A 72089-nucleotide genomic window follows, 5' to 3' on the forward strand; every position below is an offset into this window, starting at 1 on the left:
AAAGTCTTGGGAAGATTACATGTCACTATATCCGCCCAGACCCCAATTTGGTCCAACATGAGAAAGCATTTCTAGCATGATCTCCTAATCCTTTTTCCAAGGCTCAAAGGAGATCCAATTATGGAGAGTTTCTTTTCCAAGACAACTAACCAATTGAATTAAGATCGAAAGCTTTCTAGTAAGATCAAGAGAAAAGAAAGAAGAAGAAGAATGAAAACTATAATTGATCCATCAAATTACAACAGAGCTCCCTAACCCAATGAAAGGGGTTTAGTTGTTCATAGCTCTAGAAATGAAAAATGGCAGAAAAGAAGAATACATACTAAAAGTGCAGAAAAGTAAATCTATAGAGAGTAGTTCCCAAAAGTGCCAAGCTTCTCTAAAGTTCAAAACTACTCCTATATATACTACTCCTCTTGATCTTCTAGTGAGTTCTTCAAGTCTTGGATGTGGGCTTTGGATCTTGAGTTGAAGCAGTTCTCATCTTTAGTGGGCCCAACTTGCAGAGAAAGATTATTTAGGCTTTGGGTAATTAGTGAGATTTAACATTGATTTCCATTGTGGGCTCGAGAATGTTAGTGGCATTCATTTTTTCCACTAACGTTCCAACCTCATATATCCACGTTAAATCCAACGTTAGTGGTCTTAACGTGACCACTAACGTTGCTTTCTCAAAACTTGGCTAACGTTATTGGGACTCACTTTTCCCAATAACGTTGGCTTATACCCCTTCGCAAATGTTAATGGGAATCACTTTTCCCATTAACGTTGCTTAGTGCCCCTATGTTCCTATGTTAGAGTCCACGTTAGCATAGCTAACGTGACTCTTAACGTAGGTGTCATCCACCTTCGAGAGCATTAGTGACACTCACCTTTGTCACCAACGCTCCAAATGCCATGTTCTCTATGTTAGAACTCACGTTAACTACGTTAACGTGGCTCTTAACGTAGTAGTGAAGCCATCTCCCAACGTTAGTGACAAAAGTGAGTGTCACTAACGTTGGTTCCTTGATCTCAACTCCACGTTAACTTTCATGTTAATAAGCTTAACGTGAAAGTTAACGTAGGCAATGCTAGATGGTCCAACGTTAGTGACAAAAGTGAGTGTCACTAACGTTGGCTTGTGTTTGCTCTTCCATGTTAGAGTTCACGTTAACTAAGTTAACGTGACTCTTAACGTGGATCATTGGCAAGTTCTCCAACGTTAATGGTGTTCACTTTTACCATTAACGTTGGAGTTCCTTCTTCTTCTACGTTAACTACCACGTTAACTTAGTTAACGTGGCAAGTAACGTGAGCTTTGGGTGGCTTCGCAAGCGTTATTGGTGATCACTTTTCTCATTAACGTTGTAAGCTTTACCATTCCACGTTAGTGTTCACGTTAACTAGGTTAACGTGAATACTAACGTGGTTCTCCCTTGCTTCCTTTGCCCTGAAAACAAGCAATTAAAGTGCATCAAAGCTCTAGCCAAAGTCATGAGATTATGCATCATTAATTTATCATAAAATTCTAGTAAAATACTCATGAAATTATGCAAAGTTCACAAAAGTTGCTTGAATCAAGGTGTAAGTGTAATTTCATCCAAAACTTGCCTTATTCACTAAGAAAATGCATGAAACTATCCTAAAACAGTAAATAAAAGGTCAGTGAAACTAGCCTAGATGCCCTGGCATCAATAAACCACTATTTTATGGTTTATCTTGTGCTCAATTGAGTAGATTTTATCAATTTTTCATACACTTATTCATACTAATTGCATGTGTTTACGTTTTCCTTCCGGATTTTGTGCTATGATTGAAAACATGCTTCTTTGGGCTTTAATTTTGCTATGTTTAATCCTCTCTTATTACCATTCAATGCCATGATATGTGTGTTAAGTGATTTCAGAGATTACAGGGCAGGAATGGCTTAGAGGATGGAAAGAAAGCATGCAAAAGTAGAAGGAATACAAGAAAATGAAGAAATTGCTAAGCTGCCCAGCCTGACCTCTTCGCACTCAAACGGTCCTAACTTGAGCTACAGAGGTCCAAATGACGCAGTTTCAGTTGCGTTGGAAAGCTAACATCCGGGGCTTCACAATGATATATAATTTCTCATAGCTTCCTGATGACATGTCACCATGTCATGTTTTTCTATACTTTTTCATACAAGAAATTGATGATTAAATTTATTTATCTAGTGGTAATACTGGAAAACAAAATGCTAAGGGTCACGGCAAAGACTCATAAAGTAGCTGTGTTCAAGAATAAAAACGAACTTAACTAGGAAAATCAATAACATTATCTGTATTTCTGAGTTCCTAAAGAGGCCAACAATTCTGAACTCCAATGGATAGAGAGATGCCAAAACTATTCAGAGGCAAAAAGCTACTAGTCCCGCTCATCTAATTAAAACTAATCTTCATTGATATTTTTGAAATTTATTGTATTTTCTATTCTTTTTATCTTATTTTGTTTTTGGTTGCTTGGCGACAAGCAATAATTTAAATTTGGTGTTGTGATGAGCGGATAATTTATACGCTTTTTGGCATTATTTTTAGGTAGTTTTTAGTATGTTTTAGTTACTTTTTATTATATTTTTATTAGTTTTTATGCAAAAATCATATTTCTGGACTTTCCTATGAGTTTGTGTGTTTTTCTATAATTTCAGGTATTTTCTGGCTGAAGTTGAGGGAACTGAGCAAAAATCTGATTCAGAGGCTGAGAAATGACTGCAGATGCTGTTGGATTTTGACCTCCCTGCTCTCAAACGCGTTTTTCTGGAGCTATAGAAGTCCAATAGGTGCGTTCTCAATTGGGCTGGAAAGCTAACTCTTGGACTTTCCAACAATGTATAATAGTTTATACTTTGCTTGATATTTGATGGCCCAAACTGGCATTCAACGCCAGCCAGAGACACTTTTCTGGTGTAAAACGCTGGAACTGGCACCAGAACTGGAGTTAAACGCCCAAACTGGGATCCAAGCTAGCGTTTAACTCTAGAAAAGGCCTATCACGTGTAAAGCTCAAAGCTCAGCCCAAGCACACACCAAGTGGGCCCTGGAAGTGGATTTCTGCACTATCTGCACTTAGTTACTTATTTTCTGTAATCCTTAGTAACTAGTTTAGTATAAATAGCACTTTTTACTATTGTATTCAGAGAATCTTATGCCATTTTTCACATTTAGGAGGCTGGCCATTCGGCCATGCCTAGACCTTTTTCTCTTATGTATTTTTCAACGGTGGAGTTTCTATACCTCATAGATTAAGGTGCGGAGCTCTGCTGTTCTTCATAAATTAATGCAAGTACTATTATTTCTCTTTCAATTCACGCTTACTTCTTTTCCAAGATATACTCTCGTACTTAATTCAGTTAAGTCAGAATGAAGGGGTGATCCGTGACAATCATCCACTTTCTTCATTACTCACTTAGCCAAGATTCGCGTGCCTGACAACCACAAGTGGTCTACATGATGTTCAACGTAGTCATTAGATGACAGCCAGAGTATGGTCTCTTGGGTCTCTGATCCACAGATTTGACTTGCCTCTCCTAACAACAGAGCATTCGAATCCATGAGAATAGAACCTTCGTGGTAGAGGCTAGAACCAATAAGTAGCATTCTCAAGATCCGGAAAGTCTAAACCTTATCTGTGGTATTTCGAGTAGGATCTGGGACGGGATGACTGTGACGAGCTTTAAACTCACGAATGTTAGGCGCAATGACAGTGTGCAAAATGATAGAGAGATCTTGTACTGACACAAGTGAGAACTGACAGATGATTATCCGTGCGGTAGTTGTGCCTGGTATTTTCCATCCGAGACGAGAAATCCGACAGTTGATTAGCCATACAGAAACCATACCTGGACCATTTTCACTGAGAGGACAGATGGTAGCCATTGACAACGGTGATCCACCAACATACAGCTTGCCATGGAAGGGAGCACGCATGATTGGATGAAGACAATAGGAAAGCAGAAGTTCAGAAGCAACAAAGCATCTCCGAACGCTTATCTGAAATTCCCACCAATGAATTACATAAGTATCTTTATTTTAATTTACGTTTTATTTATCTTTCAATTATCAAAACTCATAACCAATTGAATCCGCCTGACTAAGATTTACAAGATGACCATAGCTTGCTTCAAGCTGGCAATCTCCGTGGGATCGACCCTTGCTCGTGTAAGGTTTTATTACTTGGACGACCCAGTGCACTTGTTGGTTAGTTGTACTGGAGTTGTAAAAAGTGTGATCACAATTACGTGCACCAGGTAACAGTGCCCAAATATCTAACATGTAATGTCTTGGGAAAGCCGAAGGCAATTGGTGCACGAAAATTACAATCACAATTTTGCAATTCCGCACAACTAACCAGCAAGTGCACTGGGTCATCCAAGTAATACCTTACGTGAGTAAGGGTCGATCCCACGGAGATTGCCGGCTTGAAGCAAGCTATAGTTATCTTATTATTCTTAGTCAGGATATCAATAATGGTTCTTAGTTTTAATTGCGAAAAGTAAAAGAGCATGAAATAAATACTTGTTATGCAGCAATAGAGAATAGGTTGGAGTTTTGGAGATGCTCTGTCTCCTGAAGTTCTGCTTTCCTACTGTCTTCTTCTTCACACACGCAAGACTCCTTCCATGACAAGTTGTATGTTGGTGGATCACCGTTGTCAATGGCTACCATCCGTCCTCTCAGTGAAAAAGATCCATGTACATGGCTAATCATCTGTCGATTCCCACTTATGTTGGAATAAGATCCATTGATCTTTTTGCACGCTGTCACTGCGCCCAACAATTGTGAGTTTGATGCTCGTCACAGTCATCCCTTCCCAGATCCTACTCGGAATACCACAGACAAGGTTTAGACTTTTCGGATCTCAAGAATGCTGCCAATTGATTCTAGCTTATACCACAAAGATTCTGGCCTCACGGATTTGAACATTCTGTTGTCAGGGGAGGTAATCAAACTCGTGAACTAGAAACCCAAGAGATACACACTCAAGCTATTACGGATAGAACAAAAGTGGTTGTTAGGCATGCGTTCATAAGTTGAGAATGATGATGAGTGTCACGGATCATCACATTCATCACGGTTAAGTGCGAGTGAGTATTTTAGAACTGAAACAAGTGTGATTGAATAGAAAACAGAAGTAATTGCATTAATTCATCAAGACACACAGAGCTCCTCACCCCCAACCATGGGGTTTAGAGACTCATGCCATGGAAGATACAAAATTCGGATGTAAAATGTCATGAGGTGCTGAATGAATCTCTAAAAATAGTTTTTATACTCAACTAGTAACCTAGGTTTACAGAAAATGAGTAAGCTAAGATAGATAGTACAGAAATCCACTTCTGGGGCCCACTTGGTGTATGTTTGGGCTGAGCAATGAAGCTTTCACGTGCATAGGTTATTCCTGGCATTTAAATCTAGCTTTTGTGCCGGTTTGGGCGTTTAACTCCAGCTTTTAACCCAGTTCTGGCGTTTAACGCCAGAATATGGTAAAAAGTTGACGTTAAACGCCAGTTTGCGTCATCAAAACTCGGAAAAAGTATGAACTATTATATATTTCTGGAAATCCCAGGATGTCTACTTTCCAACGCAATTGAGAGCGTGTCAATTGGGCTTCTGTAGCTCCAGAAAATCCATTTTGAGTGCAGGGAGGTCAGAATCCAACAGCATCTGCAGTCCTTTTTCAGCCTCTGAATCAGATTTTTGCTCAGGTCCCTCAATTTCAGCCAGAAAATATCTGAAATCACAGAAAAACACACAAACTCATAGTAAAATCCAGAAATGTGATTTTTGCATAAAAACTAATAAAAATATACTAAAAAGTAGCTAGATCCTACTAAAAACTATATGAAAATACCCCCAAAAAGCGTATAAAATATCCGCTCATCAGCAATCCTAGAACTTCCGGATTTAACCAAAGCGTATAAACAATCTAAACCATGAGGAATGTAAATATGCTACTATTTTAAGGATCTTCAGACTAAACAAGTATCCCCTTTCCAAATCCTGCAAACCTCCCAACCGCCAACAGTAATTTAAATGCAAGCACAAGTATATCAAGCAAGGAAATGCACAGGTCAGAAGCAAATAAGACAATTAAGAAAGTAGCAAGTAATGATGCAGTCAAGTAGGCAATCCAGACAAATCACGTATAATGCATATGATACATGCATGTCCTAGTCGCTGATGAGTCTCATCTGTCAGTTATAAAGCTAGCCCGACAAGTCCTAGTAGCTAACCATTGCACTGTCCCTCTGTCATGCATCCCCAACTCGAGTTATCTCATAACATAAACATAATATATAATCTAACACCCTCACTGGTGTATATTTACGGGGGCGAGCTCATTTCAGAACTTTCACAGTGTTCGGCCATACTTACAACATAGGGTCAGCATAGTATCAAGTCTCCACCTAGAGCACGTGGTGGCTAGCCATTACTTTCACCTAGGAAAACTCGTATCTTAGATAGGTGGATTGCAATAATCATAATACTCAAAAATCCAGCATATATGCATTAATATCACAGCCATACATTAGCATTCATCTCAGCCATCCGACTTACAAGTCATAATTCATACTCAGCCTTAATCATCATCATACATGGCCAGTCAGCTCATTTCATACTTAGCCATTCAGCTCATAGCATATACAGCACTCCACCATCCTCCTCAAGAACTCGTATCATCATCCTTCATCATACTCATCATAACACCCCTTTTCTTCACCCACAAGTTACCCTCTCCCCTAGCTTTCTCTCAATCACTAGGCATTTTGTACCAATTTAAGATTTTAAGGGATGAATTTGGGGGTTTATAAGTCTGAAATAACATCTCGAAAGGTTACGAGCTTGTTAGGAGTGCGAAGAACTTGAAAACAAAAGCTTTAGAAAAGAACTAGGTCGCGTGCGTACGCACAAGGGTGTGTGTGCGCATGCCCAGGAATATTTTTAAATGTGTGCATACGCACAGGTCTGTGCATACGCACAGAAAGCAAAATCTCTATGGTGGGGCGCGTACACAACACGTGCTAGCACTGCCACCAGTGCACCATTCCCAACGTGTGCGTGGGCACAGGCCTGTGCATACGCACAGCTTGAAATCTTTCGTTGGTTGTGTGTGCGCACAAGACGTGCTAGCGCTGCCACCAATAGCCCTGTCTCTGCGTGTGCGTACGCACAAGACTGTGTGTGTGCACAGGACCAAATTCTCACAGAGTGTGCGTGCGCACAGAGCTGTGTGTACGCACACAAACCAGAAATCACAAATTCTGCAGAAGTTGCAGAATTCAGATTTTTAACCCAAACTTCCAACGATCATATCTCCTTCCACAAAATTTGGATTTCCACTAAATTTAAACCATTTTAAAGCTTATAAAATCATCTTTCTATCGATATAAAAATCATCAAAGTTCGAAAAGAATTGCTCAAGATATGATCCGGTTGAAGTTCATCAAAATTCCCATTTTTTACCAAAACTTATAAACTCCCCTTTTTAAAACATACACCTACCAAACTCATTCAAAAACCAGCCAAAGTCAATAATTCAAAACCAAATACTTCCATCCACTCATCCAATCATCAACCCACCAATTCCACCATATTTAGCCAAATCTCATATCATAATCAACATTCCATAACTCAATTCAATCTTCATTCTTTCCCCTCTCAATTTCCAAAACAACAATCAATTTTATCAATCACCAAATATTTTCACATATCAATATCATACTCCAAAAACATGCTCATCAACAAGAGCCTTACCCTTTTCATCAATTAAACACATCAATTCATATATCCATACAACATCACATACTTTACCAACCATTATCACCATCACTCATATATTCCACTCAATTCAAATCATCCAAACAATTACATCAACATTTCACAATCAACCGAAATACATACATAATAATACAACTCACATCATCTATTAATCACCTTAATATTTCTAAATCTTATCCTAGGGCCACTAGCCTACGTTTTCATAATCACATTAAATTACATTTTAGATACAGAAAATCGAAACCATACCTTGGCCGATTCCTGTTCCACCCGGAACACTCTCAAATTCAACCTCCAAGGTTTCCAAAGCCTCACCAATAGATTTTCCATACAAGGCTCCCTTCCAAACTTTCAAAAATCACCAATCAAGCTCCAAAATACCCATATATAATGCCTAAGCCACAATATCACATAAAAACACAATAACTCAATCACTAAATCACAAAATTTCAATTCTTTAGCTTAGGGTTGAGAATATCACCTTACCCAAGGATCTAGGAAGCAAGGACAAGCCTTCCCTTCAAGTTGATTTGATCCTATAACACAAAGGAGCTCAAAATCTCAATATTTATGCCTATGAAACTCAAAACTAGGGGCTAGAGTTTGAAGAAGAATCTGCAAGTTACCTCAAGATTGCTTGTGTGGGTTTTGTAGAGCTCGCCGCTGCAGTAGCGTGGCTGCAAATGGTGCGTCAATCGGACCTCCGGATTAAAAGTTATGATCAATTGAAGTTGGAGCAAGGTGACGAGAATAACTATTGTACGGTTTAGAATCAATCAAAACAAGAATCAATTCGTTGGTGGCATAGTCCAAACCAACAATGAATTCTCTTAATCAAATGTCTACAAATTCTAATTAACCGAGAGTACTTAAACCTCGGGTCGTTCTCCTTAGGAACGCAATTGAGGTGTTACTTCTTTGGTTGTTACGGCCAAAAAGGGATTTTCAAGCGAGAGATCAAAGATTAAAAAAACTAAGAGATCAAAAACTAAGTAATGAGCAAAATTGTAATTAATGTATAAAAGGGGCCTTGACTTGGGAGGGAAGATCCAAGGAATCCTATCATCGTCATAACCACAAATACGGTAATTATGATGAGTCAATCTTGCCTAGTTAACCCCAACCATCGAGAAGTAAGTCAAGCAAGCATAATTGACCTTAGTCCATAAGTCCTAACCAACTTACCAAACTATTTGATAAAAGGCTAGCGTCAATGGAAACAAGAGTCAACTAACTACCCAAGAATTACCACTAAATGTCGGACATTATGACTCTAGTATCCTAGGAACTCAAACCACAAGCCAAGGTGTGAAAATCTACTCAAAATCTAGAGTTGGCATTTTCACAAACACCTTGTGTGCATAAAAGTAAGGTATGGAAAATTGCAAAAAAAATAGAAAACTATAACCAACTATCAACAAAACCAAGTATAAATAAGCAATCAAACATAAAGGAAGCATAGAACATAAAATTCATCAATCAAAACTCCGAGAACTCAAAATTGCAAGTATAAACAAAGCACTTGAACCAAGAGGAAATGAAAATAAAGACAATGTAATTAAAGAGGAAATGAAGAGTACTTACAAAAGAGTTGATCAACATCCAAAATTAAAGCTTGCTATAAAATGCTACAATGGAGATGAGAATTAAAATAATAAACCCTAAGAGAGTAATGCTACACTACTTCTACTCCTACTCCTAATTACTCTCTAAAACTATCTAAGTGAGCTCCCTTTACTAAGTGTTGAATCCCTCTTATATAGCACTCCAAATTCAGCTCCAAGCCTTCAAAATTTGGGCCAAAAGCCCTTAGAAAATGCATAGCACGCGTCTCATTAACAAAATCACATGCAGGGACTTATGTGGACGCACACATGGAAATCCTCGCTTGTGTGTACACACGCACACTTCGCTGTGTGTGCTTTTCCTTGTTTTCTTCATGTTTTCTCCCATGTACATGCTTTCTTCCACTTTTGGCCATCTATTCTTGCCTTCAAGGCCTGAAATCACTCACAAAACATATCACGGCATTGAATGACATAAAAGTGGAATTAATTCGCTCTATCAAAGCACAAAATTGCATGTTTTCACATTTAGGTTCAAATTAGGGATCAAACACAAAAAGTATGCTATTTGAGTGCTTAAGTGTGAGTTCATGTGCTAGAATTCATCCAAATCAAGGCAAAATATATCAGAAAATATGGACTCATCAATTCTCCCACACTTAAACAATAGCATGTCCTCATGCTAAACCAACAAGGAAAATGATCAAGAGGGGTAATCAACTTATTAAATGCAACTATCTATATGCATGCAAGTATCTATATATTATCTATACATGTACGTCTATCTATAGTATCTATATGAAATTGGTGAAAGCAAACAATCAAATTCCCAAGAAAGTATAGACAGTTAGGGCTGAGCAAGGAGATAATCCAATGCATCCAAAATCTAAAGAATTGATTTAACTCAACAGAATGAAGCAACTTGCAAGAATGTATGATAAGAAGCATGGAAACATAGTGTTGAGTAACTGAACCCTCACTAGGTGTGGATACACTCTAATCACTCGGTGTTTAGAGTTTCAATCACTCAAGTCTCTTCCTAATCATGCTTTCAAGGATTTACTTTTCATCTAACAATCGAGAAGAAATTGATGCATGAATGCAATTATCATGAGGACTTCATATGGGTGTAATGGGGTTAGGGTAAAGGGGGGACAGATATGGCTAAGTGGACTAAAATGATTGAATCCTTGATTAATTTAAGTTCTCACTCAACCTATATCAACCATATCAAATACAAAATGCAACCTAACTTCCCATCATACTTTTTATACATATTCATGTATGCTTTTCTCACAAAACATCACATATGCAATTCTTTATTCATTTCTTTCCACATTAGGGTGACTTTTGTACTCTTTTTATGATGAAGAGTTTTTTTTTTTTTTGAATTGCATATGGTTAAATAGTTCATACATAAATGTTCCCATTTTCCAAAATTTTCAATGAATACCTAAATTGAACATTTTCTTTTACTACCAATGTTTCCCAAAATATTTTCCCACACTTAAATGCAACACACTCCTCAACCTAAGCTAATCAAGGATACAATCCAAGGTTAATCATGGTTTTCTGCTTAAGGTTGTGATGTGCTATGATCAAGAACAATGGGGTAAATAAGCTCAAAGGGGAAAAGCATTATATGATCATTGTAAGGGTAGGCTATATGGGAAAAGTAAGCTTTTAAACGAAGATGGCCTCAATCATGCTCAATGCAATTCAAGATATCAATCATTAGAAATAAAGAATCAAGAAAAACCAAGATCGCAATCATAGAAGAGATATAACACACAATGAACAAAATTAATGGTCAAAATCTGTAACCACTCATTCAAGCTCAAAACTCTCAAGGTATTTGTTCTTTACTTATCTATGTCAAAAATAATCATTCAAGCAAGTTTAAAAATAGTTTTCTAATCAATTTAATAAAATGCCTTTGAAATAAAATTCTTGAAAATTCTTGTTGTTTTTCACCAAAATTATTTCCTATATGTATGTATGTTGTGGTGGATGCAAAATTTTTCAAAATTTCCCAGCTCTTTCCCTAATTTTCAACAAGCAAAAATTAACATGAACAATTAAGATCGAAATGGGCTAAGCACAAGCTATTCACATCATCCAATCACAATCCATATCTATACTATGTATCATGCAATATCAAATGCAACATGTATATATATATACCAAAATAAAAGTGCAATAGTCAAAGTACTATAGATATCCACAAAAGCATCATAAAGACTAAAAATAACTAAATGACAAGTGTTTAGAAGAGAATATTTACACCCACAAATGGAAGATCTCCCTCACACTTAGATGAAGCACGGTCCTCCGTGCTAAGAATGGAACGGGGGTGATCAACTCAATGAAGCTCCACTGTCTGACGATGGTGTGTGGTGGTGACGCTGGCAGACAATGATATCAGTGGACGGCCATGGTGCGGGATCTGCTCTAGGCTCAGCTACAACTGTCTCCACTGCTCTCTCAGCACTCAGCTCGGGCTAAGCTGTCGGCTCCTCAATCATCTCACGTGTAGGCTTCTCAACTGTGGCCTCTGCTGTTGTCTGCGCATTCGGCTTATCTGCCCGGCCGGCTTCAGCTGCTAGCTCTTCTTCTGCTGGCTCCTCATGCTGGGGCTCAGGCTCTGGTGTGTTCGAAGAAGGTGGTCCAGGATCCTGCCTGTCAAACTTCGCCATTTTTGATGCCATGGCATCTTGGCTAGTTTTACTAGCCATTTTTTGTATGCTTTAGGTTGGTTTCATGCATTTTCTTAGGAAATAAGCAAGTATTTGGTTGAAAATGCAATCATACCATGATTCAAGCAAACATTGTGAATTTTGAATGATTTCATGAGAATTATGCATGAATTGAATGATAAATTGGATGATACATGATCCCATGATTACGAGCAAGACTTTGATGTACTTTGTTGGATTGATTTCAGGTAACAAGAAGCAGAGAAGAGCCATGTTAGTGGCTATGTTAGTGCCACTAACGTGGCTATTAACATGGAAGAAAAGAGAAGCCCCAACGTTAGTGAGAAAGTTAGTGGCATTAACTTTGTGGAAGGAAGGGGAAACGCCAACGTTAGTGGAAAAAGTGAGTGCCACTAACGTTTACGAAGCAAAAAGACCCACATTAATGGCCACGTTAACTACATTAACATGGAAGTTAACGTGGAAGGAAAGGGAGATGCCAACGTTAGTGGAAATGGTGATCTCCACTAACGTTTGCGAAGCAAAAAGACCCACGTTAATGGCCACGTTAACTACATTAACGTGGAAGGAAAGGGAGATGCCAACGTTAGTGGAAAAGGTGATCTCTACTAACGTTTGCGAAGCAAAAGACCCACGTTAATGGCCACGTTAACTACATTAACGTGGAAGTTAACGTAGGCAAAAATCTCACCTGGCAGCCTGACCATACCTTCTTCAAAAAAGAATAACTTGAGCCACAAAACTCCAAATGAGGTGATTTCAAAAGCATTGGAAGGTAGGATTCCAGAGCTTTCCAAGAATATATGACACTACATGGTGGACACTAAATTTGAGGGAGAAAACCTGCCCCGAAAGTGCAAAGATGAACATGGTATCAACCTATAGTAAGGCCAACTGACCTCTTCACCTTCCAAGAAGTGTAACTCGAGCTGTAGAGCTTCAAATGATGCGCTTTTAAATGCATTGGAAAGTAAACATCCAGAGCTTTCCAAAAATATATAATAGTATGGGGTGGACATTAAGTTTGAGCTCCAGAACCTGGCAACATTAAGCACGTGATCGCTAGCGTTATCGTGCCTCACGTTTTCCAGTAACGCTAGCGACTGTGCCAGCGACCATGTCTACTTCAAAGGAGCATAACTTGAGTTACAGAGGTCCAATTGAGATGATTTCAGTTGCATTAAAAAGCTGACATTCAGAGCTTTCCAAAGATATATAATAGTCTATAGTAGGCATGAAATTAGAGAACAAATAAGAGACATCTTTTAAGCCCCAAAAACACCAATTGGTAACAAGTGCAACGTTAGCCATAATAACTTTGGCACTAACGCCACACTTGTAGCGTTAGTGTGGCTAACGGCAGCATTAACGCTAAGCACCTGGACCTCAACTTGATTCACTTCTCTCTCAAGTCCACTTCAAAGCTCAAGCAAGTAAGCCCACAATTGTCAACCAATCAAGGCCACAAGAAGCATCTAGAATAGGAATTTTCATTTATTTGTAATTTGATTTTAATTTCATTTGTAATTTAGGAGAGCCTAGATAAAGGCCTTAGTCTTTACATTCTAGACACTGGATGGGAAATTGAAAGAAGCGGGAGAGAGTGAAGACCAATTCGAATTTCTGTGAATTGGCACACTCCAAGGGGAGTGGGTCTTCGGACCCCTCCCCTCAACCACTCTTCTTCCTTTTCTCTTCTTTTCTTCCTTAGGAGTAGTTTCTTTTAGTTGTAATTTTTATTTATGAACTTGGAAGTTTCAATTTCAGTTTTCATCTTCATCTTTACTTTTCTACACTTTCTTTCTTTTCTATTTTGGTAGAGCAATGATCAACTAACTCTTTTCATTGGGTTAGAGAGCTCTATTGTGATTCAATGGATCAATTGTAGTTCTTATTCTTCTTTTTCTTTCTTTTCTCTTGATTTTACTAGAGAGCTTTTGATCTTCATCCAATTGGGTAATTGTCTTGGAAGAGAAATTGCTCATACTTGGATTTCCTCGGAACCTTGGAAGAGGAATGAGGAAATCATGCTAGAAATGCTCTCTCACATTGGATTAGGTTGGGGGTTGGATGGATATTGTGACATTTAATTCTACCAATACTTTGATCTATGAATGTGTGTGGTATAATCAGTGACCAAACTTCATCTCTTCCCATGAGCAATTAAATCAAGGAATTGGGAAATTGTTCAAGCTTAGAGAGATTGGATTGCCAAGGAATTAGGATCCAATCACTTAAGATTGCCAAGGAGATCAATGAATGCATTGATTGAGGAAGAGATGAGAATGAACTTGATCTGGAGGATTGCAATATCTCTTGATCCCAATGTTCATTTTATTTTTAGTTCCTACATTTACTTTTCTTGCCATTTTTCTTTTCTGCACTTTATTGCTTTCTTTACTTTTATGCCATTTACATTTCCTTGTTACTTATCACTCCAATATGATTCGTCTAACTAGGATAATCAATTAACCATTGATTGCTTAATCCGTTAATCTCTGTGGGATTCGACCTCACTCTTTTGTGAGTTATTAATTGACGACAATTTGGTATACTTGTCAAAGGAAATTTGTTGAGAGACAAATTCCCATGCATCAACTATCCACTGGAAGTGGCGAGCGTTGCGGCGCTCGAAACGGTGCAGGGTATCCAAAATCTCCCGACCCAACTCATAAGGTGTCTGTAATCGGGGTACAGGCACAGGAGGTGCTGGTGGAGCTGATGGCTCTGCTTCTGCTGATGTAGGCTTAGAAGTCTTTTTCTTCTTCAGAGGTGGTCCTTCGAAGTCTCTGTATAGCAGAAAGGGCTGCTTATTGATGTAGGCAGACATCCGGTCTGTCGGACGTGTCTCTACACCAGATAAGGCTGCAAATCTGGTGATCAATGATGGAAAGGGAACGTTGAATTTCAGCTGTAGGTTTACCTTCATCATCGATTCTCTGATGAGGGAAAGAACAGAGATCTTCCACCCTTCCAGAATAGCCCATAGTATTACTGCCACCCAGACTCTGATATGCGTGGCATGCTTGCTCGGGAGGATGTAATCGGCGATAATCTGCTGCCAGATCCTCACCTCTGGGTTGAGGTTAGTGCACGCAATGCTCAACGGACTGACATTGTCCCCTTTACTGTACTCCCATCTAGTTTCAGGCTGGCCTATCTTTTCCAGGACCACATCCAAGGAAATCTTGCCCGATGAGACATCTTTCATTACTTGAGTGTAAGTGTCATGAGTCAGAGGAATATGTGGAATATCTAAGAGGGCCTCTAAAGCAGTGTCAAAGGTGTCCAAGGTGACACCCCTTAGGAAAACAATTTTGGCATCCCTCTTTAGAAGATTCACGTAAAATTCCTTAACCAGGTGGTCATTTACTTCCACCGGGTTGGATTTTACAAATCTCCAACGGTAGAAATCAAGTCGGTTTAGGATCGCATCCGCATATTTCTCAGGTAGGTTCATCTTTCTCTCATAATGAAAGACATGTTTTTCTAATTTTTTATATTGCTCCTAGGCTTTAGCATTGATGAATGTGTCTGGTTGGTCACTTGGGGGTACGGGAGGATGGTGAGCCAAAGGGTTGGCTTTCTCCTTCCCTTCACGAGCCATCCTGAAAAAGAAAAAAAAAGACAGAATACAACTCAGGAGAAACAAATAATATTCACAGAAAGGAGAAGGATATAATCAAACAATTCAAATAATAGCCATCAGAATAAACAAACATTCAATCCAGGAAAAACATGTGTAAACAATCCATGGTTAAAAAAGAGAATTATTTACCCAAGATCAAGTAACCTAAGTAACAAATCAAAGAATGAACAACAATTAAGGCATATGTGTGATTTAGGTGCTTTATGTAAGTGAATTGAAGTTTGAAGAAATTGATTATTGCAACCGTGCTTGAAAAATGAAGGAAATTTGCAAAAATCAACACAGACAGCAAAAGATCAAAATCACAGTCGAAGCATGGCATATTCATGTTAAGAAAATAGAAAATGACCACATGTACATAGCTTCTTGTCCAAAGCAGTGGTCGCTTGCAAAACAAGGTGCATTGCTAAAAAACTTAAAGAAACAACTTGCTATGTATAGGGTCAGGGATGTTCAAGAAGTATGAATATGCAATTGGTCAATTCACAAAAAAGAAAGCAATGTATGTACTGCTGCAAAAGGTACGAACAGGTTCCAAAAATTCACTTTTAATGCATGTTTGGTGTCAAAACGAAGAAGTATAGCAGTCAGCACATAGTGCAGTAATTTAGCATGGAATGCACTTAGAAGTACCAACATAAGGATAAAGATTATTCAATGTAATCCAGATTGGTTTGAAAAACAAAATCAGCAAGCGAGTGCATAGTTTGCATGCTAGTCAGCAAAGGAGGTGATGCATAACAAAAGCAATATCAAACAAGATAATCATGAAGTGAAATGAATTTCAATTCAATATTTTAGCATGAATTCATAGTGCATTAAACCAATCATCTTAGGCATCATTCCCAATCTGCCGAAAATGCGCCATTATGAAATAGATAAGTGCACAATGATGAAGTAACAATGCCAAAGGGAAGAAAATGCAAAATCTATGTTGATTAGACACTGAGATTGGTTCAAGAATCCATTCAGGCATTTTATTAGGCAAGATATGTGCAGAATTTGGAGAGTAGAAATCACAGTTCATTAAACATGGTAGCAGTTACAGTTTGATAACACAGCACTCAGTCTCAGCAAGATTGTTCAGCAAAGTCAGCTAGCATCACATATCTAATTCAGAAATCATAAGTCATCTAGTCCTAAAACCACCTAAATTCTAAAGCAAAAATTAAAAGCAGGGATGAATATAGCAGTAAAAAAAACAAAAGAGAAGGGGGGGAAAACAGGGTAAAAGTGAAACCTGGAATACAGAGGAGAAAGGGAGCAGACGAAGGGGAGGGGACGAACAGAAAGTCATGGCGGCACAGAGGTTCGCCGCCGCTGGTCCTATCACAGGAACTGGGAGGCGCGCCTAGGGATGGCGCTAGAGGAGATGCGGCAAAGACAGGGACGAGGGAGAAGAAGGGCGAAATGCAAGTGAGAGAGAGAGATAGAGAGAGAGAGAGAGAGAGAGAGAGAGAGAGAGAGAGAGAGAGAAGGAAGAGAGAGAGAGATACGGCAGCGTGGTGGTCGCCAGTGATGGCTAGCGGAGCAGAGAGGCAGTGGGTTAAGAGAGATGAAAAGAAAAGGGTTGGGGTGGTGGAAGGAAACTGAAGCACGAGTCCCTTTTCTTTTCGAATTAACATTCAAAAAGTGACCTGTGCGGACGCACAAAGTCGTGTGTAGACGCACACAGGGGAAAAAGGTAGGTATGCGTGCGCAAAAGCTCGTGCGAACGCTAAGAACTGAAGGTGGAACGCGACCTGTGCAGACGCACAAGGTACGTACGCTCGCACAGAAGATGAAAAAAGGGGCTGGTGTGCAATCGTACAAGGAGTGCGTTCGCTGCGACCAAAGAGATGTGCTTAGGTAACTGAAAAATAGGGGGCCTGTGCAGATGCACAAGGCTGTGCGCACGCACAGGTCCCTGATCCTGCAACAGAAAATATGCCTCTAGGGCATCAAACTTGACATCCAAAATAGGTTTTCAAGTTCCAAAACATCACAAAACTCCCAAGAACGCATTATTTACCAAAATTAACTAACAACCATCAAAATAAAGCTAACAAACTAAGCAACATAACCAACTTATTCATGAAACAAAAGTTAAAAGAGAGAAAGCTAGAAGGATATTACCATGGTGGGGTGTCTCCCACCTAGCACTTTAGTTTATAGTCCTAAGTTGGACTTGGTGAGGAGATCCTTGTTAGGGCGGTTTATGCTTCCACTCCTCTTTGAATCTCCAACCAATTTTGCTATTGATTTGACCTCCGGGGTCCCATATGAAATTCTTCAAACTCTCAAGAGACTTCAAGCTAGCAACTAGGATCCTTAATTGTTGACTCTTAAGACCAGTGACTGGATCCTGTACTCGAATTCCTCTATCACCATTGACATGCTTGTGCACTACCCAGAATCCACCAATTTGACTCTTGCACCAAATTTGAGCTCCAAATGTTAGATTGGCCCTTTTGATGTACGCACCGTTCCCTTGCCAATCAACATTGTTCTCTTCACCATTCACCACTCCAAGAAAGAATTGAAGTTGAACATCCGTTTCCAAGGCGGCATACTGATGTGGGCCTAGAAATCTCGTTGGAGAGCTTTTCACCCACTCAATTCTATTGAGCACAATTGTCTTCATCTCTTGGCAGCTGAAATCTTCCTCAACCTCTTTTGAATCTTCCTCATCATCACTCAACTCAAAATTTGGAGGTTGTGTGAAATCCACATCAGCATCTCCTTCCAAATCTACTTGTGGAGACTCATGAAGGTTATCGAAGGAATTACCCAAGTTGGACAAAAAAATCTTGGATGATGGAATCCTCTTGATCAATTCCTACCAACTCTTCATTTGACCCCTTTTTCACTTCATCTTGTAACTTGACATCTTCTTCTTGATTTTGCACTATTTCTTTCACTCCACACTTGTCACTTGGTTCCATACATTCATCCACTTGAGTTTCTTGCTTGTGACATGAACGCAATGAAGCTAAATGATCCAAAGCCTTTGCTAAGGTGGACATGGTGAGCTCTTGCTTCTTCTGGAACTCTTGTTGTCCTTGAATGAGCATGAGAAGTACGTCTTGTGTGGCTTGATCCGTATACGCAGATGAAGATTGAGATGATGAAGGTTGATGATGAGCGGATAATTTGTACGCTTTTTGGCATTGTTTTTAGTATGTTTTTAGTATGATCTAGTTAGTTTTTAGTATATTTTTATTAGTTTTTAGTTAAAATTCACTTTTCTGGACTTCACTATGAGATTGTGTGTTTTTCTGTGATTTCAGGTATTTTCTGGCTGAAATTGAGGGACCTGAGCAAAAATCTGATTCAGAGACTAAAAAGGACTGCAGATGCTGTTGGACTCTGACCTCCCTGCACTTGAAGTGGATTTTCTGGAGCTACAGAAGCCCAATTGGCGCGCTCTCAACGGAGTTGGAAAGTAGACATCCTGGGCTTTCCAGCAATATATGATAGTCCATACGTTGCCCAAGATTTGATGGCCCAAACTGGCGTTCAAAGTCACCCTCAGAAATCCCAGCGTTAAACGCTGGAACTGGCACCAAAATGGGAGTTAAACGCCCAAACTGGCATAAAAGCTGGCGTTTAACTCCAAGAGAAGTCTCTGCACGAAAATGCTTCATTGCTCAGCCCAAGCACACACCAAGTGGGCCCGGAAGTGGATTTTTATGTCATTTACTCATTTCTGTAAACCTTAGGCTACTAGTTTTCTATAAGTAGGACCTTTTACTATTGTATTGAGATATCGAGGGGTAGCTATCTTCATTGTTATGCTATCTTAGATCACTGGGAGGCTGGCCTCATGGCCATACCTAGACCTTGTTCTTATGTATTTTCAACGGTGGAGTTTCTACACATCATAGATTAAGGTGTGGAGCTCTGCTGTACCTCGAGTATTAATGCAATTACTATTGTTCTTCCATTCAATTCCGTTTGTTCTTGTTCTAAGATATCACTTGTTCTTCAACTTGATGAATGTGATGATCCGTGACACTCATCATCATTCTCACCTATGAACGTGTGACTGACAACCACCTCCGTTCTACCTTCGATTGGGTGAATATCTCTTGGATTCCTGATTGCACGATGCATGGTTGATCGCCTGACAACCGAGTGCTCGCCTGACAACCGAGCCAACCATTCCGTGAGATCAGAGTCTTCGTGGTATAGGCTAGAACTGATGGCGGCATTCAAGAGAATCCGGAAGGTCTAACCTTGTCTGTGGTATTCTGAGTAGGATTCAATGATTGAATGACTGTGACGTGCTTCAAACTCCTAGCAGGCGGGGCGTTAGTGACAGACGCAAAAGAATCACTGGATTCTATTCCGGCCTGACCGAGAACCGACAGATGATTAGCCATGCTGTGACAGAGCATAGGAACATTTTCACTGAGAGGATGGGAGGTAGCCACTGACAACGGTGAAACCCTTGCATAAGCTTGCCATGGAAAGGAGTAAGAAGGATTGGATGAAGACAGTAGGAAAGCAGAGAGACGGAAGGGAAGGCATCTTCATGCGCTTATCTGAAGTTCCTACCAATGAATTACATAAGTACCTCTATCTTTATCTTTGTGTTTTATTCGTCTATCACTATATCCATTTGAGTTTGCCTGACTAAGATTTACAAGATGACCATAGCTTGCTTCATACTAACAATCTCCGTGGGATCGACCCTTACTCGCGTAAGGTTTATTACTTGGACGACCCAGTGCACTTGCTGGTTAGTTGTGCGAAGTTGTGTTAATGCCATGGTATTGAACACCAAGTTTTTGGGGTTCATGACCGGGGATTATGAGAGTTGTGAAAAGTATTGTTCACAATTTCGCGCACCAAGTTTTTGGCGCCGTTGCCGGGGATTGTTGAGTTTGGACAACTGACGGTTTGTTGCTTAGATTAGGTACTTTTTCTTCAGAGTTCTTAAGAATGAATTCTAGTGTTTTGGACCGAAGCTTTCTTTGAAAGCTTGGCTGGCTATGAAGCCATGTCTAATTCCTGGACCGGAGTCTTAGACTAGCATTGCACTGATTCCTGGAATTCTCATTAAGAATTTTGATATCTTTTTCCACTTAATTTTTGAAAAAGCACAAAAAAAATTACAAAATCATAAAAACCAAAAATATTTCTTGTTTGAGTCTAGTGTTTCATTTTAAGTTTGGTGTCAATTATATGCATCCATTCATGTGTCTTAAGGATCTTCAAGTTGTTCTTGATGATTTTCGTGCTCTGATCTTTAAATTCAATTGACTTGAGTGTTTTGTGTGTCTCATATGCATTCTCATTTTGTTAGTGTCAGTGGTATGCAAACTGCTAAGTTTGGTGTCTTGCATGCATTGTTATTTGATTCTTGTTGCATTTTGATTTATCCTTATTATTAAAAATCCAAAAATATTTGTAATTTGTGTCTTTTCAAGTCAATAATACAGAAGAATTGAAGATTCAGAACATTCAGCAGAGGAATTGCACAGAAAAAGCTGGGCGTTCAAAACGCCCAGTGAAGAAGGACAGACTGGCGTTTAAACGCCAACCAGGGTACCTGGTTGGGCGTTTAACGCCCAAAGAGGTATAGTTTTGGGCGTTTAACGCCAGGATGGCTAAAGGGGGAAGATTTTGTTTTCAAATCAGATTTTTTTTCAAGTTTTCAAAGTTTTTCAAAATCAAATCTTTTTTTTCAATTCAATTTTTCAATCAAATCTTTTTCAAAATCAATTTCTTTCCATTTTCAAAGATACTTACTATCAATTAATGATTTGATTCAACATTTCAAGTATGTTGCCTTTTCTGTTGAGAAAGGTTTAATGTTTGAATCATATCTTTTCTTGTTAGTCAAGTTTTTAATTTTCAAAATCAAATCTTTTTAAAATGTTTTTCAAATCATATCTTCTCAATCACATTTTTTTAAAACCAATCATATCTTCTTAACCACATCGTTTTCAAAATAGTTTTCAATCAAATCTTTTTGATTTCTAATTTCAAAATCTTTTTCAAAAATCACTTAATCTCTTTCCCACTTTCATTTTCGAAAATCAAGTAGTGTTTTCAAAAATGTTTTCAAAATCTTTTACTTAATTTTCGAAAATTACTTCCCTCCTTCTCATATCCTTCTATTTATGGACTAACACTATCCCTTAATGCAAAACTCGAACCCCATCTCCTTTGATAAGTTCGAATTTTCTACTTCTGTCTTCTACTTTTCTTTTCCTCTGACACCTAAAGGAATCTCTATACTGTGACATAGAGGATTCCACATTTTCTTGTTCCCTTCTCTTTCTTATGAGCAGGAGCAAAGACAAAAACATTCTTGTTGAGGCTGATCCTGAACCTGAAAGGACCTTGAAGAGAAAGCTAAGAGAAGCCAAAGCACAACTCTCTTTAGAGGACTTGACCGAATTCTTCAAAGAAGAAGAACCTATGGCAGCCGAAAACAACAACAATGCCAACAATGCAAGGAAGGTGCTGGGTGACTTCACTGCACCTACTCCCGATTTCTATGGGAGAAGCATCTCTATCCCTGCCATTGGAGCAAACAACTTTGAGCTTAAGCCTCAATTAGTTTCTCTAATGCAACAGAATTGCAAGTTCCATGGACTTCCATTGGAAGATCCTCATCAGTTTTTAGCTGAATTCTTGCAAATCTGTGACACTGTCAAGACTAATGGGGTTGACCCTGAGGTCTACAGACTTATGCTATTCCCTTTTGCTGTAAGAGACAGAGCTAGGACATGGTTGGACTCTCAACCTAAAGAAAGCCTGGACTCTTGGGAAAAGCTAGTCAATGCCTTCTTGGTAAAGTTCTTTCCACCTCAAAAATTGAGTAAGCTTAGAGTGGAAGTCCAAACCTTCAGACAGAAGGAAGGAGAATCCCTCTATGAAGCTTGGGAAAGATACAAACAATTAATCAGAAAGTGTCCTTCTGATATGCTTTCTGAATGGAGCATCATAGGTATTTTCTATGATGGTCTCTCTGAATTGTCCAAGATGTCTTTGGATAGCTCTGCTGGAGGATCTCTTCACCTGAAGAAGACGCCTACAGAAGCTCAAGAGCTGATTGAAATGGTTGCAAATAACCAATTCATGTACACTTCTGAAAGGAATCCTGTGAACAATGGGACTAATCAGAAGAAAGGAGTTCTTGAGATTGACACTCTGAATGCCATATTGGCTCAAAACAAAATATTGACTCAACAAGTCAATATGATTTCTCAAAGTCTGTCTGGAATGCAAAATGCACCAAGCAGTACTAAAGAAGCTTCATCTGAGGAAGAAGCCTATGATCCTGAGAACCCTTCAATGGAAGAGGTGAATTACATGGGAGAACCCTATGGAAACACCTATAATCCTTCATGGAGAAATCATCCAAATTTTTCATGGAAGGATCAACAGAGACCCCAACAAGGTTTCAACAATAATAATGGTGGAAGAAACAGGTTTAGCAATAGCAAGCCTTTTCCATCATCTTCTCAGCAACAAACAGAGAGTTCTAAGCAGAATACCTCTGACTTAGCAACCATGGTCTCTGATCTGATCAAAACCACTCAAAGTTTCATGACTGAAACAAGGTCCTCCATTAGAAATTTGGAGGCACAAGTGGGTCAGCTGAGCAAGAAAATTACTGAACTCCTTCCTAGTACTCTTCCAAGCAATACAGAAGAAAATCCAAAAGGAGAGTGCAAGGCCATCAACATGGCCGAATTTTGGGAGGAAGAAGAGGCAGTGAACGCCACTGAGGAAGGCCTCACTGGGCATCCACTGGCCTCCAATGAGTTCCCCAATGAGGAACCATGGGAATCTGAGGCTCAAACTGAGACCATAGAGATTCCATTGGACTTACTTCTGCCATTCATGAGCTCTGATGAGTATTCTTCCTCTGAAGAGGATGAGTATGTCACTGAAGAGCAAGTGGCTAAATACCTTGGAGCAATCATGAAGCTAAATGACAAGTTATTTGGAAATGAGAATCGGGAGGATGAACCCCCTTTGCTCACCAAAGAACTGGATGACTTGTCTAGGCAGAAATTACCTCAAAAGAGACAGGATCCTGGGAAGTTTTCAATACCTTGTACCATAGGCACCATGACCTTCAAGAAGGCCTTGTGTGACTTAGGGTCAAGTGTAAACCTCATGCCTCTCTCTGTAATGGAGAAGTTAGGGATCTCTGAGGTACAAGCTGCAAAAATCTCACTAGAGATGGCAGACAACTCAAGAAAACAAGCCCATGGACTTGTAGAGGATGTTCTGGTTAAAGTTGAAGACCATTACATCCCTACCGATTTCATAGTCCTAGAGACTGGGAAGTGCATGGATGAATCCATCATCCTTGGCAGACCCTTCCTAGCCACAGCAAAGGCTGTGATTGATGTTGATAGAGGAGAGTTGATCATTCAAGTGAATGAAGAATCCTTGGTGTTTAAGGCCCAAGGATATCCCTTTGTCATCATGGAGAGGAAGCATGAAGAGATTCTCTCAAAAACAGAGCCCCCACAGTCAAACTCTAAGTTTGGTGTTGGGAGGCCACAACCAAACTCTAAGTTTGGTGTTGAACCCCCACATTCAAACTCTAAGTTTGGTGTTGGGAGGTTCCAACATGGCTCTGAGTATCTGTGAGGCTCCATGAGAGTCCTCTGTCAAGCTACTGACATTAAAGAAGCGCTTGTTGGGAGGCAACCCAATGTTATATTTTATCTATTTTCTTTTGTTATTTTATCTTTTTTGTAGGTTGATGATCATAAGAAGTCACAAAATCAATGAAAAAAGCAAAAACAGAATGAAAAACAGGAAGAAAAACAGCACACCCTGGAGGACGCACCTACTGGCGTTTAAACGCCAGTGAGGTTAGCAGATGGGCATTTAACGCCCAGTCTGGCACCATTCTGGGCGTTTAACGCCAGAAAGGGGCACCAGACTGGCGTTAAACGCCAGAAAAGGGCAAGAAGCTGGCGTTAAACGCCAGAAATGGGCACCAGCCCGGCGTTTAACGCCAGAATTGGCACAAAACAAGATTTTGCTTGCCATTTGGTGCAAGAATGACTTTTCCTTGACACCTCAGGATCTGTGGACCCTACAGGATCCCCACCTACCCCACCACTCTCTCTCTTCTTCACCCATTCACCAATCACCTCAACACCTCTTCCCCAAAAACCCTTCACCTATCAAATCCCATCTTTCTCTTCACCACTCACATCCATCCTTCATAAAACCCCACCTACCCCACCATTCAAATTCAAACCACTTTCCCACCCAAACCCACCCATCCATGACCGAACCCACCCTTCCCCCACTCCTATATAAACCCTCCTTCACTCCTTCATTTTCACACAACATACACACCACTTCTCCCCTTCTTGGCCGAAAACAAAAGCCATTCCCTTTCCCCTCATTTCTTCTTCTTCTACTCTCTTCTTTCTTCTTTTGCTTGAGGACGAGCAAACCTTTTAAGTTTGGTGTGGTAAAAGCACTGCTTTTTGTTTTTCCATAACCATTTATGGCATCCAAGGCCGGAGAAACCTCTAGAAAGAGGAAAGGGAAGGCAAAAGCTTCCACCTCCGAGTCATGGGAGATGGAGAGATTCATCTCAAGGGTGCATCAAGACCACTTCTATGAAGTTGTGGCCTTGAAGAAGGTGATCCCCGAGGTCCCTTTTTCACTCAAAAAGAGTGAATATCCGGAGATCCGACATGAGATCCGAAGAAGAGGTTGGGAAGTTCTTACCAACCCCATTCAACAAGTCGGAATCTTGATGGTTCAAGAGTTCTATGCCAATGCATGGATCACCAAGAACCATGATCAAAGTGTGAACCCGGATCCAAAGAATTATCTTACTATGGTTTGGGGGAAATACTTGGATTTCAGTCTGGAAAGTGTAAGGTTGGCATTTAACTTGCCCATGATGCAAGGAGATGAACATCCTTACACTAGAAGGGTCAACTTTGATCAAAGGTTGGACCAAGTCCTCACAGTCATATGTGAAGAGGGCGCCCAATGGAAGAGAGATTCAAGAGGGAAGCCGGTTCAATTGAGAAGGCATGACCTCAAACCCGTGGCTAGAGGATGGTTGGAGTTTATCCAACGCTCAATCATTCCCACTAGCAACCGGTCCGAAGTTACCATAGACCGGGCTATCATGATTCATAGCATCATGATTGGAGAAGGAATAGAAGTTCATGAGGTTATAGCTCAAGAACTTTATAAGGTGGCGGACAAGTCCTCTACCTTGGCAAGGTTAGCCTTTCCTCATCTCATTTGTCACCTCTGTTATTCAGTTGGAGTTGACATAGAGGGAGACATCCCTATTGATGAGGACAAGCCCATCACTAAGAAGAGGATGGAGCACACAAGAGACCCCACTCATCATGAGATCCCTGAGATACCTCAAGGGATGCACTTTCCTCCACAAAACTATTGGGAGCAACTAAATACCTCCCTAGGAGAATTGAGTTCCAACATGGGACAACTAAGAGTGGAGCATCAAGAACACTCCATCATCCTCCATGAAATTAGAGAAGATCAAAGAATCATGAGAGAGGAGCAACAAAGACAAGGAAGAGACATTGAGGAGCTCAAGCACTCCATAGGATCTTCAAGAGGAAGAAAGAGCCGCCATCACTAAGGTGGACCCGTTCTTTGATTTCCTTGTTCTTTATTCTTCTGTTTTTCGAATTTTATGCTTATGTTTATCTATGTTTGTGTCTTGTGATCATTAGTGTCTTAGTGTCTATTCCTTAAAGTTATGAATGTCCTATGAATCCATCACCTCTCTTAAATAAAAACGTGCTTAATTGAAAAAGAGTAGAATTGCATGAATTTTGAATTTTATAACAGTTTAATTATTTTGATGTGGTGGCAATACTTCTGTTCTCTGAATGTATGCTTAAACAGTGCATATGTCTTTTGAATTTGTGGTTCATGAATGTTGGCTCTTGAAAGAATGATGAAAAAGGAGACATGTTACTGAGGATCTGAAAAATCATAAAAATGATTCTTGAAGCAAGAAAAAGCAATGAAAAAAAAAATCGAAAAAAAATAGAGAAAAGGGGAGAAAAAGAAAGAAAAAGAAATAAAGTTGTGATCCAAGGCAAAAAGAGTGTGCTTAAGAACCCTGGACACCTCTAATTGGGGACTCTAGCAAAGCTGAGTCACAATCTGAAAAGGTTCACCCAATTATGTGTCTGTGGCATGTATGTATCCGGTGGTAATACTGGAAGACAGAGTGCTTTGGGCCACGGCCAAGACTCAATAAGTAGCTATGTTCAAGAATCATCATACTTTACTAGGAGAATCAATAACACTATCTGGATTCTAAGTTCCTAAAGAAGCCAACAATTCTGAATTTCAAAGGATAGAGTGAGATGCCAAAACTGTTCAGAGGCAAAAAGCTAAAAGCCCCGCTCATCTAATTGATACTGATCTTCATAGATGTTTTTGGAATTCATTGCATATTCTCTTCTTTTTATCTTGTTTGATTTCCAGTTGCTTGAGGACAAGCAACAATTTAAGTTTGGTGTTGTGATGAGCGGATAATTTGTACGCTTTTTGGCATTGTTTTTAGTATGTTTTTAGTATGATCTAGTTAGTTTTTAGTATATTTTTATTAGTTTTTAGTTAAAATTCACTTTTCTGGACTTCACTATGAGATTGTGTGTTTTTCTGTGATTTCAGGTATTTTCTGGCTGAAATTGAGGGACCTGAGCAAAAATCTGATTCAGAGACTAAAAAGGACTGCAGATGCTGTTGGACTCTGACCTCCCTGCGCTCGAAGTGGATTTTCTGGAGCTATAGAAGCCCAATTGGCGCGCTCTTAACGGCGTTGGAAAGTAGACATCCTGGGCTTTCCAGCAATATATGATAGTCCATACTTTGCTCAAGATTTGATGGCCCAAACCGGCGATCAAAGTCACCCTCAGAAATCCCAGCGTTAAACGCTGGAACTGGCACCAAAATGGGAGTTAAACGCCCAAACTGGCATAAAAGCTGGCGTTTAACTCCAAGAGAAGTCTCTGCACGAAAATGCTTCATTGCTCAGCCCAAGCACACACCAAGTGGGCCCGGAAGTGGATTTTTATGTCATTTACTCATTTCTGTAAACCTTAGGCTACTAGTTTTCTATAAGTAGGACCTTTTACTATTGTATTGAGATATCGAGGGGTAGCTATCTTCATTGTTATGCTATCTTAGATCACTGGGAGGCTGGCCTCATGGCCATGCCTAGACCTTGTTCTTATGTATTTTCAACGGTGGAGTTTCTACACACCATAGATTAAGGTGTGGAGCTCTGCTGTACCTCGAGTATTAATGCAATTACTATTGTTCTTCCATTCAATTCCGCTTGTTCTTGTTCTAAGATATCACTTGTTCTTCAACTTGATGAATGTGATGATCCGTGACACTCATCATCATTCTCACCTATGAACGTGTGATTGACAACCACCTCCGTTCTACCTTCGATTGGGTGAATATCTCTTGGATTCCTGATTGCACGATGCATGGTTGATCGCCTGACAACCGAGTGCTCGCCTGACAACCGAGCCAACCATTCTGTGAGATCAGAGTCTTTGTGGTATAGGCTAGAACTGATGGCGGCATTCAAGAGAATCCGGAAGGTCTAACCTTGTCTGTGGTATTCTGAGTAGGATTCAATGATTGAATGACTGTGACGTGCTTCAAACTCCTAGCAGGCGGGGCATTAGTGACAGACGCAAAAGAATCACTGGATTATATTCCGGCCTGACCGAGAACCGACAGATGATTAGCCATGCTGTGACAGAGCATAGGAACATTTTCACTGAGAGGATGGGAGGTAGCCACTGACAACGGTGAAACCCTTGCATAAGCTTGCCATGGAAAGGAGTAAGAAGGATTGGATGAAGACAGTAGGAAAGTAGAGAGACGGAAGGGAAGGCATCTTCATGCGCTTATCTGAAGTTCCTACCAATGAATTACATAAGTACCTCTATCTTTATCTTTGTGTTTTATGCGTCTATCACTATATCCATTTGAGTTTGCCTGACTAAGATTTACAAGATGACCATAGCTTGCTTCATACTAACAATCTCCGTGGGATCGACCCTTACTCGCGTAAGGTTTATTACTTGGACGACCCAGTGCACTTGCTGGTTAGTTGTGCGAAGTTGTGTTAATGCCATGGTATTGAACACCAAGTTTTTGGGGTTCATGATCGGGGATTATGAGAGTTGTGAAAAGTATTGTTCACAATTTCGCGCACCAGTTGACAATCAAACTCGTAAGGGTGGGGGTTTTGGCTTTGTATGTAGTGCGGTGATGGTGTGTAAGATTGGTGACTATAAAAGTAAGTGTTTGGGTTCCATTGGGGTGCATTGTGGTGATGGTGTGAAAAAGTCATCAAGAAAACATAAACAAAAACCTACTAACAAAAGCAAACAAACAACTAAAAAGTGATATTTACACTATCAACATATTCACATCAACCAAAAGATTTAACACCAATTGCAAGGTTTCCCGGCAATGGTGCCAAATTTGATGAAGATAACAATTGTACGGTTTGGAATCAATCAGAACAAGAATCAATTTGTTGGTAGCATAGTCCAAACCAACAATGAATTCTCTTAATCAAATGTTTACAAATTCTAATTAATCGAGAGTGCTTAAACCTCGGGTCGTTCTCCCTAGGAACGCAATTAAGGTGTTACTTCTTTGGTTGTTATGGCCAAAAAGGGATTTTCAAGCGAGAGATCAAAGATTAAAAGAACTAAGAGATCAAGAACTAAGTAATGAGCAAAATTGTAATTAATGCATAAAAGGGGCCTTGACTTGGGAGGGAAAATCCAAGGAATCCTATCATCGTCATAACCACAACTACGGTAATTATGATGAGTCAATCTTGCCTAGTTAACCCCAATCATCGAGAAGTAAGTCAAGCAAGCATAATTGACCTTAGTCCATAAGTCCTAACCAACTTACCAAACTAGTTGATAAAAGGCTAGCGTTAATGGAAACAAGAGTCAATTAACTACCCAAGAATTACCACTAAATGTCGGACATTATGACTCTAGTATCCTAGGAACTTAAACCACAAGCCAAGGTGTGAAAATCTACTCAAAATCTAGAGTTGGCATTTTCACAAACACCTTATGTGCTGATGATTGAATTTTTGTGTGGTCTAGAATTTTGCAAATAGATTCTTGTTGCAAGTATAGTTTCTAAACCAACAATAATCCTTTCATACAAAAGATTGTTTGTCACAAGTACGAACCCCTAAAATTATAAACTGAAGTATTCAAACCTTGGGTCGTTCTCCCTAGGAATTACAATAAAGTGTCTTGTTATTGGTTATGAGTTATTTTGGGGTTTTTGAGATTTTAAACAAGAAATATAAATGGAAAAGAAAATAAACTAACAACTAACAAAGCTATTGGAAAGATATGAGAACTAGAAGTCCTACCCTAGTTATCCTCCTCAATTGTGACCACAAATTGTTCATTGCTACCACTTAGTTAACCTCTAACCATGGAGGAAAGTCACGTGGATGAATCAATTTGATTCCTCAAGTCCTATTCAAATCCTAAAGGAAAGACTTGCTTTAGAGGCATTCAAATCAATTAGCAACTTCTAATTATCAATCAACAAAGGAATTAGATAACTCAAGAGTCACTAATTACTCTACCTAGGCCAAGAGGAACAAAATCTATACTAAAATCCAACCAAGCATTTTATCAAACACTTAGAAGGCATGAAAGAAAAGCGTAGTAAATTGACAACAACAATGAAATATAACAACTATTATTGCAAGGAATTTATAACAACAATCAAAAGAAACACAATTATTATGAATTACCTCAAATTGAATTGAAAGAAAATAGAAGGAACAAGAGTGGATCTACAACAAAGTATGAGAACAACATAAAGGAAGTTACAATAAAAGAGTAGAAGAATGATGAATGTAACAACAAAGAATTGAGAAGTAGAAGTAGAAGAGAACATGAATTAAAATCTAGATCTAAGAACTAAACCTAATCCTAATCCTAATCCTAGAGAGAAGTGAGAGCTTCTCTCTCTAAACCTAACTCTAAACTAATCCTAATCAGTGTGAATGATGGAATCCCCCTTTGCTCTTTAATCCTTGGTTTTAAATAGCATTTTTGGCGCCAAAGTTGGTTGGGATTGGGCCCCACAACCCTTCTGAATTCGCTGTGGTCATGTTTTCATTAAAAAATCATATACCAGCACTGACACGTACGCGCACAGCATGCGTACGCGTCCATGGGGTAATTCACAAGGTGCGCGTAAGCGCCTGGTGCACACGCGCATCCATGGGCGAGTTCAATTCTTTGGCTTTTCATGATCTTGTCCACTTTGTATGCTTTTCTTTCACTCTTTTGATCCTTTCCTAGCCCTTTTCAACCTAAAATCACTTAACAAACAAATCAAGGCATCTAGTGGAATCAAAGGTGAATTAAATTTAGCTAATTAAGGACCTAGAAAGTATGTTTTCACACTTAAGCACAAATTGGGAGACAATCATGAAATCATGCTATTTCATTGAATAAATGTGGGTAAAAAGGTCATAAAATCCCTTAAATTCAACACAAGATAAACCCTACAAATGGGGTTTATCAACCTCCCCACACTTAAACCAAGCATGTCCTCATGCTTAAACCAAGAATGAAGTAAGGGTATGGCATTTATTCAATGGAAACTAACTAAATGCAATCTACCTATATGCAACTATCTAAATGAATGCAATTGCTTGGTTAAAATAAATCAATTCCCAAGAAGCATATATGCACAAGGGCCAAAGGTATTAACAACCATGCCAAACCACAATTGAATTGAGCTATTAAATATTTTTACAAACTTGCATGAAAGGAGATGATCATAGGTGGAAACATGTAATTGAGCATCAAACCCTCACCGGATGTATTTGCACTCTATTCGCTCAAGTGTTTAGGGTTGATTCTCTCCATTCTCTCCTAATCATGCTTTCTAAGATATGTTTTTCTTCTAACAATCGACATATATCTCATGCATGCATACAAGTATCATGAGGTCTTTTCTTTGGTTGTAATGCGGCTAGGGTCAAGGTAGGATGCATATTTGGTCAAGTGAGCTTGAAATTTGAATCTTTGATAAGCTTAAGCTTCCCACCTAACCTATGACATCCTATACAATTAAGTTCTAACCTAACTACCCAATTTCACTTTTTTAACATACTCATGCATTTTCTTTTCATTTCACAACACTTATGCATTGATCCTTATTGAGTTTTGTTTTGGTGCATTTTGTCCCCTTTTAATTTCTTTCTTTTTCTCCATTTCTTTCTTTTTCTATTTTTTTTCTTTTCCATATTATTTTTCTTTTTCTTTTTTTTCTCATTCATCATTTTTTCTTTTTATATACAAGAACATCAATGCATAAGATTTTACATTTGATCAATATATGAGTATGTTCCCATTTCCCAATATTTTCAATAACAAAACAAAACTACCCTTTTATTCACCCAATGTCCCAAAATTCCCCACACTTGAATGATACTCACACACTAGCCTAAGCTAATCAAAGATCCAAATAAGGACTTTTATTGTTTTCCACTTTAAGGCTTGTAATGTGCTAAATTAAGAACAAAGTGGGTTAATCGTATGCTTAAATTTGGCTAACAAAGGAAGATCAAAGGTAAGGCTTTTTGGGTAAGTGAGCTAAATAAAATGATGGCCTCAATCATATAAATGCATGAACACACAAAATAATGGAAATAGAGAATCAAGCAAATCAAAGATTACAGTCATAGAAAGAGAATAATGCACACAAGAAGGAAAAATAAGTGGTTATAAGATGTAACCACACCATTAGGCTCAAATCTCACAAGCTTATGTTCTTAGCTCAAAAACATGATCCACAAGATATATAATTCAAGCAAGTTCTATGAAAAATTTTCACTCAAATCAATTGGTGCCCTATAGATAGAAATCCTTGAAAATTTTCATTATTTTGACTAAGCTTATTGTGTATACATATGAAAAAAAAAGAAAATGCAAGTAAAAATCCTAAAATCCTAGAATAAAATGCAAAAGTGTTGGAATTAGGAACTTGTCACCCAAAATCGCCGATCGGTCGGACATCCTCCCCACACTTAAAAGTTTGCACCGTCCTCGGTGCACTCAAAGATGAGCAAGGGGGTACGGCGACTCTTCGGATTGCTACCTTCAGCTGGTAGATCAATCGGCTACTGTGTATTCTTTCTTCCGCTTCCATCTTTGCTTGCGGTGCATCATTCATGAAAAACAAAAATATAACACCATAAGATGAGAAGGGACAAAAGCAAGGAAGCATAATTGTTAGAATGAGGTAGTAATCACTAGAATTGAGTGAGTGAATTAATGTGACATTAGGAAATATTATGTATGTGAATTCTAAATTACGCGGTTTAGAACACACATTAGCATAAAAAGTGATGTCACAAAAGAAGTATACACTTCACTTATCCTAGTGTGCTTGAGATGCTTTAAGTGAACTTGTAAGGTAAAACAAGCATTGAAGAAGCATGAAAGCATTCAAGCTAAAAACATATGGATGTATATGAACAAGAAGCACAATGCATTGAAGTAATTGCACAACATCATCAATCAAGAGATTGCCTAGGCAAGGAAAAGGATTCAAATCACATGGTGGCCAAATCATGCAATTCAAAAAGATTAAACATGCTTGAAGGCATTTCTCATCACTTGGTATTCTTAAAAGGTAAGCATGAAAAACTCAAAACCAAGTAGCAAAATATAACCTCAACAATAAAATCCAACAAAGATTATAAACATAATGATGTTAAGATAACATCCTTTTTATTATCCAGCAGCAATTAGTAGTAAACAAGAATAACAATCCAACACTTAAAATGAAAAAGAGAAAATGAAATGAAAACTAAACTAAAACCAACTAATTAACTAACTAACTAACTAATTAACTAACTAAAATAAATGGTTATCAATGGTGTTGGGAAGTGTTGGATGAGGGGTAGGAGAAGGGAAGAGGAAAGGAGGAGGAAAGAAATGGAAAGAGGAGAAGAAAATAAATGTAGTGAAGGAAAGACATCCACGAGTACGAGCACATGCCGCGCGCGCGGATGGTAGTGGAATGGCCGTGATGTGTACGCGCAAGGAACGCGTATGCGTTCCTGGTGAACCAGAGATGGGGCGCACATGCGTCTATCGCGCTTATGCGCGGGTTGATGTTTGTGCCTCAAGCACAAAGTTTGCACAGTGCAGGCGCAACTCTCAGGTCATTGGCTGGGGGTGGAACTTCTGCATCCACGCGGACACGTCATGTACGCTTGCGCGCGGAATGGCCGAAAAGCTTGGGCATGCGTACGCGTACCGTACGCGTACGCGTGGATGGTGCTCTATTTTTCAAAAATTTTTTCTATGTTTTTGCACCAATCCAGGCGTTCCAAACCTCCAAACAGCTACCAAAACACCATAAAACCTTATTTAACATATTATACTACCAAATATACTCAACTAACTAAACAAAACATGAAATTAAACTAATTCTACCAATATTTACAAAAGAGAAAAATGAAAAGAATTTACCATGGTGAGGTGTGAAGAGAGAACTTTTGCGTGGTCTAGAATTCAGAATGAATTCCCGTTGCAAGTATAGCTTCTAAACCAACAAAACTCATTTCTTACAAACGTTTTGGTTGTCACAAATAACAAACCCCTAAATAAATTGAAAACCGAAGTATTTAAACCTCGGGTCATCTTCTCAAGGAACTGCAGGGAGGTATGTTCTTATTATTGGTGATGAGTTTTGTAAATTGGGGGTTTTGAAAGTAAGGAACAAGTAATTTAATTGACAAGTAAAATAAATAAATAACTATAAAATAAACTCTTGGCAAGGTATGACAATTCGGAAATCCTATCCTAATTATCCTTATCAATGGTGATGAGAATCGAGTTTAATCCCACTTAGTTAACCTTTACTAAATAAAGGAAGGTCAAGTGGACTAATGATGAGCGGATAATTTATACGCTTTTTGGCATTGTTTTTAGTATGTTTTTAGTATGCTTTAGTAAGTTTTTAGTATATTTTTATTAGTTTTTAGTTAAAATTCACTTTTCTGGACTTTACTATGAGTTTGTGTGTTTTTCTGTGATTTCAGGTATTTTCTGGCTGAAATTGAGGGACTTGAGCAAAAATCTGATTCAGAGACTAAAAAGGACTGCAGATGCTGTTGGATTCTGACCTCCCTGCACTCGAAGTGAATTTTCGGGAGCTACAGAAGCCCAATTTGCGCGCTCTCAAAGGCGTTGAAAAGTAGACATCTTGGGCTTTCCAGCAATATATAATAATCGATACTTTGCCCAAGATTTGATGGCCCAAACCGGCGTTCCAAATCAGCTCAAAACTGCCCGGCGTTAAACGCCGGAACTGGCACAAGAATGGGAGTTAAACGCTCAAACTGGCACAAAAGCTGGCGTTTAACTCCAAGAAGAGTCTCTACACGAAAATTCTTCAAAGCTCAGCCCAAGCACACACCAAGTGGGCCCGGAAGTGGATTTTTATGTCATTTACTCATCTATGTAAACCCTAGGCTACTAGTTCTCTATAAGTAGGATCTTTTACTATTGTATTTTCATCTTGGTAGCTATCTTTATTCTTATGCTATCTTAGATCATTGGGAGGCTGGCCTCACGGCCATGCCTAGACCTTGTTCTTATGTATTTTCAACGGTGGAGTTTCTACACACCATAGATTAAGGTGTGGAGCTCTGCTGTACCTCGAGTATTAATGCATTTACTATTGTTCTTCTATTCAATTCAACTTGTTCTTGTTCTAAGATATCACTTGTTCCTCAACTTGATGAATGTGATGATCCGTGACACTCATCATCATTCTCACCTATGAACGTGTGCCTGACAACCACCTCCGTTCTACCTTAGATTGAGTGGATATCTCTTGGATCCCTTAATCGGAATCTTCGTGGTATAAGCTAGAATTGATGGCGGCATTCAAGAGAATCTGGAAGGTCTAAACCTTGTCTGTGGTATTCTTAGTAGGATTCAATGATTGAATGACTGTGACGAGCTTCAAACTCGCGATTGTGGGGCGTTAGTGACAGACGCAAAAGAATCACTGGATTCTATTCTGACATGATCGAGAACCGACAGCTGAATAGCCGTGCCGTGACAGGGTGCGTTGAACATTTTCACTGAGAGGATGGGAGGTAGCCACTAACAACGATGAAACCGTACATACAGCTTGCCATGGAAAGGAGTAAGAAGGATTAGATGAAGACAGTAGGAAAGCAGAGAGACGGAAGGGACAAAGCATCTCCATACGCTTATCTGAAATTCTCACCAATGAATTACATAAGTATCTCTATCTTTATCTTTATGTTTTATTCATACATCATCCATAACCATTTGAGTTTGCCTGACTGAGATTTACAAGATGACCATAGCTTGCTTCATACCAACAATCTCTGTGGGATCGACCCTTACTCGCGTAAGGTTTATTACTTGGACGACCCAGTACACTTGCTGGTTAGTTGTGCGAAGTTGTGATAAAGAGTTGAGATTACAATTGTGCGTACCATGTTGATGGCGCCATTGATGATCACAATTTCGCCCACCAAGTTTTTGGCGCCATTGCCGGGGATTGTTCGAGTTTTCGGTAAGATTTTGGTCCGGTAACATCAGTGCCAAATTTTTGATCCGGCAATAGCACCAAGTTTTTGGTGCCGTTGCTGGGGATTGTTGAGTTTGGACAACTGACGGTTCATCTTGTTGCTTAGATTAGGTATTTTTCTTCAGAGTTCTTAAGAATGAATTCTAGTGTTTCAAGGTGATGTTCTTATCATCACCAAAGCTGATTGATTCTCATCAATTTAGCTCTTGAATGCAATGTCCTGCTGAAGCTTGGCTAGCCATGTCTAATTTCTTTAGACTCAAGCTTTAGACTAACATTGCATGATTCCTGGAATTCTCATTAAGAATTTTGATATCTTTTATTTTCCACTTAATTTTCGAAAAAGCACAAAAAAATTACAAAAGCATAAAATCCAAAAACATTTCTTGTTTGAGTCTAGTGTTTCATGTTAAGTTTGGTGTCAATTGCATGTTTCTGTTCATCTTGCATTCATTCATGTGTCTTAAGGATCTTCAAGTTATTCTTGATGATTTTCTTGCTCTGATCTTTAAATTCTCTTGACTTGAGTGTTTTGTTGTTTCTGATATGCATTCTCATTTTGTTAGTGTCAGTAGTATACAAACTGCTAAGTTTGGTGTCTTGCATGCATTGTTATTTGATTTAAGTTGCATTTTGATTATTCCTCATCATTAAAAAAATCCAAAAATATTTTTAATGTGTGTCTTTTCAAGTCAATAATACAGAGAATTGAAGATTCAGAACATACAGCAGAGGAACTACACAGAAAAAGCTGGGCGTTCAAAACGCCCAGTGAGGAAGGCAAACTGGCGTTTAAACGCCAACCAGGGTGCCTGGCTGGGCGTTTAACGCCCAAAAGGGTAGAGCTTTGGGCGTTAAACGCCAGAATGTGCACCATTCTGGGCGTTTAACGCCAGGATGGCACAAGAGGGAAGATTCTGTTTTCAATGCAAATTTTTTTCAAGTTTTCAAAATTTTTCAAAATCAAATCTTTTTCAAATTATATCTTTTCAATCAAATCTTTTTCAAAATCAATTTCTTTCCATACTTCCTATCAATTAATGATTTGATTCAACAATTCAAGTATGTTGCCTTTTCTGTTGAGAAAGGTTCAATGTTTGAATCATATCTTTTCTTGTTAGCCAAGTCATTAGTTTTCAAAATCAAATCTTTTTAAATTGTTTTTCAAATCATATCTTCTCAATCATGTCTTTTTAAAACCATAACTTTTAAATCATATCCTTTTAATCATATCTTTTTCAAAATAGTTTTCAATCATATCTTTTTAATTTCTTATTTCAAAATCTTTTTCAAAAATCACTTGATTTCTTTTCCACTCTTATTTTCGAAAATCAATTAAAGTTTTTCAAAATGTTTTTAAAATCTTTTTAATATTTTCGAAAATTTCTTCCCCTCTTCTCACATCTTTCTATTTATGGACTAACACTACTCCTCAATGCACAATTCGAACTCCATCTTTCATTAATAAGTTCGAATTCTTCTACTTCTGCCTTCTACTTTTCTTTTCCTCTAACACCTCAAGGAATCTCTATAATGTGACATAGAGGATTCCATATTTTCTTGTTCTCTTTTCTTTCATATGAGCAGGAGCAAAGACAAAAGCATACTTGTTGAGGCTAACCCTGAACCTGAAAGGACCTTGAAGCGAAAGCTAAGAGAAGCTAAGGCACAACTCTCTGTAGAGGACCTAATAGAAATCTTCAAAGAAGAAGACATGGCAGCCGAAAACAACAACAATGCCAACAATGCAAGGAAGGTGCTGGGTGACTTTACTGCACCTACTCCCGACTTCTATGGGAGAAGCATCTCTATCCCTGCCATTGGAGCAAACAACTTTGAGCTTAAGCCTCAATTAGTTTCTCTAATGCAATAGAATTGCAAGTTCCATGGACTTCCATTGGAAGATCCTCATCAATTTTTAGCTGAATTCTTGCAAATCTGTGACACTGTCAAGACCAATGGGGTTGACCCTGAGGTCTACAGACTTATGCTATTCCCTTTTGCTGTAAGAGACAGAGCTAGGACATGGTTAGACTCACAACCTAAAGAAAGCTTGAACTCTTGGGAAAAGCTAGTTAATGCCTTCTTGGCAAAGTTCTTTCCACCTCAAAAATTGAGTAAGCTTAGAGTGGAAGTCCAAACCTTCAGACAGAAGGAAGGAGAATCCTTCTATGAAGCTTGGGAAAGATACAAACAATTAATCAGAAAGTGTCCTTCTGACATGCTTTCTGAATGGAGCATCATAGGTATTTTCTATGATGGTCTCTCTGAACTGTCCAAGATGTCATTGGATAGCTCTGCTGGAGGCTCTCTTCATCTGAAGAAGACGCCTGCAGAAGCTCAAGAACTAATTGAAATGGTTGCAAATAACCAATTCATGTACACTTCTGAAAGGAATCCTGTGAACAATGGGATAGATCAGAAGAAAAGAGTTCTTGAGATTGATACTCTGAATGCCATATTGGCTCAGAATAAAATATTGACTCAGCAAGTCAATATGATTTCTCAAAGTCTCTCTGGAATGCAAAATGCACCAGCAGTACTAAGGACGCTTCATCTGAAGAAGAAGCTTATCATCCTGAGAACCCTTCAATGGAAGAGGTGAATTACATGGGAGAACCCTATGGAAACACCTATAATCCTTCATGGAGAAATCATCCAAATCATTCATGGAAGGATCAACAGAGACCTCAACAAGGTTTCAACAACAATAATGGTGGAAGAAACAGGTTTAGCAATGGCAAGCCTTTTCCATCATCTTCTCAGCAATAGACAGAGAGTTCTAAGCAGAACAACTCTAACTTAGCAACTATGGTCTCTGATCTAATCAAAACCACTCAAAGTTTCATGATTGAAACAAGGTCCTCCATTAGAAACTTGGAGGCACAAGTGGGTCAGCTGAGCAAGAAAATTACTGAACTCCCTCCTAGTACTCTTCCAAGCAATACAGAAGAAAATCCAAAAGGAGAGTGCAAGGCCATCAACATGGCTGAATTTGGAGAGGAGGGAGAGGCAGTGAACGCCATTGAGGAAGGCCTCAATGGACGTCCACTGGCCTCCAATGAGTTCCCTAATGAGGAACCATGAGAATCTGAGGCTACCACTGAGACCATAGAGATTCCATTGAATTTACTTCTGCCATTCATGAGCTTTGATGAGTATTCTTCCTCTGAAGAGGATGAGTATGTTATTGAAGAGCAAGTTGCTAAATACCTTGGAGCAATCATGAAGCTCAATGACAAGGTATTTGGTAATGAGACTTGGGAGGATGAACCCCCTTTGCTCACCAAAGAACTGGATGACTTGTCTAGGCAGAAATTACCTCAAAAGAGACAAGATCCTGGAAAGTTCTCAATACCTTGTGCCATAGGCACCATGACCTTCAATAAGGCCTTGTGTGACCTAGGGTCAAGTGTAAACCTCATGCCTCTCTCTGTAATGGAGAAGCTAGGGATCTTTGAGGTGTAAGCTGCAAAAATCTCACTAGAGATGGCAGACAATTCAAGAAAACAAGCTTATGGACTTGTAGAGGATGTTCTGGTAAAGGTTGAAGACCATTACATCCCTGCTGATTTCATAGTCCTAGAGACTGGGAAGTGCATGGATGAATCCATCATCCTTGGCAGACCCTTCCTAGCCACATCAAAGGCTGTGATTGATGTGGACAGAGGAGAATTGATCATTCAAGTGAATAAAGAATCCTTTGTGTTTAAGGCTCAAGGATATCCCTCTGTCACCATGGAGAGGAAGCATGATGAGCTTCTCTCAAAACAGAGTCAAACAGAGCCCCCACAGTCAAACTCTAAGTTTGGTGTTGGGAGGCCACAACCAACTTCTAAGTTTGGTGTTGAACCCCCACATTCAAACTCTAAGTTTGGTGTTGGGAGGTTCCAACATTGCTCTGAGTATCTGTGAGGCTCCATGAGAGCCCACTGTCAAGCTAATGACATTAAAGAAGCGCTTGTTGGGAGGCAACCCAATGTTATATTTTATCTATTTTCCTTTGTTACTTTATGTTTTCTGTAGGTTGATGATCATGAGAAGTCACAAAATCAATTGAAAAAGAAAAAACAGAAAGAAAAACAGAAAGAAAAATAGCACATCCTGGAGGAGAACTTGCTGGTGTTTAAACGCCAGTAAGGCTAGCAGATGGGCATTTAACGCCTAGTCTGGCACCATTCTGGGCGTTTAACGCCAGAAAGGGGCACCAGACTGGCGTTAAATGCCAGAAAAGGGCAAGAACTTGGCGTTAAACGCCAGAAATGGGCACTAGCCCGGTGTTTAACGCCAGAATTGGCACAGGTAGCAATTTTGCTCGCCACTTGGTGCAGGGATGACTTTTCCTTGACACCTCAGGATCTGTGGACCCCACAGGATCCCCACCTACCCCACCACTCTCTCTCTTCTTCTTCACCCATTCACCAATCACCTCAACACCTCTTCCCCAAAAACCCTTCACCTATCAAATCCCATCTTTCTCTTCACCACTCACATCCATCCTTCATAAAACCCCACCTACCTCACCATTCAAATTCAAACCACTTTCCCACCCAAACCCACCCTCCCATAGTCGAACCCTACCCCTCTCTTCACCCCTATATAAACCCCTCTTCACTCCTTCATTTTTCACACAACCTAAACACTCCTTCTCCCCCTTTGGCCGAACCACAAAGCCATTTCCATCTCCTTCATTTCTTCTTCTTCTACTCTCTTCTTTCTTCTTTTGCTCGAGGATGAGCAAACCTTTTACGTTTGGTGTGGTAAAAGCATTGCTTTTTGTTTTTCCATAACCATTTATGGCATCCAAGGCCGGAGAAACCTCTAGAAAGAGGAAAGGGAAGGCAAAAGCTTCCACCTCCGAGTCATGGGAGATGGAAAGATTCATCTCAAGGGTGCATCAAGACCACTTCTATGAAGTTGTGGCCTTGAAGAAGGTGATCCTCGAGGTCCCTTTTTCACTCAAAAAGAGTGAATATCCGGAAATTCGACATGAGATCCGAAGAAGAGGTTGGGAAGTTCTTACCAAACCTATTCAACAAGTCGGAATCTTAATGGTTCAAGAGTTCTATGCCAATGCATGGATCACCAAGAACCATGATCAAAGTGTGAACCCGGACCCAAAGAATTGGCTTACTATGGTTCGGGGGAAATACTTGGATTTTAGTCCGGAAAATGTAAGGTTGGCATTCAACTTGCCCATGATGCAAGGAGATGAACACCCTTACACTAGAAGGGTCAACTTTGATCAAAGGTTGGACCAAGTCCTCACAGTCATTTATGAAGAGGGCGCCCAATGGAAGAGAGATTCAAGAGGAAAGCCGGTTCAATTGAGAAGGCATGACCTCAAGCCTGTGGCTAGGGGATGGTTGGAGTTTATCCAACGCTCAATCATTCCCACTAGCAACCGGTCCGAAGTTACTATAGACCGGGCTATCATGATTCATAGCATCATGATTGGAGAAGAAATAGAAGTTCATGAGGTTATATCCCAAGAACTTTATAAGGTGGCGGACAAGTCCTCTACCTTGGCAAGGTTAGCCTTTCCTCATCTCATTTGTCACCTCTGTTATTCAGTTGGAGTTGACATAGAGGGAGACATCCCCATTGATGAGGACAAGCCCATCACTAAGAAGAGGATGGAGCAAACAAGAGACCCCTCTCATCATCAAATCCCTGAGATGCCTCAAGGGATGCACTTTCCTCCACAAAACTATTGGGAGCAACTGAACACCTCCCTAGGAGAATTGAGTTCCAACATGGGACAACTAAGGGTGGAGCACCAAGAACACTCCGTCCTCCTCCATGAAATCAGAGAAGATCAAAGAATCATGAGAGAGGAGCAACAAAGACAAGGAAGAGACATTGAGGAGCTCAAGCACTCCATAAGATCTTCAAGAGGAAGAACAAGCCTCCATCACTAAGGTGGACCCGTTCTTTAATTTCCTTGTTCTTTATTTTCTGTTTTTCGAAAAATCATGCTTATGTTTATCTATGTTTGTGTCTTTTGATCATTAGTATCTTAGTGTCTATGCCTTAAAGTTATGAATGTCCTATGAATCCATCACCTTTCTTGAATGAAAAATGTTCTTAATTGAAAAAGAGAAGAATTGCATGAATTTTAAATTTTATAACAGATTAATTATTTTGATGTGGTGGCAATACTTTTGTTTTCTGAATGTATGCTTAAACAGTGCATATGTCTTTTGAATTTGTGGTTCATGAATATTGGCTCTTGAAAGAATGATGAAAAATGAGACATGTTACTGAGGATCTGAAAAATCATAAAAATGATTCTTGAAGCAAGAAAAAACAGTGAATACAAAAAAAAGAGAGAAGGAGAGAAACGAAAAAAAGGGAGAAAAGAAAACGAAAAAAAAAGAGAGAGAAAAAGAAAGAAATAAAGTTGTGATCCAAGGCAAAAAGAGTATGCTTAAGAACCCTGGACACCTCTAATTGGGGACTCTAGCAAAGCTGAGTCACAATCTGAAAATGTTCACCCAATTATGTGTCTGTGGCATGTATGTATCCGGTGGTAATACTGGAAGACAGAGTGCTTTGGGCCACGGCCAAGACTCAATAAGTAGCTGTGTTCAAGAATCATCATACTTAACTAGGAGAATCAATGACACTATCTGGATTCTGAGTTCTTAAAGAAGCCAATCATTCTGAATTTCAAAGGATAGAGTGAGATGCCAAAACTGTTCAGAGGCAAAAAGCTAAAAGTCCCGCTCATCTAATTGATACTGATCTTCATAGATATTTTTGGAATTCATTGCATATTCTCTTCTTTTTATCTTATTTGATTTTCAGTTGCTTGAGGACAAGCAACAATTTAAGTTTGGTGTTGTGATGAGCGGATAATTTATACGCTTTTTGGCATTGTTTTTAGTATGTTTTTAGTATGCTTTAGTTAGTTTTTAGTATATTTTTATAGGTTTTTAGTTAAAATTCACTTTTCTGGACTTTACTATGAGTTTGTGTGTTTTTCTGTGATTTTAGGTATTTTCTGGCTGAAATTGAGGGACTTGAGCAAAAATCTGATTCAGAGACTAAAAAGGACTGCAGATGCTGTTGGATTCTGACCTCCCTGCACTCGAAGTGGATTTTCTGGAGCTACAGAAGCCCAATTGGCGCGCTCTTAACGGCGTTGAAAAGTAGACATCTTGGGCTTTCCAGCAATATATAATAGTCCATACTTTGGCCAAGATTTGATGGCCCAAACCGGCGTTCCAAATCAGCTCAAAACTGCCCGGCGTTAAACGCCGGAACTGGCACAAGAATGGGAGTTAAACGCCCAAACTGGCACAAAAGCTGGCGTTTAACTCCAAGAAGAGTCTCTACACAAAAATGCTTCAAAGCTCAGCCCAAGCACACACCAAGTGGGCCCGGAAGTGGATTTTTATGTCATTTACTCATCTATGTAAACCCTAGGCTACTAGTTCTCTATAAGTAGGATCTTTTACTATTGTATTTTCATCTTGGTAGCTATCTTTATTCTTATGCTATCTTAGATCATTGGGAGGCTGGCCTCACGGCCATGCCTAGACCTTGTTCTTATGTATTTTCAACGGTGGAGTTTCTACACACCATAGATTAAGGTGTGGAGCTCTGCTGTACCTCGAGTATTAATGCATTTACTATTGTTCTTCTATTCAATTCAACTTGTTCTTGTTCTAAGATATCACTTTTCCTCAACTTGATGAATGTGATGATCCGTGACACTCATCATCATTCTCACCTATGAACGTGTGCCTGACAACCACCTCCGTTCTACCTTAGATTGAGTGGATATCTCTTGGATCCCTTAATCGGAATCTTCGTGGTATAAGCTAGAATTGATGGCGACATTCAAGAGAATCCGGAAGGTCTAAACCTTGTCTGTGGTATTTTGAGTAGGATTCAATGATTGAATGACTGTGACGAGCTTCAAACTCGTGATAATGGGGCGTTAGTGACAGACGCAAAAGAATCACTGGATTCTATTCCGACATGATCGAGAACCGACAGTTGAATAGCCGTGCCGTGACAGGGTGCGTTGAACATTTTCACTGAGAGGATGGGAGGTAGCCATTGACAACTGTGAAACCCTACATACAGCTTGCCATGGAAAGGAGTAAGAAGGATTGGATGAAGACAGTAGGAAAGCAGAGAGACGGAAGGGACAAAGCATCTCCATACGCTTATTTGAAATTCTCACCAATGAATTACATAAGTATCTCTATCTTTATCTTTATGTTTTATTCATACATCATCCATAACCATTTGAGTTTGCCTGACTGAGATTTACAAGATGATCATAGCTTGCTTCATACCAACATTCTCTGTGGGATCGACCCTTACTCGCGTAAGGTTTATTACTTGGACGACCCAGTACACTTGCTGGTTAGTTGTGCGAAGTTGTGATAAAGAGTTGAGATTACAATTGTGCATACCATGTTGATGGCGCCATTGATGATCACAATTTCGCCCACCAACTAATCAGTTTGATCCTCAGGTCCTAGTCAATTCCTAAGGAAAGACTAGAGTTATTGGAATGCGATTCGATTAGCGTAAATAACAATTATCAATCACGATGAGTTTGATAACTCAAGTGTCTCCAATTGATCATTTAAAGCCAAAAGGGAAAAATCTAAATTATTTATATAAATAAAGGAAAGTAATCACAATTTTGAAATACCTCAAGTTGCACTAATAAAGATATCAAATGTAACATGGAAGAGTTCATAAATTAAATTGAGAAAATAATAAAAAAGAATATTTAACCTGATAAAGAGTCGGAATGTAAATTGAAATAACAAGAAATCCTAATCCTAAAACCTAAGAGAGAGGAGAGAACCTCTCTCTCTCTCTAAAAACTACATCTAAACTATGAAAAGTGAATAACTGGAGATCTCTCTCTCAATGGATGCATTCCCCCACTTCATAACCTCTAATCTGTGTTCTCTGGGCTTGGATCTGGGCCAAAAGAGGCTCAGAAGTCGCTGGGGCCGACTTCTATAGATTCTGCAGATCGCATACATCACGCGTCCGCGTGGGTCACGCGGTCGCGTCATTTGGGGCTTTGCTCTTCTACGCGGTCGCGTCAGTCATGCGACCACGTCAGTTGTGTTTCGCAAGTCACGCGTTTGCATCATCCATGCACTCGCGTCGATTCTCTTTTCCGCGAACCACGCGTTCGTGTCGTCCACGCAGACGCGTCACTGCCAGTCTCTCCAAGGACTCCAATTTGTGCTTTCCTTCTATTTTTGTATGTTTTCTTTCCATCCTTTAAGTCATTCCTGCCCTATAGAACCTGAAAGTACTCAACACACAAATCACGGCATCGAATGGTAATAAAGGATAATTAAATTTGATTATTTTAAAGCATAGGAAACATGTTTTCTCATATACCATATTCTAAGGAAGGAATTGTAAAACTATGCAGATTCATATGAATAAGTAGGTGAAGAGTTGATAAAATCATCCAATTTAAGCACAAGATTTATCATGAAATAGTGGTTTATCAACCTCCCCACACTTAAACATTAGCATGTCCTCATGCTAAGCTCAAGAGAAGCTATAAAGAAGTGAAGAGGAATGATAGAGAGTATGCAATGCAACCTATCTATATGAATGCAATTACATGCAAAATATTTCTACATACTTGGTTAAAAAGTAAATAAATCTTTCAAGAACAATTATGAACTGGATTTCACTAATTCAAATCACAAAATACAATACAAATGACTTGCAAGAAGAAGATAACTCATGAAAGCAGGGAACATAGAATTAAGCACCGAAGCCTTACTGGTTGTGTATATCATTCTAACTCTCAAGTGTCTAGGGTCAATTCTCTCAATTCTTTACTAATCTTGCTTTCTATAGCTTGCTCTTCATCTAACAATCAACAAAAATTTAATTCACAATACACAAATCAAGAGCTCTTTTAAGGGTTGCAATGGGGTTAGGATCAAGGTAGGATTGTATTTGGCCAAGTGGACTAAAATCTGAATCCTTAATTAACTTTAAACTTTCTACCTAACTTAGGACAATCCATGTAATCATAATATAAAATCAATAACTACCCATTAACTACGTTTACTACATATTTATGCATTCTAAGTTTTGAGTATAGTACATGTGCATTGCTATCACCATTTACTTTGGGGCATTTTGTCCCCTTTTTATTTTTCTGCTCTCTTTTTTTTCTTTTTTTTTCTATTTTTCATTTCTTAATAATTTTTTTCAATGCATATGATTAAGGTATTGAATGCATAAACATGTTCTTAATATTTTTCACATTTTCACACAAATTCTAACATACTCAATTCCCAAACCAAACGTTTCCAAACCTACTTTCCCCACACTTAATTCATGAGCACTCTCACTAGTCTAAGCTAATCAAGGATTCAAATTAAGGACATTATTATTTTCCACTTAGAGTTAGTGATGAGATAAAGTAAAGAACAAAGGGGTAAAATAGGCTCAACATTGGTTTGCAAAGGATAATAAAAGGTAAGGCCATATGGGTATGTAAGCTCAGTGAAACAAGACCTCAATCATATAAGTGCATGCATACATCAAATAATGGAAATATAGAATTAAGCAAGACAAAGATTACAATTTTAGAGAGAAAAACACACACCAAAAATAAAATATTGGTTGATAGAATGCAACCAATTCAAATAGGCTCAAAATCTCATTGGTTTTGTGTGTTCGAGCTCTAAACCATGTTCCAAAATAAGATTTCTTTAAACAAGTTCAATAAAAATTTTAATTTAAATTAGTGAAATGCTATAAAAAGTTTCTTGAAAAAGAAAATATTACTTCAACCAAGTAGTGACTAAATGCATAAAATCAAACAAACATACAATCAAATATGCAAATGCAACAATGAACAAACAAAGAAAATAGGACATTGGTGTTGAGAGGAGAATAACTAACCCATGGAGATTGGTATCGACCTCCCCACACTTAAATATTGCACCGTCCTCGGTGCATGCTAAGATGTGCAAGTGGACGGACTGCTCCAACTGATACCTTTCTCTACAGATTGTGTCGATTGACTTGTCTGTCTTCCCATATAGAAGTTCTTTCTTTCCCCTCTTGGTGGCCATCCTGAAAGAAGAGGAAAAGGAAGAAAAGTAACCCAGAAATAAAGATAAAAGCATAAATAAAATGCCAAATAATAAAGGTCTCGTATACATGGTAGATACAACATGCAAGTGAGAAAATAGTGAAAGCAAATGGCATATCAATGGTGCAAAAGTTGCAATAACAGGGAAGAGAATGTGGGTAATGCAAGATAATGCAAGTGCATATCAATGCAAAAGGAATATCAGTTTTATAAAAATTAGCATGGACTTATGAATAATAATACCCAATCAGAATAAAACAAGTCATGAAGCACCAGAATAATTCAAGAAAAGATGCAATAGTTGAAGAAGAGAATTTTCAACACCAATGGAAAAAGAAAAAGAAAGTAAGAAAGGAGGAAGAAAGAAATAAGAAGAAAGAAATAAGAAGGGAGAAGTAAAAATTAGGATTGGGGGAGAAAAGATAAGATATTTTGACTGATGTGGATAAGCTGTGCGGCGCAGGCGACGTGAGCGCGTGGAGCATGCGATCGCGTGGATAGCGCTTCGATGAAGTGACGCAAATGCGTGAGTCATGCGTTTGCATGAAGTGATTCGTGCCTTCAGCGCAAGTGCAGCCTCGCGGCCACGCAACTCTCTGGTGAAAAGCTCATTTTGCCAAAACTTTGGGTCACGCGATCGCGTGGTGGACGCGATCGCGTGGATGGCCTTGTTTAAAGAACGACGCGGACGCATATGGAACGCGTTCGCATGGTAGGGCTTGTGCTGCTAGCACGAGTCCAGCCAAATTCCAGCTCAACTTTCATCCATACACCCTTATACGTCGATTTACAGGGCCACGCGGTCGCGTGGGTGACACAGACGCGTGGGGAGGCTATTTTGTTAATGATGCGATCACGTCGTCCATGCGGTCGTGTGAATTAGTTTGTGCCAAAGGCATGCCTCCAGCCACACTTTCGCGTGACTCTCTATTCCTTTTCTTCTCGTTTCTAAGACACCTATGACGCGGACGCGTGATTTATGCTGTCGCGTGCTCGCTCTCTTTTTTTTTTGGATGCAGCATGCAGAATGCAAAATGCAATGAATGTCATGCAAAAATTCCAGGTTCAATATAACATAAAATTAAACAGTATGAAATAGAAGTTGAAAAAGAAACGACCATACCATGGTGGGTTGTCTCCCACCTAGCACTTTTAGTTAAAGTCCTTAAGTTGGACATTGGATGAGCTTCCTGTTATGGTGGCTTATGCTTAAATTCATCCAGAAATCTCCACCAATGTTTGGAATGCCAACAGCCTCCGGGGTCCCAAACTAGGCAAGTGAAGCTTTTGAGCAGCTTCAAATGGGTTCTCAGGCTCCTGGGGTGACGAATGTCAGAATAGATTCCAGGATCCCAAACTTTGCTTTTAAATCCGCCTTCATTTTGATCTATATTTTTCCATCCGGGCAGTTTAAAAATTAGATTCTCACCAAGATAACCAAACATTTTTCGAGATCCATTCGATTGAACGTGATACCAATCCGTGCACTTCAAGTTGAAGCGTGGAACCTTGTTGAACCTTGTGCACCAGCTCTGAGTACGAGCCATTTCCTTCTTACTCTTAAAGCCGCAGAGAGCTCTAAGCTGGCCATCTGTTTCAAGAAAACCATATTCTAGTGGAAAAGTAAAGATAAAGGTTAAGGATTGTACCCACTTGAAGCTTGTATTGGGTGGTAATGGCCTTGGGATAGGTGTTTCCAGTGGTTCTGCAAGCTCTACTCTCTTGTGGTCTTCTGTGAATTCCTCCACTTCTTTGCAAACTTCTTCAATTCCAACCATGTCTTGGTCAAAGTCTTCCATATCTTCCTCATCACTTGAGTCATAATTGGGAGGTTGAGAAAAGTCTACCTCTGCATCATCTTCGTATTCACTTGGGGAAGATTCATCCATTTCAAAGAAGTCACTTACGGATGCAAGTTCGTTACTAGGCAAACTTGACCGATGACTATCATCATCAAGGAAACATGCGTCTTGGGTTATTCCGTCCAATTCCTCATAAGATTCCTGCCTTGGGATTTGTGCATTATCCTCCTTAGCATTAATTGTAACGTCTTCGACGGAATTCTCCATAACTCTGGGTTCCTGTGGAGGTTTGGCATCTCCTAAATCTTCAACCAACTCTTCTTCTTCTATAATGACAACGTCCTCTACTTGTTCCAGTACGAATTTATGCTCTATGATGTCCACTGGAGCTTCTAGTGTCTTCTTCATGCTACGTTCTGCATTAGATTCTCCACATGAAGCCATGGGAGTTCGTTGAGTGTCCGAACGTCTGGAAGATAATTGATTTATTGCTTGCTCCAGTTGATGAAGGGTTGCATGAAATTGGTCTACTGATTCTTTGAAGCAAACCTGTTATTCTTGGTTTGATAGATATGGGCCCGGTGCATAGGGGAGTGGTGTTTCTAGGGAGTAATTGGACTGGCGTTGGGGTGGATAAGGATCGTACGGTGGCGAATGGTGAAAAGAAGCTTGTGAGTATGGTGGTTCAAAGCTATGTTGAGAGGGTAGTCTCTGAGCATAGGGTGGGGCTTGTTGGTAATTACAAAGGGTCCACCATATCTATCAGTTTGGTATGCATTGTAGAATGGTCTCCGTCCATGATATCTAGGAGGGTGTTGTTGCCTAAAGGGTTGATCATACCCTCTTGGCTCCATCCATCTTTGATTGCTTAGATCGCGATGCATATTCCTGTTATAGCTTCCGTTCCCTTTAACAAAATTAGAACCAAACTCAAAGCGACAGGGGTGAGAATTCATAGTAGCTATCAAAAATAAGAAGGAAAAACAAAAACAAATGAACAAGTAAAAGAAAAATATTTACAATAACCAATAATAAGGCACACGTTTGCAATTCCCTCGCAACGGTGCCATTTTGAAGAGAGAACTTTTGCGTGGTCTAGAATTCAGAATAAATTCCCATTGCAAGTATAGCTTCTAAACCAACAAAAGTCCTTTCTTACAAACGTTTTGGTTGTCACAAGTAACAAACCCCTAAATAAATTGATAATCGAAGTATTTAAATCTCGGGTCGTCTTCTCAAGGAACTGCAGGGAGGTATGTTCTTATTATTGGTTAGGAGTTTTGTAAATTGGGGGTTTTGAAAGTAAGGAACAAGTAATTTAATTGACAAGTAAAATAAATAAATAACTATAAAATAAACTCTTGGCAAGGTATGACAATTCGGAAGTCCTATCCTAATTATCCTTATCAATGGTGATGAGAATCGAGTTTAATCCTACTTAGTTAACCTTTACTAAATAAAGGAAGGTCAAGTGGACTAATCAGTTTGATCCTCATGTCCTAGTCAATTCCTAAGGAAAGACTAGAGTTATTGGAATGTGATTCGAATAGCGAAAATAACAATTATCAATCACGATGAGTTTGATAACTCAAGAGTCTCCAATTGATCAGTTAAAGCCAAAAGAAAAAAATCTAAATTATTTATATAAATAAAAGAAAGTAATCACAATTCTGAAATACCTCAAGTTGCACTAATAAAGATATCAAATATAACATGGAAGAGTTCATAAATTAAATTGAGAAAATAATAAAAAGGAATATTGAACATGATAAAGAGTCGGAATGCTAAATTGAAATAACAAGAAATCCTAATCCTAAAACCTAAGAGAGATGAGAGAACCTCTCTCTCTAAAAACTACATCTAAACTATGAAAAGTGAATAACTGGAGATCTCTCTCTCAATGGATGCATTCCCCCACTTCATAACCTCTAATCTGTGTTCTCTGAGCTTGGATCTAGGCGAAAAGAGGCCCAGAAGTTGTTGGGGCCGACTTCTACAGATTCTGCAGATCGCGCACGTATCGCGTCCGCGTGGGTCACGCGGTCGCGTCATTTGAGGCTTTGCTCTTCTACGCGGTCGCGTTAGTCATGTGTCCGCGTCAGTTGTGTTTCGCAAGTCACGCATTCGCATCATCCATGCGCTCGCGTCGATTCTCTTTTGCATGAACCATGCGTTCGCGTCGTCCATGCAGACGCATCACTGTCAGTCTCTCCAAGGACTCCAATTTGTGCTTTCCTTCCGTGTTTGTATGTTTCTTTTCCATCCTTTAAGTCATTCCTGCCCTATAAAACCTGAAAGTACTCAACACACAAATCACGGCATCGAATGGTAATAAAGGATAATTAAATTTGATTATTTTAAAGCATAGGAAACATGTTTTCTCATATATCATATTCTAAGGAAGGAATTGTAAAACCATGCAGATTCATATGAATAAGTAGGTGAAGAGTTGATAAAATCATCCAATTTAAGCACAAGATTTATCATGAAATAGTGGTTTATCAAGGTGCCTCCCACCTAGCACTTTTCTTTATTGTCCTTAAGTTGGACTTATGGGGAGCTCCTCTCAAGGTGGCTTGTGCTTGAACTCATCTTGGGATATCCACCAATGCTTGGTTCTCTATTGTGCCCCAAGATTTCTTATTTGTTGCACCAAGTGTTGATGGAGTTCTTTACAAGCTTGGGGCTCCCAAAGTTGGTCCTCGTCTTGTGATCCGGGATCCCACAGTTTATTTTCACACCCGTCTTGAAGTTGATCATTATTATTAGTCCATCCGGATGGTATAGCCTTAGAATTCCCATGTAAGCAACCAAACAATATCCTAGACCCATGTAATCTAGTTCTACACCAACCATTGCAATTAAGCTTTGAACGTGTAACCATAGTGAACCTAGAATGGCATTTTCAACCACTAACCATCTCCTTTTTACTCTTAAAGCCACAAATATGTCTAAGTTGAACATCCGTCTCAAGCAATCCATATCCAAGGGGAATAATAAAGCTTAAGTATAAGGAATTTACCCACTTGAATGAAAGAATGGATGGTGGTGGCTTGGGGAGAGATATCTCTAAAGTGCTAGCTAGCTTTACTCCCTTGTGTTCTTCCTTGGTTACCTCCACCTCTTCACAAACTTCTTCACTTTTAATCATTTGTTCATCATTTTTATCCAACTCTTCTCCATCACTCAAATCATAAATGGGAGGTTGAGAGAAATCTACCTCCACAATGCTTTCTATCTCATTGGGAGAAGGTTCTTCAAATTCAAAGGATTCACCACCAAGAAGGTTGGATGCATGGTCTTCATCACCAAGGAAACTCAACTCTTGCTCCATTCCTTCCAAGTCTTCATTCAATAATTGTTTTGGAGGTTGTGCACTTTCCTCCTCAACATCAAATTCAATCTTCTTGGAGGAATTTTCTATGATTTTAGCTTCACGTGGTGGTTCCGCATCTCCTAAGTCTTCAACCACTTCTTCCTCTTCTTCAATGATCATAGGCTCCTCTAATTGCTCTAATACAAAATAACATTCCTCATTTTCCACCGGAGTTTCCAATCTCTCCTTCATGCTGTGTTTTTTAATTAATTTTCCACATGTGACCATGGGAGTGCTTTAAGTGCTCAAGCATTGGGAGGTTAAAACGCTTACAACCTTGGTCAAGGTTGTAACAAATTCTAGTGTCTCCCTTTGCATTTCTCCTTGCCCTTGAAGTATAAGGCTAAGAATTTCATCCATTGAGGATTGGGGTGAATAAAAGAGTTCATTGTCTTGGAGAAAGGGTTCATAATAGGAAGGTGGTTCTTCTTGGTAAAGGTATGGTGGTGTATATTGAGGTGGTTCTTGGGAGTAGTAATCTTGGAATTGTGGTTCCAGGTATGGCTCATATGGTTCAAAAGGAGGTTGGTATGGTGGATATGGATTGGGGTCATGTGAAGATGTTTGGTGAAAAGAGGCTTGTGAGTGTGGTTGAGGTTTATGTTGAGGATATGGTTCAAAACTCCAAGAACTCAAAATTGCAAGTATAAACAAAGCACTTGAACCAAGAGGAAATGAAAATAAAGACAATGTAATTAAAGAGGAAATGAAGAGTACTTACAAAAGAGTTGATCAACATCCAAAATTAAAGCTTGCTATAAAATGCTACAATGGAAATGATAATTAAAATAAATAAACCCTAAGAGAGTAATGCTACACTACTTCTACTCCTACTCCTAATTACTCTCTAAAACTATCTAAGTGAGCTCCTTTTACTAAGTGTTGAATCCCCCTTATATAGCACTCCAAATTCAGCACTAAGCCTTCAAAATTTGGGCCAAAGGCCCTCAAAAAATGCATAGCACGCGTCTCATTAACAAAATCACGTGTAGGGACCTGTGCATACGCATAGATGTGTGCGTCTGCACACTCGGCTGAAAAATCGACCTATGCGTACTGGTATGTGAAATTGTGATCAATTCTTTTCACAACTCAAATAATCCCTAGTAATGGCCCCAAAAACTTGGTGCTCAATACCATGGCATAAACACAACTTCGCACAACTAACCAGCAAGTGTACTGGGTCGTCCAAGTAATAAACCTTACGCGAGTAAGGGTCGATCCCACAGAGATTGTTGGTATGAAGCAAGCTATGGTCACCTTGTAAATCTCAGTCAGGCAAACTCAAACGGGTATGGTGATAAACGCATAAAACATAAAGATAAAGATAGAGATACTTATGTAATTCATTGGTGGGAATTTCAGATAAGCGTATGAAGATGCTTGTCCCTCCCGTCTCTCTGCTTTCCTACTGTCTTCATCCAATCCTTCTTACTCCTTTCCATGGCAAGCTTATGCAAGGGTTTCACCGTTGTCAGTGGCTACCTCCCATCCTCTCAGTGGAAATGTTCAACGCACTCTGTCATGGCACGGCTATCCATCTGTCGGTTCTCAATCAGGCCGGAATAGAATCCAGTGATTCTTTTGCGTCTGTCACTAACGCCCCGCCTTCAGGAGTTTGAAGCACGTCACAGTCATTCAATCATTGAATCCTACTCAGAATACCACAGACAAGGTTAGACCTTCCGGATTCTCTTGAATGCCGCCATCAGTTCTAGCCTATACCACGAAGACTCTGATCTCACGGAATGGCTGGCTCGGTTGTCAGGCGATCAACCATGCATCGTGTATCAGGAATCCAAGAGATATTCACCCAATCTAAGGTAGAACGGAGGTGGTTGTCAGGCACACGTTCATAGGTGAGAATGATGATGAGTGTCACGGATCATCACATTCATCAAGTTGAAGAACAAGTGATATCTTAGAACAAGAACAAGCGGAATTGAATAGAAGAACAATAGTAATTGCATTAATACTCGAGGCACAGCAGAGCTCCACACCTTAATCTATGGTGTGTAGAACCTCCACCGTTGAAAATACATAAGAACAAGGTCTAGGCATGGCCGTGAGGCCAGCCTCCCAATGATCTAAGAACTAGATGTCCAAAGATTGAAAGATCTCCCTAATACAATAGTAAAAGGTCCTACCTATAGAAAACTAGTAGCCTAGGGTGTACAGAGATGAGTAAATGACATAAAAATCCACTTCCGGGCCCACTTGGTGTGTGCTTGGGCTGAGCATTGAAGTATTTTCGTGTAGAGACTCTTCTTGGAGTTAAACGCCAGCTTTTATGCCAGTTTGGGCGTTTAACTCCCATTTTGGTGCCAGTTCCGGCGTTTAACGCTGGAATTCCTGAGGGTGACTTTGAACGCCAGTTTGGGCCATCAAATCTTGGGCAAAGTATGGACTATCATATATTTCTGGAAATCCCAGGATGTCTACTTTCCAACGCCGTTGAGAGCGTGCCAATTGGGCTTCTGTAGCTCCAGAAAATCCACTTCGAGTGCAGGGAGGTCAGAATCCAACAGCATCTGCAGTCCTTTTTGGTCTCTGAATCAGATTTTTGCTCAGGTCCCTCAATTTCAGCCAGAAAATACCTGAAATCACAGAAAAACACACAAACTCATAGTAAAGTCCAGAAAAGTGAATTTTAACTAAAAACTAATAAAAATATACTAAAAACTAACTAGATCATACCAAAAACATACTAAAAACAATGCCAAAAAGCGTACAAATTCTGCTCATCACAACACCAAACTTAAATTGTTGCTTGTCCTCAAGCAACTGAAAATCAAATAAGATAAAAAGAAGAGAATATGCAATGAATTCCAAAAACATCTATGAAGATCAGTATTAATTAGATGAGCGGGGCTTTTAGCTTTTTGCCTCTGAATAGTTTTGGCATCTCACTCTATCCTTTGAAATTCAGAATGATTGCCTTCTTTAGGAACTCAGAATCCAGATAGTGTTATTGATTCTCCTAGTTAAGTATGATGATTCTTGAACACAGCTACTTATTGAGTCTTGGCTGTGGCCCAAAGCACTCTGTCTTCCAGTATTACCACCGGATACATACATGCCACAGACATATAATTGGGTGAACCTTTTCAGATTGTGACTCAGCTTTGCTAGAGTCCCCAACTAGAGGTGTCCAGGGTTCTTAAGCACACTCTTTTTGCCTTGGATCACAACTTTATTTCTTTTCTTTTCTCTATTTTTTTCGTTTTCTCTTTTTTCTTTTTTTTTCTTTTTTTTTGTATTCACTGCTTTTTCTTGCTTCAAGAATCATTTTTATGATTTTTCAAATCCTCAGTAACATGTCTCCTTTTTCATCATTCTTTCAAGAGCCAAAATTCATGAACCACAAATTCAAAAGACATATGCACTGTTTAAGCATACATTCAGAAGACAAAAATATTGCCACCACATCAAAATAATTAAACTGTTATAAAATTCAAAATTCATACAATTCTTCTCTTTTTCAATTAAGAACAATTTTTTTTTTCAAGAAAGGTGATGGATTCATAGGACATTCATAACTTTTAGGCATAGACACTAAGACACTAATGATCACAAGACACAAACATAGATAAACATAAGCACTAAAATTCGAAAAACAGAAAAATAAAGAACAAGGAAATTAAAGAACGGGTCCACCTTAGTGATGGCGGCTTGTTCTTCTTCTTGAAGATCCTATGGAGTGTTTGAGCTCCTCAATGTCTCTTCCTTGTCTTTGTTGCTCCTCTCTCATGATTCTTTGATCTTCTCTAGTTTCATGGAGGATGATGGAGTGTTCTTGATGCTCCATCCTTAGTTGTCCCATGTTGGAACTCAATTCTCCTAGGGAGGTGTTTAGTTGCTCCCAATCGTTTTGTGGAGGAAAGTGCATCCCTTGAGGCATCTCAGGGATTTGATGATGAGAGGGGTCTCTTGTGTGCTCCATCCTCTTCTTAGTGATGGGCTTGTCCTCATCAATGGGGATGTCTCCCTCTATGTCAACTCCAATTGAATAACAGAGGTGACAAATGAGATGAGGAAAGGCCAACCTTGCCAAGGTAGAGGACTTGTCCGCCACCTTATAAAGCTCTTGAGCTATAACCTCATGAACTTCTATTTCTTCTCCAATCATGATGCTATGAATCATGATAGCCCGGTCTATAGTAACTTCGGACCGGTTGCTAGTGGGAATGATTGAGCGTTGGATGAACTCCAACCATCCCCTAGCCACGGGCTTGAGGTCATGCCTTCTCAATTGAACCGGCTTCCCTCTTGAATCTCTCTTCCATTGGGCGCCCTCTTCACATATGACTGTGAGGACTTGGTCCAACCTTTGATCAAAGTTGACCCTTCTAGTGTAAGGATGTTCATCTCCTTGCATCATGGGCAAATTGAATGCCAACCTTACACTTTCCGGACTAAAATCCAAGTATTTCCCCCGAACCATAGTAAGCCAATTCTTTGGATCCGGGTTCACACTTTGATCATGATTCTTGGTGATCCATGCATTGGCATAGAACTCTTGAACCATTAAGATTCCGACTTGTTGAATGGGGTTGGTAAGAACTTCCCAACCTCTTCTTCGGATCTCATGTCGGATCTCCGGATATTCACTCTTTTTGAGTGAAAAAGGGACCTCGGGGATCACCTTCTTCAAGGCCACAACTTTATAGAAGTGGTCTTGATGCACCCTTGAGATGAATCTTTCCATCTCTCATGACTCGGAGGTGGAAGCTTTTGCCTTCCCTTTCCTCTTTCTAGAGGTTTCTCCGGCCTTGGATGCCATAAATGGTTATGGAAAAACAAAAAGCAATGCCTTTACCACACCAAACTTAAAATTGTTGCTCGTCCTCGAGCAAAAGAAGAAAGAAGAGAGTAGAAGAAGAAGAAATGGAGGGAAAGGGAATGGCTTTGTGGTTCGGCCAAAAAGGGGAAGAAGTGGTGTTTAGGTTGTGTGAAAATGAAGTAGTGAAGATGGGTTTTGATAGGTGAAGGGTTTTTGGGGAAGAGGTGGTGAGGTGATTGGTGAATGGGTGAAGAAGAGAGAGAGTGGTAGGGTAGGTGGGGATCCTGTGGGGTCCACAGATCCTGAGGTGTCAAGGAAAAGTCATCCCTGCACCAAATGGCAAGCAAAATTGCGTTTTTAGCCATTTCTGGCGTTAAACGCCGGGCTGGTGCCCATTTCTGGCGTTTAACGCCAGCTTCTTGCCCTTTTCTGGCGTTTAACGCCAGTCTGGTGCCCCTTTCTGGCGTTAAACGCCCAGAATGGTGCCAGACTGGGCGTTAAACGCCCATCTGCTAACCTTACTGGCGTTTAAACACCAGTAGGTGCGTCCTCCAGGGTGTGCTATTTTTCTTCCTGTTTTTTCATTCTGTTTTTGCTCTTTTCATTGATTTTGTGACTTCTCATGATCATCAACCTACAAAAAACATAAAATAACAAAAGAAAATAGTTAATTATAAAACATTGGGTTGCCTCCCAACAAGCGCTTCTTTAATGTCATTAGCTTGACAGAGGACTCTCATGGAGCCTCAGAAATGCTCAGAGCTATGTTGGAACCTCCCAACACCAAACTTAGAGTTTGAATGTGGGGGTTCAACACCAAACTTAGAGTTTGGTTGTGACCTCCCAACACCAAACTTAGAGTTTGACTGTGGGGGCTCTGTTTGGCTCTGTTTTGAGGGAAGCTCTTCATGCTTCCTCTCCATGATGACAGAGGGATATCCTTGAGCCTTAAACACCAAGGATTCTTCATTCACTTGAATGATCAACTCTCCTCTATCAACATCAATCACAGCCTTTGCTGTGGCTAGGAAGGGTCTGCCAAGGATGATGGATTCATCCATGCACTTCCCAGTCTCTAGGATTATGAAATCAGTAGGGATGTAATGGTCTTCAACTCTTACCAAAACATCCTCTACAAGTCCATAGGCTTGTTTTCTTGAGTTGTCTGCCATCTCTAGTGAGATTTTTGCAGCTTGCACCTCAAAGATCCCTAGCTTCTCCATTACAGAGAGAGGCATGAGGTTTACACTTGACCCTAAGTCACACAAGGCCTTCTTGAAGGTCATGGTGCCTATGGTACAAGGTATTGAAAACTTCCCAGGATCCTGTCTCTTTTGAGGCAGTTTCTGCCTAGACAAGTCATCCAGTTCTTTGGTGAGCAAAGGGGGTTCATCCTCCCAAGTCTCATTTCCAAATAACTTGTCATTCAGCTTCATGATTGCTCCAAGGTATTTAGCAACTTGCTCTTCAGTGACATACTCATCCTCTTCAGAGGAAGAATACTCATCAGAGCTCATGAATGGCAGAAGTAAGTTCAATGGAATCTCTATGGTCTCATTTTGAGCCTCAGATTCCCATGGTTCCTCATTGGGGAACTCATTGGAGGCCAGTGGACGTCCATTGAGGTCTTCCTCAGTGGCGTTCACTGCCTCTCCTTCCTCCCAAAATTCGGCCATGTTGATGGCTTTGCACTCTCCTTTTGGATTTTCTTCTGTATTGCTTGGAAGAGTACTAGGAGGGAGTTTAGTAATTTTCTTGCTCAGCTGTCCCACTTGTGCCTCCAAATTTCTAATGGAGGACCTTGTTTCAGTCATGAAACTTCGAGTGGTTTTGATTAGATCAGAGACCATGGTTGCTAAGTCAGAGGTATTCTGCTTAGAACTCTCTGTCTGTTGCTGAGAAGATGATGGAAAAGGCTTGCTATTGCTAAACCTGTTTCTTCCACCATTATTATTATTGAAACCTTGTTGAGGTCTCTGTTGATCCTTCCATGAGAAATTTGGATGATTTCTCCATGAAGGATTATAGGTGTTTCCATAGGGTTCTCCCATGTAATTCACCTCTTCCATTGAAGGGTTCTCAGGATCATAAGCTTCTTCTTCAGATGAAGCTTCCTTAGTACTGCTTGGTGCATTTTGCATTCCAGACAGACTTTGAGAAATCATATTGACTTGTTGAGTCAATATTTTGTTCTGAGCCAATATGGCATTCAGAGTGTCAATCTCAAGAACTCCTTTTCTTCTGATTAGTCCCATTGTTCACAGGATTCCTTTCAGAAGTGTACATGAATTGGTTATTTGCAACCATTTCAATCAGCTCTTGAGCTTCTGTAGGCGTCTTCTTCAGATGAAGAGACCCTCCAGCAGAGCTATCCAAAGACATCTTGGATAGTTCAGAGAGACCATCATAGAAAATACCTATGATGCTCCATTCAGAAAGCATGTCAGAGGGACACTTTTTGATTAATTGTTTGTATCTTTCCCAAGCTTCATAGAGGGATTTTCCTTCCTTCTGTCTGAAGGTTTGGACTTCCACTCTAAGCTTACTCAATTTTTGTGGTGGAAAGAACTTTGCCAAGAAGGCATTGACTAGCTTTTCCCAAGAGTCCAGGCTTTCTTTAGGTTGAGAGTCCAACCATGTTCTAGCTCTGTCTCTTACAGCAAAAGGGAATAGCATAAGTCTGTAGACCTCAGGGTCAACCCCATTAGTCTTGACAGTGTCACAGATTTGCAAGAACTCAGCTAAAAACTGATGAGGATCTTCCAATGGAAGTCCATGGAACTTGCAATTCTGTTGCATTAGAGAAACTAATTGAGGCTTAAGCTCAAAGTTGTTTGCTCCAATGGCAGGGATAGAGATGCTTCTCCCATAGAAGTCGGGAGTAGGTGCAGTAAAGTCACCCAGCACCTTCCTTGCATTGTTGGCATTGTTGTTGTTTTCGGCTGCCATGTGTTCTTTTTCTTTGAAGAATTCGGTTAGGTTCTCTACAGAGAATTGTGCCTTAGCTTCTCTTAGCTTTCTCTTCAAGGTCCTTTCAGGTTCAGGATCAGCCTCAACAAGAATGCCTTTGTCTCTGCTCCTGCTCATATGAAAGAGAAGAGAACAAGAAAATATGGAATCCTCTATGTCATAGTATAGAGATTCCTTGAGGTGTCAGAGGAAAAGAAAATGGAAGGCAGAAGTAGAAAATTCGAACTTATCAAAAAAAATGGAGTTCAAATTTTGCATTAAGGAATAGTGTTAGTCCATAAATAGAAGGATGTGAGAAGAAGGGAAGTGATTTTCGAAAATTAAGTAAGAAGTTTTGAAAACATTTTGAATAACACTAATTAATTTTCGAAAACCAAGAGTGGGAAAGAGATCAAGTGATTTTTGGAAAAGATTTTGAAATTAGAAATTAAAAAGATTTGATTGAAAACTATTTTGAAAAAGATGTGGTTGAGAAGATATGATTGATTTTAAAAAGATGTGATTGAGAAGATATGATTTGAAAAACATTTTAAAAGATTTGATTTTGAAAATTAATGACTTGGTTATCAAGAAAAGATATGATTCAAACATTAAACCTTTCTCAACAGAAAAGGCAACATACTTGAAATGTTGAATCAAATCATTAATTGATAGCAAGTATCTTTGAAAAAGGAAAGAAATTGATTTTGAAAGCATATGATTGAAAAGATATGATTTGAAAAAGATTTTATTTTGAAAAATTTTGAAAACTTGAAAAAAATTGCATTGAAAACAGAATCTTCCCTCTTGTGCCATCCTGGCGTTAAACGCCCAGAATGGTGCACATTCTGGCGTTTAACGCCCAAAACTATACCCTTTTGGGCGTTAAACGCCCAACCAGGTACCCTGGCTGGCGTTTAAACGCCAGTCTGTCCTTCTTCACTGGGCGTTTTGAACGCCCAGCTTTTTCTGTATAATTCCTCTGCAGTATGTTCTGAATCTTCAATTCTCTGTATTATTGACTTGAAAAGACACAAATTAAAAATATTTTTGGATTTTTAATAATCAAAATGCAACTAAAATCAAATAACAATGCATGCAAGACAACAAACTTAGCAGTTTGTATACTACTGACACTAATGCATATGAGACACATAAACACTCAAGTCAAGAGAATTCAAAGATCAAAATAAGAAATCATCAAGAATTACTTGAAGATCCTTAAGACACATGAATGAATGCATGCAATTGACACCAAACTTAAAATGAAACACTAGACTCAAAAAATATTTTTGGATTTTATGATTTTGTAAATTTTTTTGTGCTTTTTCGAAAATTAAGTGGAAAAAGATATCAAAATTCTTAACAAGAATTCCAGGAATCATGCAATGTTTAGTCTAAGACTCCGGTCCAGGAATTAGACATGGCTTCACAGCCAGCCAAGCTTTCAAAGAAAGCTTCGGTCCAAAACACTAGACATGGCCAATGGCCAGCCAAGCCTTAGCAGATCACTGCTCCAATAGCAAGATTGATAGAAATCAACAAGCTTTTGTGATGATAAGTTGAAACCTCGGTCCAATGAAATTAGACATGGCTTCACAGCCAGCCAGATTTCAACAGATCATCATGAAACTCTAGAATTCATCTTCAAGAATTTCGAAAAAAATACCTAATCTAAGCAACAAGATGAACCGTCAGTTGTCCATACTCGAACAATCCCCGGCAACGGCGCCAAAAACTTGGTATGCGAAATTGTGATCAATTCTTTTCACAACTCAAATAATCCCTAGTAATGGCCCCAAAAACTTGGTGCTCAATACCATGGCATAAACACAACTTCGCACAACTAACCAGCAAGTGTACTGGGTCGTCCAAGTAATAAGCCTTACGCGAGTAAGGGTCGATCCCACAGAGATTGTTGGTATGAAGCAAGCTATGGTCACCTTGTAAATCTCAGTCAGGCAAACTCAAACGGGTATGGTGATAAACGCATAAAACATAAAGATAAAGATAGAGATACTTATGTAATTCATTGGTGGGAATTTCAGATAAGCGTATGAAGATGCTTGTCCCTCCCGTCTCTCTGCTTTCCTACTGTCTTCATCCAATCCTTCTTACTCCTTTCCATGGCAAGCTTATGCAAGGGTTTCACCGTTGTCAGTGGCTACCTCCCATCCTCTCAGTGGAAATGTTCAACGCACCCTGTCACGGCACGGCTATCCATCTGTCGGTTCTCAATCAGGCCGGAATAGAATCCAGTGATTCTTTTGCATCTGTCACTAACGCCCCGCCTTCAGGAGTTTGAAGCACGTCACAGTCATTCAATCATTGAATCCTACTCAGGATACCACAGACAAGGTTAGACCTTCCGGATTCTCTTGAATGCCGCCATCAGTTCTAGCCTATACCACGAAGACTCTGATCTCACGGAATGGCTGGCTCGGTTGTCAAGCGAGCACTCGGTTGTCAGGCGATCAACCATGCATCGTGTATCAGGAATCCAAGAGATATTCACCCAATCTAAGGTAGAACGGAGGTGGTTGTCAGGCACACGTTCATAGGTGAGAATGATGATGAGTGTCACGGATCATCACATTCATCAAGTTGAAGAACAAGTGATATCTTAGAACAAGAACAAGCGGAATTGAATAGAAGAACAATAGTAATTGCATTAATACTCGAGGCACAGCAGAGCTCCACACCTTAATCTATGGTGTGTAGAAACTCCACCGTTGAAAATACATAAGAACAAGGTCTAGGCATGGCCGTGAGGCCAGCCTCCCAATGATCTAAGAACTAGATGTCCAAAGATTGAAAGATCTCCCTAATACAATAGTAAAAGGTCCTACTTATAGAAAACTAGTAGCCTAGGGTGTACAGAGATGAGTAAATGACATAAAAATCCACTTCCGGGCCCACTTGGTGTGTGCTTGGGCTGAGCATTGAAGCATTTTCATGTAGAGACTCTTCTTGGAGTTAAACGCCAGCTTTTATGCCAGTTTGGGCGTTTAACTCCCATTTTGGTGCCAGTTCCGGCGTTTAACGCTGGAATTCCTGAGGGTGACTTTGAACGCCGGTTTGGGCCATCAAATCTTGGAAAAAGTATGGACTATCATATATTGCTGGAAAGCCCAGGATGTCTACTTTCCAACGCCGTTGAGAGCGCGCCAATTGGGCTTCTGTAGCTCCAGAAAATCCACTTCGAGTGCAGGGAGGTCAGAATCCAACAGCATCTGTAGTCCTTTTTGGTCTCTGAATCAGATTTTTGCTCAGGTCCCTCAATTTCAGCCAGAAAATACCTGAAATCACAGAAAAACACAAAAACTCATAGTAAAGTCCAGAAAAGTGAATTTTAACTAAAAACTAATAAAAATATACTAAAAACTAACTAGATCATACCAAAAACATACTAAAAACAATGCCAAAAAGCGTACAAATTATCCGCTCATCACGTACACACGGGTACTTGTGCGCACGCACACATGAAAATCCTCGCTTGTGCATACGCACGCAGGGCTGTGCGAATGCACACTTCACTGTGTGTGTTTTTCCTTGTTTTCTTCATGTTTTCTCTCTTGTACATGCTTTCCTCCACTTTTGGCCATCCATTCTTGCCTTCGAGGCCTGAAATCACTCACAAACCATATCACGGCATCGAATGACATAAAAATGGAATTAATTCGCTCTATCAAAGTACAAAATTGCATGTTTTCACATTTATGTTCAAATTAGGGATCAAACACAAAAGTATGCTATTTGAGTGCTTAAGTGTGAGTTCATGTGCTAGAATTTTCCAAATCAAGGCAAAATATATCAGAAAATATGGACTCATCACAAGGGTTTATGTTTCTCTCCCTTTCCCTCTCTTTGTGTTCTGCATGTGTGTGTTGTTTTGGGAGGGAAGAGAGATGAGCTCTCTTAATTGAGAGGGGCTTGGCTGGGCCATTGGGCCCATTTGGGTCCGATTGGTCTGGTTTGGCCCGTTCAGCCCAATCTTGGGCCGATTTCTTTAAAATTAGTGTCGAAATTCTTGTTTTAAATTTCTCTATCACATTAAACCATAAAAATCTCATTTTCTCACTTTCTAGAATATATTTTAATTTATGGGTTAATTAGCCATTAATTAACCGGATTTTACATTGGATGAGTGTCTCCGTGCGTTGTATCCGACACGGCAATTAAACAAAGTGTCCGTGCTTCATAAATAGTTGTATATCGTGGTCCAGTTGCTATAGAAAATTCAAAAGTAGGACTACAACATGGATCACAAAATTCATCTGGAATGTTAATTGATGGGTTGAAGTATATAGGATTAGATAAATTCAATCTTGGGTTATATGCATAATAGGGCACTGCTTGTCCATGGCTACTTCTCTAGCCATTTTGGTACCTATCCTTATATATATCTTTTTGAGGACTCATCAAATTTATGAACTTATACATTTCATTATTTGATGACAGGTTTTTTTGTTACATGCAAAGTTGTTGGCATTTTTAATATGTTACTATGCATCATATCTCAGTCACAATTACTGAAAAAGTATCCCACAAACATATCTCACAGCATATTCATACATTTTTGGAGTTAGATTAATGGTGATAATATCAATGTTCATGTCTGATGGTTTAATGGACTGGATTTTGATGTCGTCAGAAATACTTGTTGTTCTTTACGCTGTGAGTCTCTAAAAGTTTTTGGTAATTTTCAACATCCCTTATTAGTTATTACCATTTTTAGAACTATTCAACTTGTTTCAATGTATCTAAATAAAAATTGAGTTCAAACATAAAAATCATGAATGCAGTAGAAAAAGTTAAAATGGGATTAATGGCAAAGAGGAGTAAGTAATAAATTTTTAATATGTTTTCAATAAGAAGGTGTGACAAATATTTTCTCATCTTTTTTCTTTCGTAGGGAATTATCTGCCCTTGCTTATGGATTAATAACATGGTGCAACCAGATTTTGGGGACCAATTATGATTGCCTCTTTAGCTCCCTTCAACCTGCATGTTATACCTTTCTATCCCTATTTTTTCTTGGTAGTCCTCTTTACTTGGGAAGGTATGTGTTGCTGCTATCACTTCAAGTTCTTGATGCATTTTTGTTCTTTGGCATTAAAAAGTGGCCTTTTGGAATTATATGATATTTCTTATTATTTTTTTGAATGACAATGGTATATTGGGAGGAACTATCATCATTTGTGGCCCCTTGTATATTTTTACTTGGGGATCTTACAAAGAAAGACAGACAAATACTGGAGTTATTATGAATGTAGCGTTTCTGATCCACTAACTCAAGAAAAGACAAAAGCTCCCATTGGATTAAGGAATTGAACTGATTTGTATAATAATGTCCATAATATATTAGTGTGCATTAAAATTATTCTCTTCCTATTGGTATCTGCTACTATATTAGTGTGCATCAAAATTATTCTCTTCCTATTTTACTACAATTTCTTTCTTTTTTTTAGTGTCTCAAAATAATGAACAAACAAATATAAAGGCACACATACACTTGGGAACAGATGCACATGAATATATAATTTAGTTGAATGTTTAGATGCTAATAAGGAGACATAAACCAATCTTAATATTTTAACTTATATCCATGCTTAAAAAACGTGGCCGTATTTGTACAGTAGTGCACGATAGCCACACTCAATAAATGTGGCCATAATCGAACAATTAGCATGCTTCAAAAGCTAGCCACATCTTTAACTATTGGCATGGTTTTGAAGCATGGTTGTATGTCCACCAAAAGACACGCTTTAAAAGTGTGTCTATAGGGTTATATATATGGCCACGTTTTTAAGCATAGCAATAGATAAAAGCGTGGAAAAAGATAAGCCATGCCAATAGATCAATAAAAGCGTGGTGATAGAGCAACTGGCACGCTCGTGGATGTAATCCTTTCAAAAGCGTGCTAATAGTTCAAAAAGTGTAGCGAGTTGTCACTACTCTTTTTTTACTTTTTGGCATGCTTTAAAAGCGTGTCAAGAGGTTGCTTTTCTTGTAGTGTAAACCCAGCCTTAATTGGTTTGGGTATTGGTTCTGGAGTTGCAAAATCCGAACAAACCCGATTAGTTTAATATTAATTAAAAAGTAAAATTTAATAATATATATACAATTTTATTTCTCAACACAAATATATTGTAAATTATGATAATTATTTAAGTTTGAATTGATAATGTATTATTATTATTATTATTATTATTATTATTATTATTATTATTATTATTATTATTATTATTATTATTATTATTATTATTATTATTATTTAGAAGATTTTTTTAGCTTTTTCTATTTTATTTCAATCTTTCATAAATTTCATTTTTAAATGGGTATTCAATTATCCAAACTTATCCAACCTAAATTTAATTAGTTTGGATTGTTTCGGATCTATTCACAAAATACCAAAGTTGCGAGAATCGGTCATTGAACCGGTCAAGTGACCGGTTCAGTGATTTAATGGTTCAATGGGGTAGAATCGAAGTTAAACTGGTTTAATTAAATATACAATAAAATCATTAAAAAATTATTATACAATTTCAAATATTTAAATTCAATTATTTCTAAACTAATAAAATTCAAAATAAAAAAGATAATCAACAACAATTTTCAGAACAAATACTCAGAATCTAAACCCAACAAACCAATTCTGTAGAAACAAATTTCTAGGGTTTCAGGAAACAAAGAGGAAGAAGAGTACTTGAGAAAATTTGATTAGAAATGAATTAATTGTGACTACTTAGAATGTTACAAACATAAAAAACCAGCAACTCAGAATCAGGTTTCAGTACCTCAGAATAAGTAAAATTAACAAAATAAACAAACATAAATTGAAGCAAAATACTCAAAATCATAAATATTATTGGGTTATTCTAGGTTCCATAATCATATAAAACTACTCCTCTAGAATGGCTGGCGGTATACAGGTACAGCTTCAAGTGTAGAGTGGATTGAACGTGGTAAGACTTGCCCCCAAAGATCTCATCAAGATAGTTTTTGCCATCCAAATCCAACGATTCTAGAATTCTTTTGATCGAGAAAAGCGTGGTCGTTAGTGTTACTGGCCTGTTGACGAAATCATTTCGACAAAATCCTAGAAACAGAAACGTCGATGCGGCAGTTACAGTGGCAAAAGAGAGAACAAAGCAAAGAGCAAGGGGAAATTCTAGGAGGATTTTGTTGGTGGATTCTGAGTAAAGGAAATTTTGTTGAGCAGGGTCGGAGGAAGGAGATGACGGTAAAGAATTAGAATTTGAGGAAGAAGAGGCTCTGATTGAAGAAGATGGAGGTGATGATGAGGATGATAATGATGACGGAGAAGATAGAGGCGATAGTGGTGGGTGTAACACCCTACCATATAGAGTCTTATGCTTAAGTCATAATTCAGAGATGGTAAGGTATTACGACCTCTAAAAATTAAAATTTAGTATGTATAGTAGTATGAAGGATTGATTATAACTAGGAGCCTTTGAAGAAAAAGGGGTAAAACAAAATCATAACCCGAAAGCGCAACACTCCGATCGATAACGTAACGAATAAAGGAATAAGCCAACGCGAGATTATATATATATACGAAGGAGTGCCAAAAACAAGAATATCAAAACTCAAAATCCGGTGGCGAAGATAACCGGTCCGAGCGTAACAATATATACATATAAATAAAATAAGAAACCCCAAGAAAACCCAAAGGGACACAAATACATAAAACCAATTCTCCAAAATCCCTTCTAAGAGGAGTCATCATAGTTTATATTATAAGTGGAGATAAAGTATCTAAGCAAAACATGTAAACCAAAATAGAGTCCTGAGAACAAGGATCTTCGCCAATCCAGAAGTCTCCTGCATGCTTCAGCGAGAAGCATCACGTCCTGCATCTGAAAACCACAAAATCTGCATGGATGAGAACCGGAGGTTCTCAGTATGGTAACAGTACCCACATATCTAACATGTAATGTCCTGGGAAAGCCAAAGGCAATCCTAGAACTTCCACCGGATAAATCAAAGCTTATAGATAGGCTAAACCATAAATGGCAACTGACTAAAGATTCTTCAGTCTAACTAATGCTTTCCTTTCCAAATTCTTTAGACCTTCCAACCACCAACAGGAATATAAAAATGGCAAACACAGTTATATCACACAAGAGATATACAAATAGGAAACGGATAAGGCATTTAGACAATTAGCAAGTAATATGCAGTCAAATAGGTAATCTCAAACAATTCACATAGTATGCATATGATGAATGCCTGTCCCTAATGGCTGATAATATCATCTGTCGGTTATATAGCCAACCCGACAAGTCTTAGTAGCTAACCATTGGACTGTCCCTCTATCGTGCATCCCCAACTCGAGTTATACTCAACATAATCGTGATCATAATCATGATCCATATCCAACACCCTCACTAGTGTGTATATATTCACGGGGGCGAGCTCATCCGAAACTTTTACAGTGTCTGGCCACACTTACGACATAGGGTCAGCAGAGTATCGAGTCTCCACCCGGAGCACATGGTGGCTAGCCACTGCTTTCACCCAGAGAAACTCGTACCTCAGATAGTGGAAGTGCAACATTCACATTTCATTCAATAGCATATATCCATTTATACTCGGCCGTAATCGATAATGGCTCTGGCGTAACTCGGCAATAACTCAGCCATCCAGCTCATAGTTCAATCCAGAACCAGCCAATTTATCAATAAACACTTCGGCTCATGGCATACACAGCACTTCCACCGCCATCCTCCATATCTCATATAATCATCTTTGATCATCATTGATAATAACTTTTCCCCTTGCTTCATTCGTAAGTTACCACATCCCCTAGCTCCTTTCTCGTTGCTAGGCATATCATAATGATTTAAGACATAAGGGGTGAGATCGGAGGCTTAGAAGTATGAAATTTTGGCTTTTAAAACTCAAAAATCAACTTTGGCATGAAAACAGAGCCACGCGTACACGTTCTCCACGTGCACGCATGGATGACCTCAAAGTTCTTCGATGCGTATGCGTCATTCACATGCACGCGTGGATGGAAAAACAGCCAAATCACGCATACGCGTCATCCACGCGTACGCATGGGTGCGTTTGTGCCCCACGCACAAAATTGGCATAATTCTGGCACAACTCTCGGAAAATTAGTTGGGCATTGGATGTAGCACATCGACGCGCACGCGTAGATGATACGTTTCGGAAAAATGATGCGTACGCGTCAAGCACGCCTATAGGTGGGGGGTATTCTGCTAAAAATTTTTCTAAGTTAAAAGCTGCAGAATTCACAGATTCAACCCACAATCTTCCGACGAACATAATTTATTCATTTCAAATCATTTTTCGCCCATTTTTCGAATGGCATAAACATCCCAGATCCAGTTTCATTTCTAAACAAGTTTGGTACAAAATGGGGATTCGGAGTCCAAGTTATGTCCCGTCAAAGTATGCCCAAAATCATATTTTCATACAAAACCACAAAGTGCCATTTTCAAAACAAGCCATTTTCAACCATTTTCAAAATCAACCAAAACATTCCAATTTCAACCCTTTTTGAAATCAATTAAAATATACCAAAATCAACATCAAGCCTCCTCAACTCACACATTAATACTTTACCACAATTCACAAAACCACCATCCAACCATTTTAACACTTCTTAATCAAATGTCTAAAAGACAAATATATTAACATGTCATACATCCTTCCTCAACCCAAATTCCAATAATACTATTTCCAATCAACCATCATTATACATAATCAATATCATACTCACCATCAACATGGTTCCACCCACAATTCAACCTCAATCATTCATCAAGCATATATCACAACATGCATTTTCTCATATCACACCATCAAGGCATCAATATTCATAATCACATATATGACCACATCATATACCTAAACTATTCAATAACATCAACAATTCAATGCCTATCTTAGGGCCTCTAGCCTAAGTTTTCATACCACATTACATTTTAGATACAGGAAACCGAGACCATACCTTAGCCGATTTACCACGCTCAACCGAAGCGCTTTCAAACCACTTTTCCACAAGCTCTCAAGGTCTCAACACCTCCAAGAACAAATTTTTGCACACCAATATCCTTATTCAAGCTTTCCAATATCCCAATCAAGCTCCAATATTCACATACACACTACCTAACCCACAATCATCATACCCAAACACAACATCTCAATATCCAAGCATCATAAAACAACAAATTACAATAGGGTTGAGAATCTTACCACACCCAAGGTTCAAAGAGACAAGATTAAGCCTCTCCTTTAAGAGAGTTGGGTCCTACAAAATCAAAGAGTCCAAAATCTCAACACTTTCACCCATCAAATTCGAAATTTAGGGATAAAAAACTGAAATGATTTCGTGGCTTACCTTAAGAATAAAGTAGTGGGTTTTGTAGAGCTCTTCACGGTGAATGCATGGCTGCAAACGGTGCGGCAATCAGAGCTCTAGATCAAAAGTTATGGTGGTTTGAAGATCAAAGGAGAGATAGAACTTGAGAGAGTGTTCTTCCCCCTCTTGGCTCTATTTCAGAGTGTTTAGTGTCTTAGAGAGGGGAGAGGGTGCTGAAATGAGGGTTTTAGGGTTTAGTTATGTTGGGCCAAGGGCCCAATATGGATCCGGTTGGCCCGGTTTGCCCGTTCGGTCCAATCTTGGTCCGATTTCTACAAAATTGGTATCGAAATTATCGTCTCAATCTCCTCTATTATATTTAGCCATAAAAATCACATTTTTGGCTTTCTAGAATAAATTCTCATTTATAGGTTAATTAGCCATTAATTAATCGGGTTTTACAGTGGGGGCGTGGCTTGCTGATGATTGGATTTTTGACGGTTTAGAAATTGACTAATGAAGTGTCGTTGCAAGTATAGTTTATAAACCAACACTAATCCTTTCATAGAAAAATTTTTTTGTCATAAGTAACAAACCCCTAAAATCTATAAACCGAAGTATTAAACCTCGGGTCATTCTCCTTAGGAATTACAATAAAGTGTCTTGTTATTGGTTGAGTTATTTTGGGGTTTTTGATAAAAAAATGAAAGATAAATGGCAAGAAAGTAAACTAATGGCTAAAAAGGTCTTGGCAAGGGTTGATGGTCAAAGATCTCTATCCTAATCACTAACCACAATATGAGAATCAGCAGGGATTAATCCCATTAAGTCATCCTCTAACTAGTAAAGGAAAGTCAAATGAGCTATATCAATCCTAGTTCATAAGTCCTAACTCTCCACTAATTCAATTAGTGAGAAATAGAGTCAATAGATCCCATTCATAAATTACTTGGACATTAGCAACTCAAGAAGTCCTAAGTTACCTTTCCAAGACAAGAGCATAAAATTCTACTCAAAAATCCTACCAAGCATTTTATCAAACACTTGGAAGGCAAATGAATAAAGCATAGTAAATCAATCAACAAGAATAAAATCTAACAACAATTATTGCAAGGAATCAATGACAACAATTAAAAGGAAAACAATTATTATGAATTACCTCTAATTGAATTGAAAGAAAAGAGAAGAGACAAGAGTAGATCTACAACAAAGTATGAGAACAACATAAAGGAAATTACAACAAAAGAATAGAAGAAGAATGAACATAACAATAAGGAATTGAAAGGTAGAAGTAGATGAAAGCAAAGATTAAAACCTAGATCTAAGAACTAAACCTAAT

At 39.1% G+C, this 72089-nt stretch overlaps 2 non-coding genes across 2 annotated transcripts; both read right to left on the reverse strand.

Moving 5' to 3' along the window:
* Positions 1 to 22528: 22528 nt before the first annotated feature.
* LOC112708503 (small nucleolar RNA R71) lies at positions 22529 to 22636 on the reverse strand. Its single transcript, XR_003156356.1, has one exon. It is a non-coding gene; the product is annotated as a small nucleolar RNA R71 (small nucleolar RNA).
* A 15850-nt stretch (positions 22637 to 38486) lies between these two features.
* LOC112708533 (small nucleolar RNA R71) lies at positions 38487 to 38594 on the reverse strand. Its single transcript, XR_003156387.1, has one exon. It is a non-coding gene; the product is annotated as a small nucleolar RNA R71 (small nucleolar RNA).
* Between the last annotated feature and the right edge of the window lie 33495 nt (positions 38595 to 72089).

The sequence above is a fragment of the Arachis hypogaea genome, chromosome 8 (assembly GCF_003086295.3).
Source record: "Arachis hypogaea cultivar Tifrunner chromosome 8, arahy.Tifrunner.gnm2.J5K5, whole genome shotgun sequence".
NCBI lineage: Eukaryota > Viridiplantae > Streptophyta > Magnoliopsida > Fabales > Fabaceae > Arachis > Arachis hypogaea.